The 72,089-nt window shown below is 39.3% G+C and overlaps 5 protein-coding genes and 1 long non-coding RNA gene across 7 annotated transcripts; 2 read left to right on the top strand and 4 right to left on the bottom strand.

Moving 5' to 3' along the window:
• Positions 1-12,455: 12,455 nt before the first annotated feature.
• LOC124261666 (MAM and LDL-receptor class A domain-containing protein 1-like) lies at positions 12,456-20,096 on the bottom strand. Its single transcript, XM_046696013.1, has 8 exons — positions 19,796-20,096; positions 18,438-18,651; positions 17,874-18,029; positions 17,032-17,195; positions 16,570-16,680; positions 14,507-14,630; positions 13,298-13,495; positions 12,456-12,795 (listed from the first exon to the last, which is right to left on the bottom strand). The coding sequence occupies exons 1-8, from the start codon at positions 20,045-20,047 to the stop codon at positions 12,515-12,517; spliced, it is 1,500 nt and encodes a 499-aa protein (XP_046551969.1). The 5' UTR covers positions 20,048-20,096; the 3' UTR covers positions 12,456-12,514.
• A 2,083-nt stretch (positions 20,097-22,179) lies between these two features.
• LOC124261664 (toll-like receptor 4) lies at positions 22,180-32,250 on the bottom strand. Its single transcript, XM_046696010.1, has 2 exons — positions 32,163-32,250; positions 22,180-25,314 (listed from the first exon to the last, which is right to left on the bottom strand). The coding sequence occupies exon 2, from the start codon at positions 25,301-25,303 to the stop codon at positions 22,772-22,774; it is 2,532 nt and encodes an 843-aa protein (XP_046551966.1). The 5' UTR covers positions 25,304-25,314; positions 32,163-32,250; the 3' UTR covers positions 22,180-22,771.
• A 2,598-nt stretch (positions 32,251-34,848) lies between these two features.
• LOC124261651 (toll-like receptor 4) lies at positions 34,849-35,379 on the bottom strand. Its single transcript, XM_046695992.1, has one exon. It carries the CDS (start codon positions 35,377-35,379, stop codon positions 34,849-34,851), a length of 531 nt encoding a protein of 176 aa, XP_046551948.1.
• A 9,390-nt stretch (positions 35,380-44,769) lies between these two features.
• Positions 44,770-61,746, top strand: LOC124261646. Its single transcript, XM_046695988.1, has 13 exons — positions 44,770-44,988; positions 45,729-45,837; positions 46,451-46,549; positions 47,856-48,002; positions 49,202-49,329; positions 50,878-50,986; positions 51,582-51,856; positions 52,905-53,043; positions 56,543-56,696; positions 57,558-57,687; positions 58,455-58,547; positions 59,395-59,539; positions 60,577-61,746. The coding sequence occupies exons 1-13, from the start codon at positions 44,924-44,926 to the stop codon at positions 60,772-60,774; spliced, it is 1,791 nt and encodes a 596-aa protein (XP_046551944.1). The 5' UTR covers positions 44,770-44,923; the 3' UTR covers positions 60,775-61,746.
• On the top strand, positions 53,050-56,506 carry LOC124261649. The gene is made up of 3 exons (XR_006894383.1): positions 53,050-53,198; positions 54,913-55,290; positions 55,335-56,506. It is a non-coding gene; the product is annotated as an uncharacterized LOC124261649 (long non-coding RNA).
• Positions 61,747-63,223: 1,477 nt separating the features above from the next.
• On the bottom strand, positions 63,224-69,642 carry LOC124261647 (subtilisin-chymotrypsin inhibitor-2B-like). 2 transcript variants are annotated; one of them, XR_006894382.1, is made up of 5 exons: positions 69,028-69,635; positions 68,211-68,261; positions 66,121-67,308; positions 64,995-65,045; positions 63,224-64,086 (listed from the first exon to the last, which is right to left on the bottom strand). XR_006894382.1 is itself a non-coding variant. In XM_046695989.1 (4 exons), the coding sequence occupies exons 2-4, from the start codon at positions 66,184-66,186 to the stop codon at positions 63,976-63,978; spliced, it is 228 nt and encodes a 75-aa protein (XP_046551945.1). In that variant the 5' UTR covers positions 66,187-67,308; positions 69,028-69,642; the 3' UTR covers positions 63,224-63,975. The 2 variants fall into 2 exon arrangements, 1 of the variants encoding a protein (XP_046551945.1); XM_046695989.1 differs by lacking the exon at positions 68,211-68,261 and having other exon boundaries at positions 69,028-69,642.
• Positions 69,643-72,089: the final 2,447 nt, after the last annotated feature.

Below are 72,089 nucleotides of genomic sequence, written 5' to 3'. Positions count from 1 at the left end.
AAACAGCGAGAACTGATAATTATTTTTGAATTGTCTACATACGGCTCATTTATAGTGTCACATACTTCAAAACTCTCTGAATGTGATGTATATGTAATAAACTGAGCTGCAAAAGAAACGCAAGCTCCAATTTGTTTGAAATGTAAGTGTAACTCACCATTCCATTAAGTTGGAATTGAACTGATGGCGTACAATATGGCGTCACAAAACCATCAACAATGAACCTAAAACATGAATATTGCTCTTAGGCGACATATATTTCAATTCACACACTCACTCAGTGATTTTATTTTAGGATGATGGTTTGGATGTGGTTGATTGTCTTAGTGCTGGCCACTCATGGTGGAAATCGCCATGAAAATATACTCGTCACAATGCCTTATTTGTCATAGGTCCCTCCCGTTCATCTGGCACTTCCGACACATTTGTCACACAACATCATAATTCAAAGAAAACCATAGAAAAGAACCAGTCAGACTAGAAAATTCGGGAACTTTTGGAAGCAGTACACATCAAGAAGATACGTTCCGCTCTCAACAGAGATGAAGGATAGTACATTCCCAATGCCTACTATCACTTGATAAAGTAATCAATAATATTTCTTGTGTACATTATCTGTTTCAATTCAACTATGTACATCAAACCCATCTTTTGTATATACATCCACCTGGCCTCATATAAATTCTAATTCAGTCCTTGTATATCACCCTTCTGGCTTCCAATCAACTTACTCAATCTCTTCTACAAGCGTTGTACATCAACCTTATTTAATGTATAAACAACTCATTCCCTATCTACTGTAATAACAACTCAAGTATATATTCTCTCAATTTGTTACTCGTGTATCACTTGCTTGACAACGACATTAGAATCTATATCGAAACATCGCCTCCACAGAATAAAAGAAGTTGTATATCCAATATAATTGTCATTATTCTTCATAAACTCAACATCTAAAATGCCCATCAAAGAAACAATTCAATTGGTTGGTGTGATTAAGTTGGTTAAGACAATTCGAATCCAGTCATGTCAAAAAATATGTAATTCCTTAAGTCACATCACAAAATGAACGTTTCCGTTATTTCACGATATGACTATTGCATACGTGCAAATTGCATGTCAAAGGAAAGTCTACATCTCTATTAGATATTTTCTAAACGTCAAGTCATACACCGCCATTCGTGGGCAAGAACATTACTGAAAACCATTTAACACTATCCAGAAACTACGATGGCGACTGAGCTCCCGTTTGTAGTCGATCATGCGCAGACAGCACTGAATTGTGGGTAATATCGCTTTCTCGCTTTCTCGCTTTCTCGCTCTATCGCTTTCTCGCTTTCTCGCTCTATCGCTTTCTCGCGCAATGATATCGCTTTCTTGTCTCGTGCTATCGCTTTCTCGTCTCGTATTATCGCTTTCTCGTCTCGCGTTATCGCTTTCTCGTCTCGTGTTATCGCTTTCTCGTCTCGTGATATCGCTTTCTCGTCTCGTGATATCGCTTTCTCGTCTCGTGATATCGCTTTCTCGCTTTCGAATTTTAAGGCGAGAAAGCGATGGCCCCAATCAGCCACCATACTAAACACAACAGCCTATTGCATGTGGAAGACAGACTTCCCATGCAGCTTGTGGCAACTGGGCACTGACATACAGACAGACAGAATAGTGTATTTACATCTCACTCGCACAAATATAATACATATAAGTGACACAAGATATAAAAGCAATTTATGAGAGATGTAATAACACATAAGAAGATAATCCTTTGTACAATGTAAACACACGTAAGTATATATATATAAAAAATATGAAACACACCACAAAGTTATTTGTACAGTAAAAAGCGTCTATGCTCTAAAATATCACAGCAGGTTTTGGCTAAACTAAAAATAAACTCTTCAAACGTAAGGGCAAGTTACTGAGGCGCTGTAAAATCAGTAAAAAAAGGGAAATTTAACACAGCAAAGCTATAGAAGACAGCCTCTTGTAAGATTCCGCTGATTTATACGGGTCGATGTGCATGTACGCACCTGTGGACAGAACCTTTAAGGAATTATGCTTCTTTTGTTTTCTTCCCTTAAGAGGGATCAGAGCTACACAGACTATGCTTCCATGTCTCTTGGTGTCCAATGTCCACAAGAAATGATCCAGGAGGACAACTTGCGTAACTTTTTAACCAAAAGAGTGTCCTAAACATCCCCAAGGCCCCGGAGAATCTATTTCCTCCCAATCCCAAAGGCAGTGTGTTCTAAAAAGCAGCATAAACCATTCACAGTGTCTGTGTACCGACGCGCAAAGTGCCAACATAACCAGGATACTTTCAGCCGTTCACAAGTCATGGGAAGATAGCTACCCACTTTCAACCACAGAAAAAACGTCTCCTGTAGCAAGCTCTTTGAAATCAGACTGTACTGCTCCCTACCACTCAGTATATCTGAGGCTCTCACAGTTAAGATCCTGTCCGAACGACCTTTCATCCAATAAATCAAAGATTCGCTTTGGAAAGTGTGTTGGGGAAAATTTGAAAGATGTTTCTGATCATGCCTTCCAGAACATTTTAGTGCGACGCCTTCTGAGAACTAAGATTCTATTTGAAATACATTGTGTTCAGAAAATAGAGGGACACTTTTAGCCCTTTAGGATGTTGATAGTCTATGTGTTCATGTACGAAAATCACAGTTGGGGATAGAATCTTGGCAATAAAGTTAAAAGTCAACAAAATACACCACTGAAAATTATGTGAAATGATGTCACTGTTCCTCATTCATGTATTCGTAGCCATTGTATTAATACGTATCATAGTCTAAACGGAGAGATCAAATCGATCAATCCTTCGTTCCTCTGCTTCCAAACAACATCTTTTGTCAAAGGCACTTTGGTTCCCATGCTTCCACTGACTCAGTATTGTATATACTCAATTTTGTTGGGTTGTAATCATATTGCCAAGATTCTACCCAAAAAAATTTAATTTTGTTTTTATATTTCTGTCTAAAGCCAGTATGCAATCTCCTACACTCCTAAACTTACAGGGGTACCTTCGGTGTACTTTAAGTACCTGTCTGACAGCAGCCTCCTAACCAAGACTTGAATCCTGTCTAAAATGTTGGAAATATACATGTATATCGTGCCTAACCGTCAGCAGTGCCAATTGTATGATCATTCCAAGGTCCTGAGATTTGTTTCGGCCTCCCCTTGCCCTTGTACCACATGGCGGTGCTGGTGCTGGCCTGGGTGAAGCTACAGTTGGTACCCTCGAAGTCACAGAAGGTCAAGTTATAGCTCACAACTGAAAATGGTTTGATTGAGTGAGTGAGTGTGGGAGGAAAGCATACCGTGTCTGAGAACCTACCAACATGGGTGTGGTACTGACATTCCTAACCAACCCTCTTTAATTTTACAACGATGAAATGTGGTTTAGCTTTTAGGAACAATATATTGTGGGAAACATTATTTCTTGGTTTCTTTTCAATTTGCGTAACGTTCAAATGAGATTGAACTTTAACTCAATTTCTCAACGGGTCTTTTAATCGTATTCATATTTTCTAATAATTATTAACACCTGATTATGCAAAATAGCTTCATGATGTTTTTGATTTGATCTTCTTTTTTTGACAAATCCTTCTGGAGCTGTTCTACGCTTGAGTTTCCGTGTGGAGAATTTGACCGACCTTCACTCTGGAAAAAAAATACTTCATTAATATTACGTATGTGCTTGGAGTCTCTGTGTGTCATCTTCTGTGTATGTGTGTATATGTGTGGGTTTGTTGTTTAAACGTCACATGTATGAGATGTCTCTGTAAATACGTTTATTACCCACGTGGTCAATGTATGGGTAGTTGCATACTAATCTCGTACGTCACACGAGTGTCGTATCGCGTTGACCTGTGTCGTAACGACTTGACCTGAGATTCCAACGATTTGATTGGATAACCGATGACCTCTCAATTAGGTCACATTCCTACGTAACTATTTTTTCATTCATAACAAACACGTGAATCCATTCATTCTACAACTTAAATGCATTGTGGGAATGTAAACATCGCGACCGTTGCCGTGTCGCTGTTTAATTGTGAGTCGAACTGTGACATTATACCCGTCGAAAAACGTAAACGCAATGTTTCCACCAGTGATGTAGCCGAACGAAGCAACTGCAAACCAAGAAACGGGGTGCTACGGAGTAGTTTACTGTAGGAGGCTGTAGGAGGCGATGACAACTGACATGCATCGTGACGTCGGTTACCAAGGCAGTGACGTCATTACAGTGACGTCATGCAAATATTGTACTACAGTACAAAACTCTTCCGCAACCTCTTTATGAAACCGGTTTCGGTTTGAAACCAAATTATTAACAAAAATACGCTATTTTGTAAATTTAATGCATGTAAGACGTGGGTAATAAATAAAATACCACACTCGGTCTCATTACATACGAATTATACGAAACTCGTGACCTTCCTTTCGCTCGGTCAGATACCATAGGAAGGACACTCGTTTCGTATAATTCGTATGTAATGAGACCTCGTGTAGTATTCTCTATACATACCATGACATGATTATAACATAACCTAACGTGTACCCGTGAAGATCCGGGTCGCTGAATTAGTTAACACATGTCATCATATCCCAATTGCATAGATTGATGCTCATGATGTCAATCACTGGATTGTCTGGCCCTGACTTGATTATTTACAGACTGCCGTCATACAGGTGGAATATTGCTGAGGGCAGCGCTGAACAATCAACAAAGAAACTAACGTATTCAAGAAGCTACGCCAATCGTCTTGTCGTTAAGCATAAACTACTTCTTGAATTGTCACATAATAGAACTTTCCTTACGATGAAGTCTTACAATCGTACGTCAGGAACTGTCACATTATACATCACCTACCGTATTCTGCAGCTGGGCAATCTGTTTTGCCATTAACTTCACGGTAGCTTTAATAAGCGCGACGTCATCTTCTACAGCGCGACAACAGGAAGCGGAGGCTGTGGCGGCGGCAGTGGTCTGAGTGTCGCACTGACCCTCGTGTCCGAGTTTGACACTGTACTGACACTGACCATTCATGAAGCTGCATCCGGGGTCAAATGTGCCCCCATATTGGAGTAGAGGCAACAGCAGTAACAACACAAACATGGCAGGGTTGCAGCACTACACAACCGGGTGACCTGTATGACAAACCATTATACGAGTGTGACCGGTCTCGCTGATAAGGTGAGTGAAAGGTTAAACATGCCACACCTACATACATGAAGTGTTAACTGATGTATTCCTTTCCATGGTTCCTTGAACGACATCTTGGTAAGGAATTACTAAAACGTTTGAATGACGTTGATTGCGGCTGTCATGATTCCGCGAAAATGCAAGTGTCCCATTCGTCTTTGGTTCATCTCAAAGTCGGGATGATTCATACAATAAGTTAATGAATCGCTCAAATAATCGTGTTGACTGTTCTCATTGGCTCTTTAGTTTCTTAGTTTCAGCATAACTGTCTGCATCAGCACTGAGTCCACATCCTTAGGTTTACTATAACTTTCTTCATAAGTAGGGCGGTGGGGTAGCTTAATGGTAGCGTTCGCCCGTCACACTGAAGACCCGGGTTCGATTCCCCACATGGGCACAATGTGTGAAGCCCATTTCTGCTTCTTCCGCCGTGATATTGGTGGAACATTGCTAAATGCGTCGTAAAACCATATTCACTCCCTCTTCATAAGGATGAATTATCAATTATAAAACTCATAGCCTTTGAGTAAGGCAATACATGCTTACCATTTTCGCAAAAGCATGGTGACATCACTGATTTTCAGTGGTTCACTCATTTAAGTTCCACAATCCTTTCATGTAATAGGGGCGATGGTTAGCCTAGTGGTTAAAGCGTTCGCTCGTCACGCCGAAGACCCGGGTTCAATTCCCCACATGGGTACAATGTGTGAAGCCCATTTATGGTGTCCCGCCGTGATATTGCTGGAATATTGCTAAAAGCGGCGTACTAAACTAACTCACTCACTCACTTTCATGTAATGTTCAGTGATCCACTTTTTATACTTTTGTACGGGTGATCCTTTGATGTACATGTATGTGTTCCCGTATTCGTATCCCACTGTAACACGTTGGACGTAAATATGTACTTGTTTCATCGTGAAATCAAAGAAATCGTGATATGTCAAGCCACAGATCTTGTTTATGGATACAAATGCTGTTAATTTGTAGAGCATCGATATACGCAGTTGGGATACGAGACATATGTCGAACACTTTAACTATTAGGCTATCCCAACGCCCCATTTTATCAAATGGTTTATCCAGTTGAATAGTGACATTCCAGCAGTAAAATCATGTAATAATATGGGTGACTGAGGAAAACATTGGTTATGAGACTTGGTTGGTTGGTTTGCTGTTTAACGCCGCAATTACCAATAAGACACCTATATGGCGGCGGTCTGTAAATAATCGAGTCTGGACCAGAAAATCCTGGATCAGCAGCATGAGCATCGATCTCCACAATTGGGATAAATTAGAAGGCACTACTGATACTACATAACTCTACTGTTAAAGCGTCCCAGGTGTTTTTTCAATATTTTCTTATCAAGAGGATATCTTAAGAACGTTAAGAAAGGGGACCACATGGAGCTTTATTATACTAGTGCTGAAAAGAAAGTATACAATGTGCCTAACCAAGCTTGAAAAGAACACAAGAGCATATAATGAACATCTGCTTAATTACAAAGAATATTCAATTCTACAGCAAATGTACACAATTTCATTTCGCACAAAGTCGAAAGTACCGTTTGACTGACACTGAAAGACACGTGGTGTCATAGTCTGAACTTTTACACAAATCAACAAGGCGGTTTTTCTGCAAAATGTCATCAAATGTTGAACCAATAGTGAGTGTGACTACCATTGGCGTCAATACTCGCCCAAACAGCATATACCTACCAACTTAGATGCAAAACCCAAAGTGTTTAATGACAATCCCCCAGTTGGTCTTCAGGGGCGGATGCAGCTTTTTAAGAAAGGGGTGGGGGTGCACACTCTTTAGAAAGGGAGGGGTGGGGGTGCACACTTCATTTTCACGACAGTTTCAATTGTCATTTAATAAACTTTCAGGACAAAAGGGGGGTGCACACCCCTGCACCCCCTCTCTGGATCCGCCAATGGTCTTACACCAGTAGACATGAAGTGCCTGAAACGTATTGCAAAAAAGGTACTTATGCGCGAGGTTGAAGACCATCTTGACCCACTCCAGCTTGCTCACCGACAGAGAAGAGGTACAGACGATGCTAACTCTTCTGAATCTCATCTTTAAACATTTGGAAAAAAGTGGATCATACATGGGAATTCTTTTTGGGTGACTTTTCCTCCGCATTCAATACCATTCAGCCACATATACTTCTGTCAAAACTATCAAACATATGTGTTAACAGTAATCTGATCAGATGGATAGGCTATTTTATGATTGATAGACCTCAGAGTGTTACTGTTAATGGGATCAATTCCTCTGTTACCATGATGACCACTGGAGCTCCACAGGGATGTGTTTTGTCACCCATACTGTTTATTATTTATACCAATGATTGTATCAGTAAAGCAGCTAACTGTTTCATTATTAAATTTGCCGATGCCGCAGCAATTGTTCCACTTTTAAAATCTGCTGACCTTGAGGAGTACAGAAATGAGGTTTTTGAATTTTACAAATTATTGTAAAGATTTTAAATACTAAAAACATCAGAAATGATTATTATAGATTTCAGAAAATCAGCTTACTAGTTAGGACCTACTTCAGTCAACAATGAAGACATTGAAATTGTGAATAATTACATGTATTTAGGCACTATCATTGACAGTAAGCTAACTTCGAATGACAATTTTGATTACTTATACAAAAAAGATCAGCAGAAATTGTATTTTTTTACGTCGTCTAAACAATTTTAGGATTGATAGTTCTCTTGTACTGTTTACGAAACATTTATACAAAGCATTTTACAGACTTTGTTGGACCTGTCTGTTCAATCAAAACTAAACTCAACAAAAATGTTAACGCAGCACGCAAAATCATTTGCACAGATTCAGTAATATCTCTCGGCGTACTTTATGAGTAGCAAATTGTCAAAAAAAGTGCGGAAACTGTAAATGACAGCTCTCATATTCTATTTTACGATTTTGAATTTCTCCCATCAGGACGTCGTCTCCGCATGCCGATAGCCACAACAAACAGGTTCCGTCATTCTTTTGTTCCAGCCGTTATTCATTATGTTAACAACAGTTGATCTTCTTAGCCATTCATTTATCATCTTACCTTCATGTAAACCATTTTACACCACTGCTATTTTTCTCATCATTACATTAAGTCATTTCTTACTCTTTCACTCTTTTAGTGCTCTGACCTATTTATTTGTTTATTATGTTAGTGCTTGTTGAAATGTCTAATTTCATGTTTTGTTGTGTTTTACATGTTTTACAATGTAACGAAAATTAAGTATTATCTTATTCTATATTATCTTAACACGTCGACGCACTGATAAAGTAACACGACGAATGACTTTAGGCTGATCCGTTGCCATGCCTGTAGGAAACATTGTTCCAGTTGTTGAGCGGCGACAGGTGGCGCTGATAGTCTTCTGATTTGTCAATGAAGGTTGTCCCGTAATTATATAAGTGTTCTATCGTTTTTGTTTTGTTTTTGTTTTGTTTTTTATTTTTGTTTTACTGTTTTACTGATTTATTTTAAACTTTTTTTTGACCCATTTAAGAGAAGGAGAAAATCATATTTGTTAAAGACACATTCTAATGTAATTATACCAGCTTTTCACCTTATAGTTCCAATTATATTATTTTTCTAATTAGGGTTTAATAATCACAAACGGGAATTGTTTATTGAATATACAAATACAATTGCCTTTTTTCAGCCCCATTAAATCCCCAAGCAGATACTCAAAAATGCCTTTAAAATATTTCTCAAACTGAACTTTCAAGTAACTTTGCTGTCACACCCCTGGTGGAATTTTAATTGAATTCGCTGAAAAAAATATGAATGATCCAAACAAATGTCAGAATAAAATATCCCCAGAGATGTGATATATAAGCCAAATGTTCAAGATTAAAGCTGGTTAGTTACATACAGATATAATATTATTGTTTTTAAACTCTTAGCGATTTATCATTACATTTCCTACAAATGTTTGAAGCGCACGTACAATCTCCATAACAAGCCCGCAAGATCGTCAGAAATGCACTCCCATGAGAGCCGTTATGTCAACTACATACGTGCGTGTATTCGAATCTCTCACCGTCCATGGCACTTTCCTAACTAAAATCTATACGAGGCAACACAGTTCTGTTAACTACGTTTTTTTGTGCTTTCAATGTGACGATATATATTTTTCATGATTTTTTAATTAATGACATAATGTCATAACCGATTTAAGTACTAGAGATTAATTTAATCAAAGCACCTCAACCATTACGCGCGTTCTGATTGGTTTGTCGTAGTTTCGCACATAACAAGCATCGATAGGTGGCATTCGTAACTACTCGCCTCTTTCCGTGACCTACAAGTAGACGGAATGACACGAGTAGTTACGAATGCGATAGGGGGACGAGTCTTCTTGAAGGTTACGGAAAGGGGCGAGTGGTGACGAACGGCCACGAGGTTGTTGCTGGGTAAATGGCAATGCAACTTGTCGCAAAACTACATCCCTGTATCTTCGAGCATTCAGGTTGCCATGAATAATCACAAGTCTTGTCTCGAGATCGTCGCAGATCACACCCCACCATAGGCGGATCCAGACGGGGGGTGCAGGGGTGCGCACCCCCTTTGTGCTTTAAAGGTTGTTAAATGACCATTGAAACTCGGGTAAAAATGAAGTGTGCACCCCTCCTTTTCTCAATAGTGTGCATCCCCCCTTTCTCAAAAAGCTGTATCCGCCCCTGCCCACTCCATCACGCTACCGGCTCCAAACGGCCGGACTTGCTGAACGCAATTTGGCGCTAAAGGTTCACCTACTCGTCGCCACTCACACATCTGCCAAGGTCGAACTCGCCTGGCCCATGTCAATCGACGACGTCGGTTTTGAAGAGTCAGATGCACTCCACGGTAGGATCGACGTGCTCGAATATCATGTTCTCTTAGAATTGTCTGATGTGGCGATCATCACCGGGCGGTGTCACACGTGGTCGACCACTCCTAAACCAGTCTGACGTATGTCCTGTTTCTCTCAGTCGTTGCGTCAGTCTGATGACAGTTGTTCGTGTGAAGCCGAAGGTTCTGGCAATCACGGTATGGTTAGCTCTTTCTTGGGTCATTCCGACATCTCTATCTCTCTTTCGATTTGCCTCAAACGTGACATATTTTTGTGTTCTTTCTACTATCGTTTTGCTCACGTGTCGCGAAGGCTGTTTTATACCGTTAGTATGCACGTGCATTTCGTGTTATATCAGAAGGCGTTTTGGATTTGTTGCGACGTTTAGGCGTTAACTTGTTTGTCCCCGAAAGGGTGGGTCTGTACGTGTGTGACATGGCTCAGTATGGTTTTATTACTTCATTTTTATTTTTGTGATTTTATTACGTAATGTTTTGCGGTGTATAGATTTTTAGCATTAGTTCACATGTATGGAGGCTTCGCAGATTGAACCTTTCACCTGAGACCATATAATAGATATATGGTCTCTGCTTTCACGCACGTTATCGCTGGGACACTTGTTATAGAGTGTATTAAGCAGGACGCCCAACTGTTATGTACCACAACGCTGCCATGTTTGTGCTCTTACTGCTGTTGTCCCTGCTTCAATATGGGCACACGTAAAACTAAACTCATTCACTCTTCCCTAGCGTAAAATGAACACGTACCCACCAGTTTAGCCTTATTGTTACCAGATCACATCAGGGTTGTGGCTTGTTTTATAGGACCTAACAAGGTACGAATACTCAATGCCATTTAGAAAGTGGTCAAACGTAACATATGTTATATTTGGGATTACGCTTTCTCAGTAAAGTACAGATTCTACTACTTTTGTTGGGTTGACTCCAATCCGAGAACCGTGCCAATTTACAGTTATCAGAGGGGTACACAAAGTATCTTGAGGGGTACACAAAGTCTCAAAGTCTTGACTACCAATTGTCGGACTTCCCATTTGTGGAAGCAGCGATGGCTGAGTGGGTTAGACGGTTGACTTTGAGTGGTGGCGATTAGGTGCCTGAATCTGAGGGTGTGGGTTCGAATCCTGAATGGAATCAACCCAACAAAAATGCTAGAATATGTATTTTACTGGGAAAGTGTAATCTCAGTTGTAACATGTGTTACTAACAAAGTAGAAAGTAGTATGCTTTAATGAAAGTAGCATGAAGCCATACACTTGCAGTAAATGTTTGAAAGAACGAAAGTTGTAGGGAGATTACGACTACACTAAACCACTACCATTGTACTGTTCTATTGAGAACCCTCTTTACCCTACAAATCTGTTCTATACACATGGATATGTGTATCGCAACATAATATCTAACTGCCATAATGCATTATGAGCTTAGATCCATGTAACTGAGATACGATTACATGCATTTACAAAGTCAGCGAGTTTTATCATCCGTACATAAATTTTAGGGAGGGGGTGGTAATTCACATTGTACATGCTTCTCCATAAAAATCATCATCAGCCCCTGGCCATAAATTATGAACTGTTCCTTAGTAGAGTCATTGCTATCATTGCTATACCTCTTACCTATCTTATCATGGATGCTTCACTATCGTCATCACCAGTCTCTGTTTCTTTGGGTCTATATAGAGATCCCAGGCCGTATTCCTATTGGATCAAACCCGTGAAGATCCGGGTTAGAATTGATCTTCAGTAACCCATGCTTGTCGTAAATGGCGACAAACGAGATCGGGTGGTCAGGCTCGCTGACTTGGTTGACACATGTCATCGGTTCCCAATTGCGCAGATGGATGCTCATGCTGTTGATCACTGGATTGTCTTGTCCAGACTGGATTATTTACAGACCGCCGCCAAATAGTTGGAATATTGCTGAGTGTGGCGTAAAACTAAACTCATTCACTCACTCCTATTGGATCAGTTGTCCCCCTGCACGTATGCGATAGTGGTCTCGTCTAGCTGACCCCTGACTTTAAATGTAAGACTATTTTTTGTTTCAGTAGCGATTGACCAGTCAGTTGCTTGGGCACTTGTGATGCTGATAAGGCCTCCGTCATAAATTTCAGCTGGCTTTGCACTTTGAATAATATCAAAGTTTGCCATCGCACCATTATATGAGTGGCAGGTGCTGTTGGTAGGTCAAAACATGCGTACCCTTTTCGCTGTGATTTTCAGTGATCTCCCCATGCAATTTTCAGTGATCCTTCATGTAATTTTCTCATTTTTTAGCCTTTTACGTCTAATGTATTTTTTGGGGGGTCCTGGGGTTTTGTATTTATGAATTATACATACATTCAAGCACTGATTCATTGTTGGTAAATGCATCTTTTATTTATAAGGACCATCACTTAATGATAATGCCCGGGATGTCTCATGTTGAGGTGGTGGTTGCTGTTGATGGCAAGGGCAAGTCCACTTCACAGATGTAAGGGAATGAGCTGGAACACTCGTTATCACCCCACTCGTAGTCCGTGTTGGGATATTCCATGAGTAAGCAATGCTGATTGGATCCTACGTTGTTTGGTTGCCCTGGATACCAGTTGGTATAGCCAATGGCTTGAGGAACTGCCATACCTGTCCATCTGAAATTGTTCTCGGTCTCCTCGTCGTTGCCTGAGGTGAAGAAGCCGGAACTACCAGCTGCCGTCAGTGCTAGTACAGAAATAGGGTGAGTGAGTGAGTGGACGGATGGTCGGTGAGTGCGTCAGTGGATTTATATATTGCGTGAATACATATAATCAACCAAAGATACGTATTTCGTAAATACAAAGGTATATTCTATATATTTTAGCCCATCAGTAAATAAAGGCAACATCGTTTGATGCCTCGTGTTGGAGAATTGGTGTTCGCCATAGTTTCTGCTTTCTTCAACAGGTACTCACTGGCAATCATTGAATATAGTGACACCAACCATGGCAGATTGAGTGAGAAATTTTCTAAGGTTTAACGCCGCTTCGAACAATAATTCAGTTACATCACGACATGTCAGCTTAATGTGTGAGGTCGGATCTGGTCTTAGAAAACTGTAAAACTGGTCTTAGACACTTAAATCTTAGAACCACCTCTGACCTAAGAGTTGAATTGATTGTACTTACAACATATTCTGATCTGTTCTAACTATGAACCCTTAAACCCGTTTTTATTTTTGTCTCACCTGGGTCATTCTTGATGATGCTGGCCAGAAACTTCTGTTCTTCCTCAGAGTCAATGGCAACCAAATGTGAAGCCGAGTTCTCTTCTTTACATGCCTCGTGACAATTAGACCATCTAGTGGGCTTGGTGTGGAAGGTGTAGCAGGAACGACTGTCGTTCCCTGTTCGGCGATATGCACCCGGGGGACAGTCAGGGAGATCTGCAAATCAAATAATATGTACACATCGAACAGTGTTTTGTTTAGAGATTGTGTCATGTCTCATGAGCCCACACACTATATATTGCATGGGTTTCTTTGGGTTCGGGTTTTGCTGCACGTAGTTGCTGTGGAACAGCCCATGTTCCAGACATATCGTACGCAACTAGAACATTATCAACCTGACATTTGCAATAGACCTGGTGATTTCAGGTACGAACCGTTCAGACTGAATGACTTCGTTGGCTGTGCGTTATCAGGCCAGACAGATTTTACTTTACTCATAATTTCAACCACTGTTTGTGTTTTTTTTACCTGAAACCGATTGCTTAGCTGAAATATTGCTGAGTTGGTGACTGAACTCACTTTCGTCACTTTACTTGAAGTATATAGATTACCCACACATAGACCGTTTGTGTGGGTTACATCAAATGTTCCTCTTTGTGTTTGTATACCTGGGGCTCCTTTCACGAAGCAACCTTTATTAAGGTTAGCCTTAACTCCCATTCTTTAACATTGCACTATAAGGTTACCTTAGTGGGTTACCTTAGTGACTTACGATCACCTTAGTGCTTTGTGAAAGGAGGCCACAAGAGCTCCTGACCCTCCTTGCCCTGATATTGTGTTCGTAAGTTTCACCAAAATGGCACACGTCACTTATGTAACACGTTTTGGTTCATATACACACTAAGTGAGTGAGTGAGTATGGTTTAACGCCGCTTTTAGCAATATTTCAGCAATATCACGGAGGGGGACACCAGAAATGGGTTACACACTTTGTACCCATGTGAGGAATCGAACCCTCGTCTTCGGCGTGACGAGCCAACGCTTTTACTACTACGCTACCCAAACAGTCCCAATACATACAAAGAGAAATTAACGTCATATTGTTGATATTGCGCCCATAAGAGCAATGAATATCATCTGGCTATATTATAGTAATTAATATTGTTTAACTAAGACCAATTAATGTATTGTATGTAATGTATTGTGTATATTGTAAGTCTTACTTACTTTGACACGTTGTGTTGTAGACGTAAATGTCGTCGATGGCGATGTTTCCATAGGTGTCGTGGTAAATGGAATCAGACGCAAAGACGTGTTCGTAATAACTACGCGATGTTCCTTCAAATACTAACTGAAATAGGATTTAAGGGACAATAGTTTTGTAACATATCGATATGACATGCATGACATGAAGCAGCATGACATGGAGTAGCATGACATGGAGTAGCATGACATGGAGTAGCATGACATGAAGTAGCATTACATGGAGTAGCATTACATTGAGTAGCATGACATGAAGTAGCATGACATGGAGTAGCATGACATGAAGCAGCATGACATGAAGTAGCATGACATGGAGTAGCATGAAATGAAGTAGCATGACAAGAAGTAGCATGACATGGAGTAGCGTGATATAAAATAGCATGACATTAAGTAGCATGACATGAAGCAGCATGACATTAAGTAGCATGACATAAAATAGCATGACATTAAGTAGCATGACATTAAGTAGCATGACATGAAGTAGCATGACATGAAGTAGCATGACATGGGCGAGTGAGTGAGTGAGTTTAGTTCTACGCCGCATTCAGCAATATTCCAGTTATATGGCGGCGGTCTGTACATAATCGAGTCTGGACCAGACAATCCAGTGATCAACAGCATGAGCATCAATCTGAGTAATTGGGAACCCATGACGTGCCAACAAAGTCAGTGAGCCTGACCAACCGATCCCGTTAGTCGCCTGACTTTACGACAAGCATAGTTGCCTTTTAGTGGCAAGCATGGATTGCTGAAGACCTATTCTACCCCGGATCTTCACGGGTCAGCATGACATGGAGTAGCATGACATGGATTAGTATGAGATGAAGTAGCTTGACATGGAGTTTCATTAATCAAACAAATACTTTCGTAGCGGCTGCGTGGTGTTTCTTCAAAAACACTGAAAATGAAATATTTGACCGTTGAACGGCAGAGGTTAAATCAGTTTAAAGTGATTAAATAAACAAACGTTTGCTGTAGTGCACGACTGTTACAGAGTCAAGCCTATCTACAACCAATTACAGGTAATTGAGGAATGTGACTTTCTCCAATACCCCTTCTTGACAGGCTACAGACCAGAGGAGTACATGGGTTGTTCGGGCTCAGGGAACATAACCGAATATAGAGGGTACATCGACCCATGTGCACCGAGGGACCAGTGAACAACATAATTATCTTACTGAACACCTCAATTTTAATTTTAAAATGTTTGAAGCACGGGTATCGGATCATAATAAGGAGTACCAGAGCAATTATCCGATACCGACAAAGACAGACAAGAAAAACAAATTTAGAGTTACATCCTTTCCATCGATTTGCATTTGCAAAACATTGGTAATTCCCGTACATCATACGTGACTCAATTATTCGAGATAAAAAATTACTAACATGAAGTGCCATATGAATTCCCACACTTCGGCAATCCCAGCGGGTGACATAGAAAATGGAAATGATATATAGAATAACCCTCAGCCAATCAGAAAACGACCTTTAAGTGTGAGGTAAGATAAAATTTATTGTGTAAACCGAGAGGACCAAGAAATATAGAAATATGTTTTAAAAAATATCGTTCCAGTTGCTTCAGTGATGTCAGTATTTTGCAGTGATCATTTGTCTCAGTAACTAACTGACGTCACATGTACCAAGAGTGCTCAAATATTACCTCACACAGTTAACTTTTCAACAATGCAGGTCTATACATCTGGAAATTAAACCACTTACTATTCCAATCGTGATGGTAACGTTAACACATGTCATCGCATCCCAATTACGTAGATCGATGCTCATGCTGTTGATCACTGATTATATGGACTCGAGACTCGATTATGTACATATAACTGGAATATTGCTGAATGCGACGTAAAACTAAACTCACTCATTCACTTATGCATATATTCCTCTTAGGCAGGTGGTATGCTTCGAGTAATAATAAGTATATTCCTTTATAGCGATCATGCTCTTTTTCTTTGTGGCGTTAAACAACAAACAAACAAACAAACAAGTAAACCATTCGCCAGGACAATACTTACATGGAATGGTTTTGAAGTGTACTCAGAGCCGATGTCAATCTCTCCGAGTTGCCATTTGGCAGACACCTGACCAGATCTAGTCCACACAGGGTAGCCCAGGCCGCTGCCAACCTATGACATACAATACGTACAGATGACAAGAAGATGTACAAATGGGTACTGTGGAGCTTGGAGCAAATGATAAATGACCACTGGATCCTTGTGTATATGTTTTCACCCAGGCTCTATGAAAGTTTCTGTGGTTATCTGCTCTCGGGCAGCGACCAGTGATGTTGGCAAAATGAAATGTGCTTTAGATTTTAGTTACAATATATTGTGTGAAACTGTGAAAACATTATTTCTGGGTTTCTTTTTAATTTGTGTTAACGTTCAAATATTATTCTTAACGGGTCTTTTTTCATACTCGTATTCTTAGTGGATTAGTATTTAAGTTCCTTGGTGTTGAAGTTCTTGCACTCTCACTTTGGCATACACGTTGAGATCCTGTATATCCCGTCCGGCCATGTTGTACCAGAACTGGACGCAATAGTCAGGTGATGGATTGAACAGAGGCGACTCTAGCAGGGCGGATGTTTCCCTCTTGTACCATAGTGCCGATCGATGAGGGTCGATGTACATGTAGTTTCCTGTGGCGATTTCAGTCCTTCATAAACATGTCCTGAAGCAATCTTATTAAAATCAGACCACAATGTTCACCACATCTACTCATAGTTCTGAGAGCATTAAGTTACAGCTCATGTCAGAACGACCCTTCATCCAACCGATCAGAACGTTGCTAATGAGATTGCTCGTAAAAGTGAAGGTCGGTAAGGGGTTTTCATATGCTGCAACCTCAAAAAGGTTCACACGACACATTTCCACCTTTATAAACTTCGCAGCTGAAGCCCCACTACTCTGGAATAGCCTCCCAATCACTATCAGAGAAATCAACTGTAAAGCCTCTTTAAAAAATGCCCTAAAAACCCATCCGTTCAGAATATCCCGCTCATAGTCTTTCAGACTTTCTTCTTCAGCGCCGTTGAGCAAACACTTTTTGGAAATAGGAACTATATAAATTCATGATCATTATCATCAAACTGCTTCTACTCACTACTGCGTTGTTCCAACTCAGTGATCTGTATTTTTATGGTGTATGACCTTATTACCAACATTCTACCACACATTCTTAAGCCTTCTCACATCAGCCATTATATTGTTCTTGTTAAGCCCAACATATAGATATAAAGGTGTACTTTCAGCCAAGTCAGCACCCCGCTGAAGACACTGGAATGGAATATAAACATTAAATATGTATCCCGCCTAACCGTCAGGAGTGCCAATTGTATGATCGTTCCAAGGTCCGGTGACTGTGCTGGGTCTCCCACTGCCCCTGTACCACTTGGCGGTGTTGTTGCTGGCCTGGGTGTAGCCGCAGGTGCTGGAGCTGTCGAAGTCACAAAAGGTCAGGTTGTAGTTCACCGCTGAAAGGAGTGAGACTAGGGTGAGTTTGGTTTAACGCTGTTTTGAAAGGTGTTCCAGATATGCGAGTACCTTTCAGCTCAATTATGGGAAAGCCCACAGATCTTACATTGGTATTCCTCTGGTGAATCCAATGGGCATGGGGTTTGGTGCTGACAACCTTAGAATCATAATCGGGGCAAACCAGTGAGTGAGTTTCGTTTTTCGCCGCTTTTAGCAATATTCCAGCAATTTTGTGGTGGGGGACACCAGAAATGAGCTTCACACATTGTACCCATGTGGGGAATCGAACCCGGGTCTTCGGCGTGACGAGCGGACGCTTTAATCATTAGGCTACCCCTTGAATTGTGCACGAGTTTGAAAGATCAAATATTCTCTCCCTGTGTTTAAATATTGCTTTACAAACAAACCAGGTTTGACAGTCGTGGTAGATGTAGTCGTCATTGGGGTACTTCGGGTACAGTCCGGACGTTTTCTGCAGGTGTCTAACTCACTCTGTAGGAGCCTAATTTCATCTGATGCTTGCTTCGTGATGTTTCTCAGTTCATCTTCCTTTTCCAACAACAATCTTTGAAGTTGTTCTACGCTTAGATCGCCATATGGAGACGTTGACCGGACTCCTTTCTGCAATATTAATGGTTTCATATTAAATATATTATCTGTGGGGATATAATGTGTCAGTTGTTTTGTGTATGTATGCCTGTGTGCGTGCGTGCGTGCGTGCGTGCGTGCGTGCGTGCGTGCGTGCGTGTGTGTGTGTGTGTGTGTGTGTGTGTGTGCTATTTCAGACTACGCTGCTATTATTACCAACGATATGGAGTATGTTTAAGCGAAGGCAAGTCACCGAATCCGAATTCTTGGTATCAAACTGTTGCTTGTATACTATACAGGCATGAGAATATATTCTCTAGACGTGAGTGTAATTGAAAACGAGTTTTCTTGGTATCAAACTGTTGCTTGTATACTATACAGGCATGAGAATATATTCTCTAGACGTGAGTGTAATTGAAAACGAGTTTTCTTGGTATCAAACTGTTGCTTGTATACTATACAGGCATGAGAATATATTCTCTAGACGTGAGTGTAATTGAAAAGGTGTAGATTAGTTATGAAGAGATTATCTTCCTCTATGTACTTGGTAATTGGGCCAACGCATCGAATTGAATACCAACAGTACGTGTCTGTACATTGTCGATGCCTGAAATATGTCCCATCACAACATTGTTCATGTAATATGCATACATTTTGTGTGTTGTATATAAATATCTGTATACTTAATTCAACAATTTCTGTAGGCAGAGAGACAAATAAGTGAGCTGCCTTTCCTCCACAGTTTTATACTTTTGACTGACTGAATTTGGTTTTACGCCGCTTTTAGCAATATTCCAGCAACATCACGGCGGGGGACACCAGAAATGGGCTTCACACATTGTACCCATGTGGGAATTCGAACCCGGATCTTCGGCGTGACGAGCCAACGCTTTAACCACTAGGCTACCCCACCGCCCCCTTATACTTTGGAGACAATAGGAGAATAAGATATGTTTCAACCATGTAATGGTCAGTAGTTAAATACCATGGCTTGATATAATATAACCTACGTATTCTAAGTATCCTTAAATAACATAATGTACCGTACTCAGAGCGTATGCAATCCGTACATTACGCAGTTACCGTGTTCTGAACCTGTGCACCGTACGTCACAGACGTAGCCGTGTACGGAAGTCTTGCAACCGTACGTCATGGATTGTCATATAATATCACCTACCGTATTCTGAAGCTCTTCAATCTTCTTCGTCATCAATGCCATGGACGCCTTCATCAACGTGACGTCATTTTGTACAGCGGCGCAGCAGGAAGCGCCGGCGGGGGTGGCGACAGTGGTGTGAGTGTCGCACTGACCTTCGTGACCGAGTTTGACACTGTACTGACACTGGCCATTCATGAAGCTACATCCAGGGTCAAATGTGTCCCCGGGCCCATATTGGAGCAGGGACAACAGAAGTAACAGCACAAACATGGCAGCTGTGTAAAGGGCGTCCTGTATAATAACTCTGTAATCAGTGTGCCAGTGATAAGGTGAGTGTCAGTTTTCCACCTGCCAAGTCTCAATACGTGTACAACTAAGTTCCATGTGAACCACGTTCACAACTATGGTTCTTAGGATACCTTCTTGATCAGGAAATATTGAAAAAATACGCGGGACGTTTTTACGGTAATATCAGTAGTGCCTCATAATTTATCCCATTTGCGGAGATCGATGCTCATGCTGTTGATCACTGGATTGTCTGGTCGAGACTCGATTATTTACAGACCGCCGCCATATAAGCTATATTATTGTTGATTGCGGCAAACCAACCAACCAAGACTCATAACCAATGTTTTCCTAAGTCACACGACTTACCTGGCAGAATGTCACTATTTTCAACAGGAACAACTGGATAACCAATTTGATTCAAATTGGCGTTGGGTTAGTCTTATGGTTAAAGTGTTCGCTCGTCACGCCGAAGACCCGGGTTCGATTCCCCACATGGGTGCAATGTATGAAGCCCATATCTGGTGTCTCCGGGTGTGATATTGTTGGAATATTGCTAAAAGCTGCGTAAACACCTACTCACTCGCTCCATTGATTAAAGTCATGAGGGTCAGTGTGACTCTCAAATGACCCATGACCGATTATGTACTTGTTGACAGTCACGTAATCATATGTCTGAAACATTGCTGAAAGTGTGAAAGTCAAAACTCACTGACCAATAGCGGTAGTGGGTTAGTTTATTCTTGAAACGTTTGCTTGTCTAACTATGAATGTCGAATTCCACACAGGAAATTGTTTATTGCATTCCCGTCCAGATGTGGCTGAAATACCGTTTAGACATAATATATATAATATACATATATTTCATTTCAATACCGAATGTTCTCGTCACGATATGGCTGAAATATTGCCGATGTGACGTTAAATATTAACTCACTCACTCACTCACTCATCATCTGTTGGCAGAGAAATGGCATGCGTCCTGACTTGTTCAAACAAGCACAAACACACAAACAGACACACGCACGCACGCACGCACGCAATCACGCACACTTACCCACTTGCGGCACCTCTGGCTTTCCTTCCATAGCATGACAGCAATGATATCCTTGATCAAAGGCTAGATACCGAGAATGACAACAATCCAAAACCGTCTGTAAATACGTCTATTCTGTCTTATATAGAACAGTGCAATATCGTAGCTCGAAATCAAATAAAGTCGACATCGAATTAGCATCTACTTTTAGTAAAGATGATTATCGAAATACGAAATAAATTTTGTCACATGACACTGTAACTTATGCAGTGAAATATGAAACTATTAGTCAAATGCACAGCAACAATAACTGACAAAAAGTAGTTACATTCCTACCACGAAACATGCGACAATAACGGGTTAAACATTCTCAATGGTTTTTATTTACATACATATCAATATTGGAGAATGCAACAAACGTGCTTTCCACACAACATTCAAGGCCTCAGTAAAGCTTTTAGAGGTTTAATGGTAGACATGTCGAGGAAATTTCCAAATTTGATGCATCAGTGACAAAAATAGTGTCCGATGCAATTCCCTATTTTGACTTATACCATACGTTCCCGAATTATTTCAGGTGAACTAGACTTTGCATATGTTTGTGACAGTTGCTACCGGTGGGGCAGGATCCGCTCACCTTTTCGCGAACACCTGGTATCATCACTATTTGATAGTGATTCATAATCACATGCTCTGTCATCGTATCGCATGGTGACAATCACTGGATTGTCTTGTTCAGACCCGATTTGTTTACAAACAACATCCATACAGCTGTAATACTGCTGAAACAAATATCTGCCCATGATATAGTCACAACTGTACAATCGACCCTGCTTTTCGCAGAGATTTCTTATGAAAGTGGAAAGGGTTTTGCCGCGTCTATTTACACATCAACAGCGTTTGTATTCTGTTGTTTGCCATATCACGATTGGTATGACTTCACGGTGAAACAAATATCTAATTACGTCTAGATCTATTGTGGGATACGATTACGGAAACACCTAAAAGTGTTCCTTGATCCTTTTTACATGATTCTTCTCATGTGTTGTATTGGTCTGTGAGTACAACTCTGAGGGTGTTGTATTGGTCTGTGAGTACAACTCTGAGGATACTTAAAGGAAAACCACGATAAAGACTCACACACACAAGTCAACTCCCAGGTGACATTAGTGTTTGTTTTTAAGTCCGAATCTAATTTCGATGAATGAATCTGAAAATGCGTAATGACCATACATGTAGACTTAGAAAAGGCACCTAATGTAAAACTCTACCGACTGTTGGTATTATTAGTCATTGACTTTAAATGTCACATTACTCTAAAACTATTAAATATTATATACCTATGACAGTTGATGTTCGAATTCCACGTATGTACTGCAAAAATGAGTGAGTGACCGAGTTTAGTTTTATGCCGCACTCAGCAATATTCCAGCTATATGGCGGCGGTCTGGAAATAATCGAGTCTGGACCAATCCAATGATCAACAGCATCAGCATCGATCTAGGCACTTGGGATACGATGACATATGGCTACCAAATCAGCGAGTCTGACGACCCGATCCCGTTACTCGCCTCTTACAACAAGCATGGGTTACTGAAGATCACTTCTAACACGGATCTTCACGGATTGTACTGCAAAACAGTGTGCATGTGTAAGGTCACCTATATGACAGTCTAACTATCAAGAGCCGTGGACACATTTGCCCAGAACAGTTCCTGGTCGCTGGGGTCTTTTGGGTAGTCTACAAAACGGCTGTTCTGTACATCGTAAAGTATCACGGGTGGAATGTCCCGGTACGGAATGTCCTCCAACATGATGATGACCATGACAGATCGGCCAGTGGACACAGTCTCCATGTTGGCCATGTGTAACTCGTACCTACACCACTTCTTCTTCAGGAACGCCTGGGACAACAACAGCACAGTTTTCTTGCTGCTTCTGATCCCGTCGATGATGTTCTCAGCAATAGGAGCTCCTGGAAGAGAGTCTCGATCCCGGATGTAAAGTCTCTTCCCCTTCTGGTGTTCCAGCTTCTGAATCATGTCCTCGCGGACAAAATGAAGGTCATGGTCGGCGTAAGAGACGTAAACGTCAAAATCGTAAATGCGTTCATATTCAGTTTTGTTTTTTCTTAGTTTCAGTTTGAACACATAAAAAATGTAGATAATTTTCCAACGATATCGATAGCAGATAGTTGCTGCTATCAGGGAACAGATGAGGACGAATGTTGCAAGTAGTCCCATAGATAGAGCTATGAAATCAGAGCAAGAATCTCTCAGATTCTTTAGTACATCATGATCTTTAAAATGTATTACTTCCCCATTAATGTCAACGCAATGATACAGGTCTCTGTTTGCTGCATGAATGTTGGAGTTTAGCAACCATTCAAGAAATTCTATATTTTGACATGTACAGCGGAGGTCGTTTTTAGACAGGTCTATGGTAAAGTTGTGCAACGCGGCTATCCTGTCCATCTGGGATCTCAACCGTGGCGATATATATTTGATGTCGTTGTGTGAACAATTTATACTTGTAAGATTTAAGTTATGGTCCAAATCTACAAATAAACTGTCCATGTAGTTAAAAGAAAGATTCAATGTTGTCAGTGATTTCAATCCAGTAAGGAAATCCCGATGCAAGAACAATATTTTGTTGCTAGACAAATCTAAAACTTCTACTTTACTTTGATTCCGAAAATATTCCCCATTTTTAGACATTGTGAGTGCATTGTGGGATACATTTAGGTGCGTTAATGATGGAAAGGTTGCAAAAAAATATGGGTTAACTTTCGTGGCAAGATTTCCTGAGAGGTCAAGATGTGTGACATTTTCCAAGCCATATATAGGACCGAACCAATTAGCAAATATATTATAAGACAGATCAACACGTCTAAGGCTATTATCAGCAAAATGCAACTTTGACAAATCATATGCTAACTTACAATCTGTGTATTTTAGTGTTTTTAGATTTGGAGGAATGCCATAGGGTGTGATCGTATGCGCATTTTCCGGTATTTTTTCGTGTGGAGAATCCTCCAAATATTTCTCTGCTCTTGGTGTTGTGAAACATTTTTCAGTTTGATCGTGACTCGGTAAGGTATATCTGGTTTGGTTTTCCGGTTCCGCAAATGGTAACGTGTGGAGTCCCCTCGTTGTGCTTAAATCCAGAGTCTCCAGTCCTGTCAGGTTCTGTAGGTACCAGATGTATGAACCGTAGGTGAGACGGTTGTTCCTGACGCTGACTGTCTTCAGTGTATTCGGCAACAACCTGAACACATCTTCGTGAATCAATTCGATCCGGTTGTCGTTGGCCTCTAGCATTTCCAGGGACGTATTTTGAAGATTTAAACCAATCGACTTTGGTACCCAAACACATATAGTATGTTCTCCCACCATCTTGTTGATAAACAGTTGTCTTAGTCTCGAATTATTTAATCCCCTTGTAGCATTCGCGACTCCGTTTAATTTTAAGAAGGTGTTACCTGATATATCAAGAGTGTCAAGGTTCCGCAAGAAGGCAAGAGCTCCAGGCTCTACTTTAAAGATATTGCAATAAGAAACATTCAGATAGTGTAGCATCGGGACGTTTTGTAGGAAGTCCTTGGACAAATAATCAATTTTACAACGCCCATTTAATCCAGATAGTGAGAGGTATGTAAGATTGTACATCACTTCACACCCACTACCAACAGGACTTCGAAAAACACCATCCATAGTGAGACTCTCGAGAGACATCAGTGGACAGAGCAACGACGTGGGTATCTCGGCATATATATTGTTGCTCAAGCTCAAATATTTGAGTTTTTCCAAGGACGAAAATATTTGTGTAGACATGAGAATATACTTTAGTCTGTTAGTGGACAGATCAAGGAGGGCCAGTTCCCCAACACCACTAAAAGAGTCATTGTGAATTTCAGATAGATCATTAGAGGAGAGATCCAGGGAGGTCAGCAAGGAGTAGTTGCTTAAGTCAGAGTTCCCAAGGATAGTTATGAAGTTTCCATGAAGATTCAGATGACAAATATCGTGGTATGGTGACAGCGGAATTGTCGTCAAATTACGGTTTGAACAGTCTGCATGGTAACAGTCTCTTTGCATGGGTTTTGTACATATACATCGCGAACACAGGTCTGTTTCCTTGGGATCACTTCGTCCTTGGGATATCATTATGAGAAGTAGCAAACAAACACAGTCTTTGGGAGCCATTTGGGGAGACCCTGCAATACAAATACAAAATAGTCATAATTGAGAAAACAGTGACGTCTTCTATCTATGCGTCATCCTATAATCAGGACGGGGATAATATCTGATCACGAAAGAGTCAATGTATTCATAGAGTCAATGTTCCCTTTTTCCTTTCAGCTCGAAGTGTTGGTTTAACCAATGGCATATATATCTATGTAAGTACCCATACATCACCCACACTTTGTAATTAGGGGCGGTGAGGTAGCCTAGTGGTTAAAGCGTTCGATTCCCCACATGGGTACAATGTGTGAAGCCCATTTCTGGTGTCCCCCGCCGTGATATTGTTTGAATATTGCTGAAAGCGGCGTAAAACTAAACTCGTTCACTCACTATAACCAGGGCAATAAACATTAGAATCGGTAACCGTTATCATTTCCATAGTGTGTGACAATCAATTTTAATATTTTACATTTTACACAACTAGACATCTATATATCTATACATCTATGAATAACAGTTTTCACACAGGCAGGCACGGTATGACAAAATACCCAAAGAAGATGAAACTGCAATTTTTATTTTTTGTTATTTAATTATTATTATTATTATTTATTTATTTATTATTTATTTATTTAATTTTTTTTCATTTATTTATTTATTTTATTTTATTTTATTAATTTTTTGGGGAGGGGAGGCGACCACAGCGAAGAGGTGGGTCGATTTGTGCTGGACCCTGGCACCTTTTGCCCACATCACCATGGAAGGAGCGTGTATTGTGTTTAGTAAAACGTTACATGTAGAGATCTTAGTTCAACATTGATTACTTAGATCCGATGACTGGCATTACAGAGGGACGTCCATGTCCGTTACTTCTGCGCAATGTGCACACATGTCACTTTTCAGACATTTGACTGGCTAATTCTGAACCCTGACCCGCACTACTTTCGATATTCATTTTTACGTATTTGGAGCGTCTACATATATGTTAACCTTTGAATTGTCGCCCGTGAAGATCCGGGTTAGAATTGATCTTCAGTAATCCATGCTTGTCGTAAGAGGCGACTAACGGGATCGGGTGGTCAGGCTCGCTGACTTGGTTGACACATGTCATCGTATCCCAATTGCGTAGATCGATGCTGATGCTGTTGATCACTGGATTATCTGGTCCAGATGCTATTATTTCCAGACCGCCACCATATAGCTGGAATATAGCTGAGTGAGACGTAAAACTAAACTTACGCACTCTTACTATGAAACAGGTGAGGTGGCCTCACTGGTCCTCTTTATCTCAAGGTCGTAAATCACTAGAGGGCATTTATATTTATGATTCATATGCAGTATGCAGATACATATATCTGCGTAAGAAGGCGACTGTCGGGATCGGGTGGTCATGTTCGCTGACACATGTCACCGTAACCCAGTAGCGTAGATCGATGCTCATGCTGTTTATCACTGGGCTGTCTGGTTCAGACTCGATTACTGACAGACCGCCACCATACAACTGGGCTGTTGCAGAGTGCGGCGTTCAAAAACAAACCAATCAACAAATCTATTCTCATAATTACCGTGGCGTAGTAATACACGACGCAACTGTCATTTGTGACGTCATCCGGCCAACTGCTTACTATTTATACCTAATGTGACTCTTCCAACAACCCATGCGTCCCAAAGAGGGACATTCCATGCATCCCTAGGCGGGATAAGTCCAATACAACCCTCACACTGACCATAAGACATTACCTGGTCATATCACATGCATACCAAGGAGGAACAACCCATGCGTCCCAAAGAGAACACTCCAAGCATCCCTAGGCGGGATAGGTCCAAGGAGACCTTAAAAACCCACCAAAAACCAAAAAGAAACATGCGTCCCAAGGAGGGTCACCTCCCACTATGAATCCCAAGGTGGGACACGTCCATCAAGAGACATCACCTACCCACGACCCCACACTATGCCAACCGGCTAAGGCGACCTCAATAGCATCTACCTGGGGGCTGGCAGACGAAGATGATAGTGAAAACTCGACAACACCTAAACTACACAGTCTTTGACTCTCTGAAGTTTCGACACAGAGGTAAGTGAGATTGACGGATGTGCTGGAAACATTAAAGCACAAATGGGATACAAAATGCCATAGTAATTATAAATAGTGGCGTTACCACTGATTTGTGTGTGAGTGATATTGATGTGAGTGATGTTCGCGTGCTTCCTCGTATGAAACACAATGTTTTTCTCAGTATTCCTTTTCAGTAAAGCTTAGTTGTCGCAAACCTCAAGCGGAAAAAGAAAACTACGAGTACTTTCTACAAGTCATTTTTGAAAATCATTGTTTTCCGAAAATCCATATTCATCATATGTGTAAATTCACTAAAAAGTAAATTAAGGCAACCTTCATTAGAAATATAAGGAACATATTTGTGATGGTAAACGTGCTGGGTACCAAGGGCCATATATTACTGATAAGAAAGTCAGTGATACTGACTATGTTGTGCTAACATCGTCGTAAAAAGACACAGTTTTGTCATGTCAGTATGATTAAACACGGATGTAATATGTTACTACCTTATTTGCGTATACTTTTTAACTGATTTTTTAACTCTGGAGAGTTTCCTTCTGTTTGGTCACAAGAGCATTTATTTATCTTCCCTCTTCACAAAAAGGGAAATAAGAACTATGCTAATAACAATAGAGGTATTTCCTTGATGGACATATGCGGAAATATATTCACTTATACACAGATACGGAAGATTAATATTTTATCCCAATTTTGCACAAAATGGGGCTTAAAGGTTAATTTTACAAAAACAGAGATAATTGTTTTTCGCAATGTAGGTATATTTAAGAAGACCGAAAAATGGATGTTTAACCATGTGAAGTTGAAAACTAGAAGCTATTACAGCTATTTGGGTATTTTGTTTTCCAGCAGACTATCGTGGTCAAAAGCAGTCCAGACTCTTGTACATAAAGCTAATAAAGCCCTTCTTCCAATTAAACAGCTTCATCATAAATAAAAATCTTTCTCGCACTGTCTTATTTCAAATGTTTAATACACAAATTAAGCCTATCTTATTCTATTGCTCAGAAATATTTTCATGAGTGGATAATGCTAGAAAGATTTCATATAAAATACTGTAAATATGTTCTTGGTGTTGGTATTACCACAACAAATGCAGCTGTTTTATCTGAATGCGGTCGTCATCATATATGTTGTGATTCTATAATAAGATGTGTTAAGTATTGGTGTAAGTGATTAATCATGGAAGAGACTAGATATCCAAAACAAAGTTTAACCTATATTATGTTAAAAAGAATGGACGATAATAACCGGAAGTCATGGATTACTGAACTGTGGGTTTTAGCCATGCATGGGATTTTCAAAATATTGTTAACACTCATTTATTTGTTAAGCAGTTTTCTCAACGAGTTAAAGATTGTAATATCCAGTGCAAATTTCTATGTTAAATGAACATTCTAATTTAGAGTTCTATTCATGTGTCAAAAGTGCATTTAATGCGGAATCATATTTGTCGACTTTATATAACAAAGATTTAAGAAGATTTGTATCACTATTAAGATTAAATAATTAAATATCATGAAGCATGCAGGAAGAAGAAATAATGTCCCAAGGGAATTAAGATTTTGTCCATTTCATAAGAACCTTTAGAAGATGAGGTTCATTTTATGTTTATTTGCCCACAATATGATGATTTAGGAACAAGATATATGTTAACATTGACTGTAAAGATAGAAATCTCTCATTCGCCTTCTTCAAAATGAAAATACTAATTATTTATATATGTATGCAAAATATATTAAGGAAGCGTTTATTTGCCCACAATATGATGATTTAGGAACAAGATATATGTTAAACATTGACTGTAAAGATATGAAATCTCTCATTCGCCTTCTTCAAAATGAAAATACTAATTATTTATATATGTATGCAAAATATATTACGGAAGCGTGTATGCGACGTAGCGCATTACTATTGTAAACATATACAGTGGAAACCGCCTAAGGAAAGACCGCTTAACTAAACAGACCTGATAAGTAAACACTATTCCTTGGTCCCGGCACATCTCTTCATTAATTATCATTATTAGAGTCCGGTTAACTAAACTCTGATAAGTAAACAATACCGATTAACTAAAGGTTTTTTCACGATCCCTGGAAGTAAATTACTTAACAAAACAGACCGGATAACTAAATTAGCGATCACCACATAATCCGACATGAGGGGCTCGTGTCAGTCTCCAGCTAAACAAACATCCTACTTACAGCTCGCTGGCGTCATGCAGTTAACAATACACTGACAACTGGAAGCCAGCCCTGATAAGTTGTTCATTGATTTATGTAGCTTGCGAGTATCAGTGATTACACCAATCAGCAATGACAGTGAGTTTATCCCCTCGTCTACCACCTACTCTTGTGATGATGCCACAACAGCAGCCCTAGAAATCGTCAGGCGTTATGTGTAAATATGTTCTAGTTATTGTGCATATAATTTCTTTTGTATTATATTGTATTATACATTGTGCATGGGCCTGTGGCCTTTCTACTGAATAAAGTTGTATATAATATAAGAAACATATTAGTGTTTTTGCCTGGTCAACAATTACGTGCTGGGTATCATGGGCCATATATTACTGATAAGAAAGTCAGTGATACTATATATGTTGTGCTAACATCGTCGTAAAAAGACACAATTTTGTCATGTCAGTATGATTAAATCCACCATGAAAGAAATGTCAATGTACCTACTCAGTATGTTGCCACTATTGCTCCTGCAGATAATATAACAGACTGTGATGCTGACGAGAGGACCCGTGAAGGTCCGGGTTAGAATATTGGCCTTCAGTAACCCATGCTTGTCGTAAGAGGTGACTAACGGGATCAGGTGGTCAGGCTCGCTGACTTAGTTGACACGTCATCACGTCGTTTACAGACCGCCGCCATATAGCTGGAATATTGCTGAGTGCGGCGTTAAAAAAGAAACCAACCAACCAACCAACCAATCTACCAACCAACCAACCAATCTACCAACCAACCAACCAACCAACCATCTACCAACCAACCAACCAACCAATCTACCAACCAACCAACTAATCTACCAAGTTTGAGTATAGCATTCCAGCGTGTATGATAGTTGAAGGATGTGATGAGAATAGATTCACACGTCACATCCACAACTTCGAGTTGACAATATAGGCGATGTTGTGAAATAATATGAGTATTTGATCCAACGTTCTCGAGGACAAAAATTACATAAACTTCCCGAATCCCGAAACACACATCGCACGCTAACCTAACGGAACATACAGAATGACTCACTTCCTAAAACTTGCCTTATGTCCTATATATTGCAACAGTATGTTTATATACTGGACACGAAATTATGACAGTAAATATTGTATTACCCGCGCCCTCTCGATGCTACCAACTGGACGAGGACATAAAGGTTCTGCGGACTTGAAAGGTTCTAAAGTCGAAAGTTTAAGTACACGAATTTGAAGGCAAACTCTCATGAAGCAACTCGTAGAGCAACTTTTGTGGGATTACGATTCATGCACAGTACGACATGATTTTTGTTCTATCCCAAAACTTCCACATCCCAAAACATCCACATCCCAATAATACCACACATTGTTAAAACAACAACTCCTCATCTCCCCTTATTAGGTAATAGGATAGCTCAGGAAGTGCACTGAACTGATACAACAGATAATGATCCTGATTTTATTCAGAGAGTCCATGTACCCTTTTTCCTTTCAGCTCTAAGTGTTGATTTAACCTGACTGTTTTTCTTGTAATGTACTTTATAGGTGTAATTGAACAGTCCAGGAACTTTGGAGGAAGTGCACTTTCTTTCGATGCCCTAAACAGGGAACAGAGGAGTAGTAGAGACTTAGCAGAGTAGAGATTTCGTTGAGAATAGAGCAGTTAGGTAATAAATTTTAAACATATATATAGATTATTTCGCCTGCGAGAACAACTGAGACAAGGACAAAAGACACCACTCCAATTTCTCGATGCTGTTGGACATTATTTAGGGTTTGACTCTCAAATGTGCTCGTGAAATCTTGGATATTATAGGACAGAAGTTCTATATAAATATGTAGTTCTCTCTCTCTCTCTCTCTCTCTCTCTCTCTCTCTCTCTCTCTCTCTCTCTCTCTCTCTCTCTCTCTCTCTCTCTCTCTCTCTCTATCTCTATATATATATATATATAAAAATGTTCTACATAGACTGTTATTTTAATGTATTCCTTAATAAAATATACAATCTATTACTAAGTGATTGTTTGTATTCATTACTGGTTAATGGGCTAAACCATTACAGACAGAGGTAATCAGTAGGCCAAAGCGTGTTCAGTCAACCAGAAATGTTGTTGTTATAAGCTGTGGAAGTTTGGGGATGTTGAAGTTTTGGGAGGATACCCATGATTGTAAGTACGGTTCCGGCAAATCCGGAATATATTTGGAAACAATGTGAACACTAAAAGGCAATATCAAAGTGAGCAACGGGGACAGTTCTATGGATATACAACAGTTACTTCTTTTTCATTAATGTTAGCGACTTTTGGTGTAGATGCTAATACTGTTATAGAGGAAGTGATCATAACGGTGTTACAATCTACACCGAAACGTCGCTTACATTAATAATAAAAGAAGTTGTATATTCATAGAACGTTCCCTGTTGTTCATCACACAAACTTCTAAATGCCACTCAAAGAAGTTAATATCAAAGCGTTTACAATTGAGAAGCACAGCTCACCTGGCTTCCTTGCAACACCATGTTGTGACAGACCTACACAGGGTTTAGTCCAGTTGACTTAAAAGGTTACAAATAAAAAGTAAGCAAATACAACACAACCACTCACCTTTCTTCCTTCTCTTGCTGTCTGTTTACCCGGGTGGCCATGTGATGGATCGGGGGTAACGAGGAAGTTTGTTTGTGCTGGATGAGCCACAGCGCGAAAGACAAGGAAACACATGATTCGTCTATGATCACATGACATGACTTTAGGCACGATACTGTGCATTTCAAACTGCCGTGAATAGCCTTGCGGAAGTACTATAACCGATATCTACTTCCTGATACAACACAGTTGAGTTTGTATATGTGTATTTAATCTCTCAAGTATGCATATCGTGTTCGCTATTGAGCTGTTGTAACTTTGAAGGAAACACTAACTAGCATAGTGATATGAATGTAACTAATATGTTATAAACATGTTGTAGTGATCAAAGGGACATGACCTTCACTCCCCAAACTCTTCCACAAACACATTCTATTCATACACATAAAATTATTGCATCCTCAACTTGCTTGCTTGCTTGCTTTCTCGCTCGCTCGCTCACTCACTCACTCACTCACTCACTCACTCACTCACTCACTCACTCACTCACTCACTCCTCACTCACTCACTCACTCACTCACTCACTCACTCACTCACCTCACTCACTCACTCACTCACTCACTCACTCACTCACTCACTCACTCACTCACTCACTTATTTGCTTACTTAATGTGTTAGCTCGGAAATATTTTTCAGATCAAATTTAACGTTGTTATAACCAAGTTGTTATCGGATAAATTCAGCTCACGAATTTATTTTAATCCAGGCAGACATTGTCATCCAAGTTTGCTATATTATTAGCAGATATATTCAGTTCCACTAATGTGTGCAGATTCCCAAAATATTCATGTGAAAATCTGTCTCGAAAAGAATATCGAAAGAATTATAGGATGTGTTAAGGTATTTCAGTGACTTGAAAGGTCGAGGTGTGTCAGATTGTCTCACCGAGTACTGGGCCATTCCAAACGTTGAAAATATGTAAATACTTTAAAATGATTAAGATTTTTTTCTTTCAAAATGTAGTTCTGACAAATTGAAAGCTGATAAGGAAAATGTTGCATGGTATATTGGGAATAAACATTGCAATTAGCACGCCTAAACGAGAGCCTGAAAGGATCCTTAACGTTGCAAGTGATATTCGCCCCGGTGTCCAATTCTGCAGTTGCTCAGGGTTAAATCTTGCGTGATAAACTCGATATATATGTAATGGTTCCTTGGATCTCAAGTTAAAGAGAGACGGTGGGGTAGCCTAGTGGTTAAAGCGTTCGTTCGTCACGCCGAACACCCGGGTTCGATTGCCCACATGGGCACAATGTGTGAAGCCTTTTTCTGGTGTCCATCACATGATATGGCTTGAAAATTGCTGAGTGAATTTCCTAAAGAATAAAATGTCTGCGATCTATGAGTTTAATGAATTGCAATATCTGAAACAGGACCTGCATTGTAAACTATTTGCACCCAATCTCAGTGTATATACATACAGGGCACGGTAAGACTGCACGGTATTACCGGTATATCGCAATACACTTTTCAAGTGATATGAATTGCAATATCTTTTTCTGAGAACTGGTATATTGGTGAGAGTAAAATGTCAGTATCTGGAGTCACCACCATGAGCATCGATAACAGCTTGGCAGCGGTGACCCACAGAAGAAAGGAGATGCCGAATGCTTGAGGAATGTTTTGATACTCTTGCTAAAGTGCTGCGTGCAGTTCTTGTAGTGTCTGAGGTGGCGTCGATCAAGAATATCCCATAGATGTTCAAGGGGGGACAAATCGGGTGATCGAGAAGGCCAAGGTAACATCTGAACATTGTTTTGCTGGAGGAAGTCCTGTCAAACACGTGCAATGTGAGGTCGAGCATTGTCATGCTTGAAGGAGGGAACGACGCAACGTTGAACTGGTCTTCTGGCAAAAAGTCTGACTTCCCATAGCCAATTGCGCACTGTCTGGTCGGAGATTCGGCGCAGTCCAGGGATTTGGATTGTTGTGGATGATGCAGCCGTAGTGTTTGAGCGAAGATGTCTCAACCGGATGTAGCGATCCTGGGCGGCGGTGGTAACTCTAGGTCGACCTGACCGTCTGTCATTAACACTCCCAGTATTGTTGTATCGGGTTCATAGGTTTGAGATGGTCTATCTGGACACGCGGAAGTGCCTTGCCACCTCTCGATGCGATGCCCGTCCTTGTAAACGGCCGATGGCGTTGTGCCGTTGAGCTTTTGTCAGTCTTATCATTTTCTTGTCGTCTAGTGGCTTAAAGCAATGCATGTGGAGTACCATTGATGTGGCTTTTTAAAGCCTACAGTCATAGGCTTCAGCTCAGGGTGATACACAATTTCAGGATGCACGTGCATGTCATGTAGGTGCCAGTGGGAACAGGGAGTCAGGGTCGGTAAGTTGATTATTAGTTGATCATCATTAGGCGTTCATCATACTGACCACTGGTTTGTCAGCCAGTGAATGAGTGCAGCAAAAAACAACAACCAAGCAAACAGCCCAAAAATAAGCACCTGCAAGTTCGTATTTTAATTCTTTTTCTTTATGCATCATTTTAGTATAAAACAAACAAAATATATGAGTATATTCAAGAAACTGAAATGACTGCAAGTGAGAATTTGCTTAAACTGAGACTGGGATTAAATATTATTTTTACGCTAACGATGTTTACATATACAAAAATCAGAAACTGCCATCCAGTTGCAAGTCTATCCTTCAATAGCAGCAGTTACATTCGCCCAAAACAGTTCCAAGTCGCTACTTGCTTTAGGGTATTCAAGAAACCGACTTCTTTGAAAATCATACAGAATCTCAAGCGGAATGTCGTTCTTAGGAATGTCCTCAAGCATGATGATGACCATGACAGATCGGCCAGTGGACACAGCCTCCATGTTGGCCATATGTAGCTCGTACCTACACCACTTCTGCTTCAGGAATGCCTGAGACAACAAAAGCATCGTTTTTCTGCTCCTTCTGATCCCGTCGATGATGTTCTCTGATATGGGAGCACCTGGAAGAGAGTCTCGATCCCGAATATACAAGCGAGCTCCACGGAGGTGCTCAAGAATCTGTATCATGTCATTGCGGACAAAGCCAAGGTCAAGGTCGGCGTAGGATACGTACACGTCGAAGTCAAACAGACGGACGTATTCTTTTCTGTTATTTCTTAGTTTCAACTTGATGACGTAATACCAGTATATGCTTTTCCATCGATGTCGGTAACATACCACAGACGACATAAGGAAAAGTAGGAATACAAGTGACGTCAGAACTCCCAAGGTCATTCCTAAGAAACTGTTACATGATGCTTTAAGGTTCGTTAGTACAGCATCACCATGATCTTTAAAAGGCAATATGTTCCTGTCTTTGTCAACGCAATAAAACCCTGTACATTACTAGCAATCTTGGAACTTAATAACCAATCAAGGAAGTCAATATTCTCACAAGTGCACAGTAAACCATTGTGAGATAAATCTAATTTCAGATCTGGTAGCAATTTCATTTGAGATCTGCCATGTGGCTTTATCGATTTTATATTGTTGTAAGCACAATTAAGATCTTGTAGGTGAATATTATGTTCAAAATTAAAAGAAAGGTTGAAAATCGAATTATAAGACAAATCTAGAATTTTAAGAGATTTTAAACCAGTAAGGAAATCTCGATGTAAGAGAAAAATACTATTATGAGACAAATTTAAATATTCTAATTTGCGTTGATTGTAAAAGTAACGCTTATCTTTACAACGATTGTTCGGAAATCCAAATGAGTTCCGCGACAGGTCCAGATGTATGAGAGATTTGAAACTGCTGAAAAAGTATGGCGATATGTGTTGAGCAGAGTTGCCTGAGAGATTTAATTTGCTGACATTTTCTAAGCCCAATATTGGACCAGTCCAAAGCGTAAATGCATTATTTGATAAATCAATGTGTCTCAGTCTGTTATCCTTAAAACACATTTTTGACAATGCAAACGATAATCTGTGATTGGTGAGTGTAAACGTTGTAAGATTAGGAGGAATTCCTAGACATAAAATATCTTTTTTATCTTTAATGCTCTCCTCGAAAAGCAAAATATCTTCTGGACCATTTTGTTGAACCTCATCATTTTGTTCATGTATACAGTGTTCACCATCACAAATATTACTCCACTCAAAGAATATGGATTGGGCATAGTCTATAACGCGTAGTTGATGCCCTATCGACTTTTCACTCAGATCCAGATATCTTAAGCCTGAAAGGTTCTGAAGATTATGGACGTACTGCCCATAAGTAAAGCGGCTACTCTGGATAGTAACACTCTGCAGAGTCTCTGGTAACAGACTGAAAACATCCTCGTGGAATATTTCAATGCGGTTTGCATTGGCTTCTAACATGTATAAAGGAGTGTTCTGGAGATTCAAAGCAAGGGTCTTTGGAAAAGTTATGCAGATGCTGTGCTCTTGGACGATTTGGTTCATTATCAAATTTCTGAGTTTCGAATTGTGAAGTCCCGTTGTTATGTTTTGAATACCATTGAACCCTAAATCCCGGTTTCCGGACACATCCAGAGTCCGGAGGTTGTTAAGTGAAGACAGGGCGCCAGGTTCTACGGTCTTCAGCTTACAAAATGACATATTTAAAAATTCTAACTGCAGGAAGTTATCGAGTATCTCCTTTGACAGGTTATCAATATGCGAACCTGATAAAGACAGATATTTCACGGGTAGCCCTTCACTGAAGGTTTGATTCACAACCATATGTCCAGAAGTATGTCTCGAAGCGCCAGTATTTCCATCTATGGCAATTTCCATCACACTTATATTCAGCTGTTGTAAAGATGTTAACGGAATCAATGTATCTGGAATGATAAACGATGATAAAATATTTCCAGCTAAATCCAAAGAGATAAGTTTTTCCAGACCAACAAAGGCAGCATTTTCAATGTAGGATATTAGGTTAAAGGAAAGATCAAGGAAGGTCAAATTCGTGTACCACAGGAAATCGTCTTCCTTTAGTGCGTGAATCTTGTTGCTGCTCAGATTCAGATCACAGATGCGAGTATTGTTGGATGGTTTCTTTGGTATTTCAACAAGCCCCCGACTGTGGCAATCCGCCGATATACAACCTTCTGTCTCTGTACAGTGACACGCTGTAAGGCTGGCGACACAACATGAACAGAACATGATCTGTGCCAGACACAACAGAAGACACTGACGATCCATCGTTGAAGAACCTGTAATGAAAGGATATTGGTAAAGAAAGTTATAAAGTGTACGAGACGCGTTGTAAGCTTTAGAAATTACCCCCTTGAGCTCATCATGGGTAATTGGTGAATTTAAATATGAAGAAACATCAGCCGAGCCAATGGTATAAACTCGGCTTCGTGGGATTCCTTAACTTGAAGTGTTTGAAGGAGGTTTTCAGAACTGTCTAAATTGTCTACCAACATGCTGCCATGTTATCTGATATGCCCACAGCCCAATGGTTCTGAAACACACCAGCACCACGTTTGATTCAAACGCCCAAACACAACAGCCTATTGCATGTGGAAGACAGACTTCCCATGCAGCTTGTGGCAACTAGGCACTGACATACAGACAGACAGAATAGTTTATTTACATCTCACTCGCACAAATATAATACATATAAGTGATACAAGATATAAAAGCAATTTATGAGAGATGTTATAACACATAAGAAGATAATCCTTTGTACAATGTAAACACACGTAAGTATATATATATATATATATAAAATGAAACACACCACAAAGTTATTTGTACAGTAAAAAGCGTCTATGCTCTAAAATATCACAGCAGGTTTTGGCTAAACTAAAAATAAACTCTTCAAACGTAAGGGCAGGTTACTGAGGCGCTGTAAAATCAGTAAAAAAAGGGAAATTTAACACAGCAAAGCTATAGAAGATCGCTTGTAAATATGTTTTCTACAGGGATGTTGTCATATCGGCCAGTCTCTATTCTCAAAGGGGCGACACCATATCTAAACTTGGATAGCGCACTTCGATGTTTCCTTGGCATGTTGACATTAACATATTTTTCACATCCATTTTCGTGTTTAAAAGTCTTATACGTCCTCAGTATGCTATTAGTATCTCCATTTATAGTATCCTTCCAGGTCGCCTTGAAACTTGTAAGCATAGCTTGTTCCACTGTGCTAACTAAGAGTTTCTTCTCTGTCCTCAAATCTATGTTGAATAAGTGCTGTAAGTTGATTTTCTTAAAATGTTCAGGGAGTCTAAAATTCCGATTTCGTTTCCTTTTCAAAACTGCCATTTGATCTGCCCATACTAATATATACTTTTATTCAGCCGTCTTTCTGTCGTGTTAATCATTCGGTCCCACTGGCAGTTGTAAATCGGTTCCGAAGGGCTTAGAGCACAACATCGGTCATCTGCCCTTGATGGTTTTTCTGGATCTTCCAGAGCGAGGTATGTCCTGTTTTCTACCAGTGGCCCCGAACACGTCCCTCAGTCTGTGAATGACCGAGGGAAACACCTGAAGACTGCGAGCAACACTTCTGTCGTGGGCGCGTACCGTTCTGCGCTGTGGCATGGTGAAGAAGTTGTAAGGCACTAGTCTGTTGTGTTTGGACGTTTGAATCAAACATGGTGCTGGTGTGTTTCAGAACCCTTGTTTTACGCTGTTTGACAATGTTTCATTTCACTCAAATTCAACGAATATTGAATCAGTTGCTTCTCTGCATGTTCCAACATGTCGTTTAAATTGACCATTAAGCACACAAAAAGTTGCTTTTACCTTAGGGTATAAATGACCTCACCACGTTTCAGTTTATATATAACTATCAAATTTTAGGGTGTTCCCATACTTTTTGTTTGTAGTATATTACTAGAAAGTTACATCTATTACAATTGTGGTCATTTCAACCTATTTCAAGGGAGCGACATTTATTATCATGGTCTTGATGAATTCGTAAATTCATCTAAATGTTTCCGCAATGATTCATGACATTTGGTATTTGTATAGAAGAAGTAACGCGACTTAAACACGTGGTATGTCACGAGGCTAACACTGGAAGAGGAGATAGATTACAGATTAATCTCACATATCATCATGACCAACTCATTAATGCTCTTGACCTTCGATGACCACGGGTATTTCAAACTGAGACGCCTGATTCTGTTCTCATCAGTAGTGATTCGTGAAGCATGCAACTTTATGGATGAAAACTTCTTGTTTATTGCATGTAGATTCTTACACGTTATCAAGCTAAAGGTGTATCGGTGTAAGAATCTACATCGAAACGTCGCTCTATGCAATAAACAAGAAGTTGTCATCCATAAATTTGTATGCTTTATTTTTTGACCCACCAACTTCTAGAATGCCGATCAAACAATTAGTAACTCCTCAGTAACGTTCGATTATTTATTATAAGTCGTTTCCAATGTATTTCTCAACGGGGCGGTACCGGTGTACCGCTAGTCTTCCCTCCAAAGTCAGACCTACAAGCCGTGTGGTGACAACAGTTCAAACCCAAATCTCTTACTATACATTCTGAAGACTTAAACAGGTGGGACAGGCGAACTGTAAACAAAGTTCAAATACTTACCTTTTGAGATGAGACCTGACTAACTGTTACGTATTCTGTCTGGCTACCCAAATTGTCCTAAAACACAAGCTCGATTCTTGAAAACTGATGGTGCAGGAAAAAGAAACTTTTCCCCAATTAAATATGACATCGTAAATAGTCCACGTGAGCTGGAGGGGTTTCGGTGTGAGACACACCTCGTACTAGATCTACACTTCCGTACGCACGGGACACTCCAGATACCTTACTAACTGGGTCTATCCGTAGATTCATTTGCCCATGTGATCACACTCCAACTCAGAGTTCCATGGGGCCACGTCAAGCCGAAGACCCGGGTTCGATTCCTCACATGGGCACAGTGTTTGAAACCCATTTCAGGTGTCCACCGCCGTCATGTTGCTTGAATATTGCTATACGCGGCGTAAAACCATACTCATTCGGTGCATGGGGCCAGCATGGGCAGCCGCCATCCGTCACATCTTACGCAGTCTATTCTAGATATTGTTGATGTTTTTTATCTGTTACAGTTTTGACCGGTCTACATAAATACATAATCATATTATATGGTATAGACTAGTTAACTGCCATGGAGAAAATATCCTAAACGGTGATGAACTATATCCACTTGCGTAGTAATCTTTGTTTACAATCGTTGTACAGCTCCACGTGCTGTAATCCAGAGTGATAGAGTTGCCGAAAGGAAGTTCAAATACTTTTGACCTTTTGAGATGAGCCTGACTAATTGTTACGTAGTCTGTCTCGCTACCCAAATTGTCCTAACACACAACAAGCTCGATTCTTGAAAACTGATGGTGCAGGAAAAAGAAACTTTTCCCCAATTAAATATGACATCGTAAATAGTCCACGTGAGCTGGAGGGGTTTCGGTGTGAGACACACCTCGTACTAGATCTACACTTCCGTACGCACGCGACACTCCAGATACCTTACTAACTGGGTCTATCCGTAGATTCATTTGCCCATATGATCACACTCCAACACAGAGTTCCATGGGGCCACGTCACGCCGAAGATGGGCACAGTGTTTGAAACCCATTTCAGGTGTCCTCCGCCGTCATATTGCTTGAATATTGCTACACGCGGCGTAAAACCATACTCATTCGGTGCATGGGGCCAGCATGAGCAGCCGCCATTCGTCACATCTTACGCAGTCTATTCTAGATATTGTTGATGTTTTTCATCTGTTACAGTTTTGACCGGTCTACATAAATGCATAATCATATGATATGGGATAGACTAGTTAACTGCCATGGAGAAAATATCCTAAACGTGATGAACTATATCCACCTGCGTAGTAATCTTTGTTTACAATCGTTGTGCAGCTCCACGTGCTGTAATCCAGAGTGATAAAGTTGCCGAAAGGTTTGTATTAGATCAGTTTTGCTCATTTTGTTCTGATTATCGAAGAGACACACACAAGACAATCCCGGTCACGTGACATGCAAAAGACCTCGTGGCAGTGATGTTATGACGGTGTCCTCTCACTTAACCAGGTTCTGTCAAAACAGGTCTCTCACATAGCCAGAGTGGGATTTGGCTGACTAGGGTTAGTGTTTTGATTACACTTAGTCCAGATGAGCCATAATTCGTTTCAACAAAATGCTCATTTAGTGAGATTAGTGAAATTTGTATTAAAGTGAGATACATGTACATTGATATGGTATTATTTGAATTTTTATTTAGGATTTGAGGAAATGCTCAGCTGGTGACATTAGTGACATTTGTATTTAAGTGAGATACATTGATATTGTATAATTTGAATTCTCTTGGGGGATTTCAGGAAATGCTCAATTAGTGATATTTGTAAAATGATTTTAACTAGTCCAAGATTATTTATGCAAAAATAATTAATATTCCGAGCACAAACATTTAAGCCTCTGGTTTTAAAAAGACGCAAATTGGACTGCACAGATAAATTCTGTACTTGTTAAAGTTTCACCAATGATAAATTGTTTAAGGAGTTACAAATACCGGTTATCAAGAAAAACACTATTCGTGATGTATAAATCCTTTATTCTGACATTATTTGTGCGCATGAGGGCGAATCAGCTCTCGAACCATTGCTGAACAAATGTAGCTTAAGTGCAAGTTTCAGGACAATATCCATTAGCCCTTTCTGGTGTGTGTGTGTGTGTGTGTGTGTGCGTGCGTGTGTGTGCAAAAAATGCAAAAATGCGAAAGCAATAATATATATATTCATTCCTGATAAATGATTATCCTGTCCTCTTTAAATACACGAGAATGGGGTACAAGCCCCTGCAACCGCCCATCACTTTCTTTCTCGTCGTTATCATTACAAAATCGGGGTCTAAAGAACTAACTGATTTTTTGCAAAAGATGTCCTCTGCTATATGTGACGGTAGATGTCGGTGTTTGTGTGCAGCTTCGATAAATACACTCAGTAAACTCAATCCTGAGTAATGATACAAGTAACTAAATGATAAGATATACGTATATAAATTCCCATTTATAATTCATTTAGTCCCATAAATTAAGTTAAAGTGAAACATAAAACATTCCCACATTACAAATTATATGTGTTTTCATAAATGGTGCTTACTGTATAAATCAGGATTCAAATCCACAATTATAGGTTTCTGGCGTACCCAATGGACGAAACTCTGTAAGCAGATCGCATCGCTTTCGACGACTGGATCTCCCGTTTACAGACTGGTTCCCAGATGTCTTTGAGCGGCGACATTTTTATGATGCATATTTTTTTCACGATCTGTTCCTATAACTAATTATGATCTCAGACGGAATAATACGTTATAGTCTCGGACTTAACAAAACATGTACAATGACACGTTTAAGGAGAAGTATTTTAAGAAGTTCAACTTTAGAGAATTAATGCACACGGAGTAGTTACATATTCTGAACATCAGGTGAATTGTTTGTATCTCAAACTATGAAACTGTTGTACAGTACTTAAATATGCATACTATGTTAAACGAATATCACCTACTTGTGTCCTACACTGTATATCATCACAGTTTTCATATTTCTTATACAAAATAATATATGTGTCGCATGTTTCACTGATTTGTGATCTGAGCTCAATATGATCTGGATGATGATGGATTTTATACTGTACTGCGTCCAACATCTTCGGGGCACGATATGAGACGCGGTTTTGAAACCTGACCACCCTATTTGATCACACTTCCGCATTCTGCACAGTGCAATCTTGTTCAGACTAAGATATGATAAAACTGTAAGATTATTTATAAATATAAGATGTGCACTGTACGTAAGAATATTAACACCAGTTAACCAACACGGACTAATTTATATTATCATTAGTTCCATGTCAATTTATTGAAATATCATGTTAGTAATTGTGTCAGAGTGAATGTTTTGTCTAAGTTGTTGTATAATTCAATAAGTTGACTGATAACATTTGGTCTATAATTTTCAGGTTGTTTTCCCTTTCGTATGTGAGGTTGGGTGAAATTGGGTTAACGTCGTGCTTGAGAATATTTTGCTCATATGACGACGTGCATGCGTGTGTATGTGTATGTGCGGCTGCTTGTACTAGCCCAGACTTAAACTGGTTTTATAGTGCTAGCCCACTGAGATACCATGCCGCAGTGAAGCATGAATACCCCACTCAGACACATTATACTGACTCCGAGCCGACCAGTCCTTGTTGTACCCATTAATGCCGAGCGCCAGGCAGGGACCAACAAGTACCATATTTTAACGTCTTTTGGTATGACGCGGTCGGGTATTGATTTCAGAACTAACTCCCCAACACTACCACCTTTGTACATTAATGATGAACCATTTGAGACAGTCACTGAATACAAGTACAAAAGACATCAAGCATTCACTTCAATATTTGTGTGTTTATGGAGGCATAACTTTTGAGTGTGGAGTTTCCATTGGATGTGACATCCATCCAATGACCATGAAACTGACATTTGCAAGTGTAAGAGCAACACGAAACTGACGTTCGTAAATATGTGAACAACGTGAAACTGATGTTCGTAAATGTACCAACACAGATGCCTTGTATAGTAAATGTCAACAACGCCTCCATCTAATGCGCAAACTGCGATCTTTTAACGTTTCCCAATCTTATGATGTTGTTTTATACCACTTTTATTCAGAGTATACTCACTTTTTCTTCTCAGTGCTGGTTCGAGTCTCTTTCAGTCAAAAACAAATCAAAACTTAACAAAATTGTAAATACAGCTAGTGAAGGAGCCGGGGTCACTATCGATAATCTTTCACTTCTCTATGAGCGGCAAGTACTTTCAACGTCTGAATAATCATTAATGACACAACAAGCTTCTTAAATCTAGAGTATAAACTTTTACCTTCGGGCCGCCGCTACACAGTGCCAATCACCAAGACAACACGAGCTCGATCGTCTTTTGTACATCAAAGTATTGTAATTTTAAACAAATGTTGAATGTCCAGTTATCATCTTATTCATTTAATTATCTTTAATCACATATTTATCTCTTTTAATGTTTTTAGCAATTTCATATTTATGTTGTTATTCATTTGCATTTTTGTCAAGCTCTGTGATCCAAAACGAATTCCTTTTAAGGTAATAAAGTATTGTCTATTGTCTAATCGAACCCGCGACCTTCCACTCTCCGGGCGGACGCTCTAACCAGTACACCACGGAGGCGGTTCTTTTGTAAGTGATCCAATAATAGTGAAAGCTTTTCATTTGATCACACCAAGGAACATGTCTATATACACTGGAATTCGATCTGTACACAAGTAAACGCATTTCTTCGATGGTCCATATGTATCGTAACCGTGAGTATAGATCTAGCATGTATTACATTATGTGTATGCTAATTTCACCCTCTTCTCCTCTGTTCCTAACTTACATATACAATATACAATACTACTATTTGTTTCAAACTTTATCTTAAAAAGAAATACATAAAGTGTGTCAGAAATAACATAAGTGTGGTGTCACCTAAGATAATTCTATGTCAAACATGTAGTAATTAAAAACAGCAGACTGAAAATGTTAGGGTGTGTAACGCTTGTGGTCAAGGGGGGTAACTCTAACAATGTTTTGATTGGAGCTGTTGCTTCCGGGTTACCCAACGCGGGATGTGAAAACACGTTGTGATCACTGCATGACTGAGCAGACTCTCTTATGTCAATAAACACAAAACAAATTCCACGATGTGCTATTTCAAGTAACGTGACGTGCAAAAACTGAGCTTACAGTTACAGGATCGTTTGCAGGATGGGGCTTATCATATCGTTCTGTCAATTGATCTTTGAAAAATTGTTCAAGAAAAGCGAATCAAGGTGGGTGTTGAATGTGTTCGAGAATATTCTTTTCAGTTTTCTACACGAGTAGAGTAGCATTGAAATACACTGTCCTGTCACTCTAAATAAAATACAAGTCATGTACGCAAATAAACTACAATTTAAGAATCCCAAATTCTTTTCAAAGTGTAAAGGTAACGGTATATTGTAAATACTACTTATTTGAAACAGGTGTTGTGTAACCAGTTGAACGTTATCCAATGAGTGATGTGTAAACAAACTAGATCTAGGTTATTCAACGATATGTCATAATGCCGAATTTTCTAGCCACCTTGATATTTTAAATTAACATTATAAATCCATTCAAGCATTTTTTACCAAAAATGTCACTCAAACTGGTAATTAGTATTATTTTTCAGCTAAATATTTTTAATTGTTTATTTTCATCTATAAAGTAGTCGTGACAGAGTTATCTCCCTTTCGTCTGCTTTTTTGCCATCATGAATCACACTGTTTTCCCGTCCTGTGTGTAATAATAGATAACAAAACTCGTGGATGTTGAATATGGAAAATATTCCAACTCAATAGTTTTAAGTGTTTTGATTTATTTTCCATGTTCAACACGCACTCATTTTGTAATCTCTACCTGTTGATACATGTATTTTGTGTGAAGTATTTCTAATCCATGAATGGTCTTAAAAAAATATCTACAAAAATATAACCATTTGCAAAAATGAATCATTTTTGAATGTTGCTTTTTATTTGTTTCTGAACTGAAGAAACAAATTTGAAATTGAGGATGGCATCACCTTGTTTGGCAACGAACAAAGCCCAGCTGCAAGGAGAGTCCGTATTGCTCTTCATGAAAAGAAGATTCCATATAAACAGGTAAAATGCAGTCATTAAGATGGCATTTATATTCATGCTATCAGTCACTGTGTTATCTGACCCAGGCCCCAGGCTTATTTATAAGGAGGTCATTTTGAATCACTTCGAATATACTGTTGACTTCCCAGTATCAATGACAATATCATTAACTCACTAAAAATTTCACTTTTTTCACTCCGTAGCAGATGGAGATGGGAAATGAATGTTTTTTTGAAAGATTTATATAGTCAGTTTGCAGAGTTACGTCCCTTTTGACAATCCAGGATATGCCGATTTTGGGTTAACAGATTATGGTCCTTGCTTTGTCAGCAGTCACCATACATACTGGTTTCATTTGTATCACACTTTGTTTTGTTCTTTCAACATTTAGTTAACAGGTCATGAGGTCAAAAAAGCACTGTTTAAGCCAAACTCGCTCATTCTTTGGGGGGGTGGGGTAGCCTAGTATTAAAGTGTTCGCTCATCAAGCTGAAAACCCGGGTTCGATTCCCTACATGGGTACAATGTGTGATTTCTGGTGTCCCCCGCCATGATATTGCTGGAATATTTCTAAAAGCGGCGTAAAACCATACTCACTCACTCACTCTATCTTCTGTGTGTTTGTATGCGTCAGGTTGAAGTGGATCTGCTCACAGGTGAGAATCACCACCCAGACTTTGTGAAGATCAGTCCCAACAGAAAAATACCAGCGATTGCCTTTAAGAATGTGCAGGTAATAGAATTAACTGGTTTTACCACAAAATGTGTATTTTGTACTGTGTTCAAGTGTTTGTAAACCAAACCCTCCTTGATTTAAGGTTAGAATAAGACTAGAAATACTTCCATTTTATTCTAATACTGTAATAGTTAGGTGATTTTGTAAAATGGTGTCATCATATTGCATTCTAGAGCAACAATGTGACCTGTGAAAATACGGGTTAGAACTGATGTTCAGCAACCTATGCTTGTCGTAAGAGGCGACTAACGGGATCGGGTGGTCAGGCTCACTGACTTGGTTGACACATGTCATCGTATCCCAATTGTGTAAATCGATGCTCATGCTGTTGATCACTGGATTGTCTTGTCCAGATTCAATTATTTTACAGACTGCAACCATATAGCTGGAACATTGCTGAGTGCGGCGTAAAACAACAATCAAACAAAAAGTAACAGTGTGTCTACCTCACAAGTGTGAGGGTTGATGCAGAGAGAATGTGCTACAGAATCTGGCTGATGACTTTTGTATTCTATAGTGTTGATGAGCAAAAGGTATTTTCAGTGTTTTGAGTGTTATTTAGTAGTTCATTTCAAATATCACAATTTCCGTGAACACCTGCTAACTTGAAACACAAAATGTTTATTCCCATAAAAGCAAGTTGCTCCTCCTGATGCACCTTGGATGTGTGTGGTGCAGTGTTTGCTCATCACGCCAAAGTCCCAGGTGTGATTCATAACCCCCACATGGATACAATCTTTGAATCTCTGACTGTGACATTGATGAAATATTGTTAGACTGGCATAAACCATACTCATGTCTATATATTTGTGTTGTTCCATACTCGCGTATATATTTGTGTTGTTCCATACTCGCGTATATATTTGTGTTGTTCCATACTCGCGTATATATTTGTGTTGTTCCATACTCGCGTTGTTCCATATTTGTGTTGTTCCATTCCATACTCGTATATTTGTGTTGTTCCATACTCGCGTGTATATTTGTGTTGTTCCATACTCGCGTATATATTTGTGTTGTTCCATACTCGCGTATATATTTGTGTTGTTCCATACTCGCGTATATATTTGTGTTGTTCCATACTCGCGTATATATTTGTGTTGTTCCATACTCTCGTATATATTTGTGTTGTTCCATACTCGCGTATATATTTGTGTTGTTCCATACTCGCGTATATATTTGTGTTGTTCCATACTCGCGTGTATATTTGTGTTGTTCCATACTCGCGTATATATTTGTGTTGTTCCATACTCGTGTATATATTTGTGTTGTTCCATACTAATGTCTATATTTGTGTTGTTCCAAGGGCGTCCAAGATTGTGTGATGTTCGAGTCCAGCGTGATCATTGAGTACTTGGACACTGTATTCCCAGGAAGCAAGCTCTACCCCGTCGATCCCTGGGAAAGGGCACAGGTCAAGATGTGGATGGATTGGGAACTTGGTCTTGTTGATGTAAGCAAAAATAATGTCAGCGTTAAACTTTGAGTGATGCTCTCAAGCATGTGTGGCAGCCATGTTTGTGTACAGAATCGGCCACACATTTCAACCCTTTACACACGTATGGGGACCATCTGTCAACAGTTTATAGCAAACAGGTTCAAGATTTGGTTATGCAGCTTGAAAGTAGATCCTGGTAGGTGACCTTAGATCTGGGTTTGGCAGCCATGTTTGTCTACAGAATCGGCCACACATTTCAAAAATATTACACACTTATTAGGACGATTAGTTAACAGGTTATAGCAAACAGGTTCATGGGTTGATGTATGCAACTTGAAAGTAGTATCTCCAAGGTGACTTTAGACATAATGTTCGTCATCCATGTTTGTCTACAGAATCAGTACATTTTGAACACCTATAATTGGAACCACCCAGCTCTGAATGGGTACCTCAAAAGGATGGGAAAGTCACATTAACTCGGTGCGCTTTGTGGCTGCAAGAGTTGTAGCTCCCCAGCTAGTTGAGACTGAGAATATGATGTGCCGCTGAGACTGACATCCAATGATCGAGGGAAAAACAAGGAAGCACTTTGAGCATGCATGTGGGATAGTGGTGGTCCGATTAATTGAAATAATCGAAGATTGCTAGCAATGACAAAACGACCAAGCAATCGATCATGTTTTCATGTTCCTAACATGCTAGTCATCCTTTAAAGATGTGAAATTTGCAAATGCATTTTGTGCAATTTGCAAAGAAAACGAAAGAACTACATGTTTTTTTCTTTATCTTTTGGGCATTAACAAACATAACCAGGAAAATTTGATAAATGACGCTAACCAATTATTTTCGATGATTGATCGGTTGTAATGAACCAATCATCAATTATGATATTTAAACCAATTCCCAACACTAATGTGGGATGGACTCTAGCACTATGTAAATACCAAATACCCATATAATAACCATTAGACAACAGTATAAAGCCAGTAACTTCTGGGGGTTGATGTATTGAGTGTAAAAGTAGTTCCTCCATGGTGACCTTGTTAGCATGTGTATTGCATCGTGATAACAAATTTATCAGATTGGTATATTGGAAAAGCAGCACCTTGGCGTTTACCATGTATGACCATAACTGCAAATGAAATCAATTTGTATTGTGATGTATACAAGCCTTGAAATGTGAGGTGTCACTACTATGATGTGTGTTGGTTCAGGACCATGTACCACTGGTGTATCAGAATGTCCTCCCATTCATCCTGAGACTCACACAGCCGTCAAAGGAAGCCTACCTCAAGGCCATCAACCCAAACATGCCCAAGGCGAAAACTGACATGTTTTGTAGGTAAGTGAATATGGGGCTGAAGACCTCATAATATTATGGGGTGGGTATTGCAGAGAATTTTCATATTGCGATATATTGCGATGCAAAAGCATGTATTGCGATATGTATTGCAATATATTGCGTGAAGTAAAAACTACTTACCAGTATAATCAAGGTAATGCTTGATTTATAGAGCATATACACAGCAAAATCACTATGCTTGATTAAGCTTTAATAACAACTTTTATTCATGATTAAAATTAAAAATGTGAATAATATTTGGCACAAATGAAAAAAAGGAAATATCCGAAGATTTCCGAGTGTTATGAAGTTTTCCGAATGCAAGTCAAAATACCGGTTTTCGATCAGCGTATCGCAATATGTATCATCTTCATGTCTTAACCGGTAAATACCGGTAAACCGGTTATATTGCGCAGCCCTACATAATATGTGTGGAAATATCAAATCTTAAAGCCAACAATATAATGATAGCCCCGCCTCTTCATTTTCTTTTTGGAGCCATCCATTAATGTTGCCTTATTGTTTAAATACAGGAATACAATATGGAGCTCTGAATTCTTCACTTGTATGTACTGTGAATTTAGATGTGAGGTGAGATGAAATTGGGTTTAACGTCATACTTAAGAATATTTCGCTCATGTATGTGTGGCTGCTTGTACTAGCCCAGACTTAAGCTGGTTTTATAGTGCTAGCTCACTGCGTACCATGCCGCAGTTAAGCAAGAATACCCCACTCAGACACTCCAAGCCGACCAGTCCTTGTACCCATTAATGCTAAGCGCCAGGCAGGGACCAACAAGTACCATATTTCAACGACTTTTGCTATGACGTGAACGGGGATCTAACATGCGACCATCTGCTCTCCGGGTGGATGCTCTAACCACTACACCACTGAGGCGGTTTTGTCAGTTTTGAAGAGCGTTTGTCAGATCTGGAAACAGAAACACCATTTTGGAGTCATAGATCAGATACAACAGGGTTGTGAGTTCGGACATATTCAAAATTTGTTGATTTCTGTATCTGAAGACAAAGAATGTGTTTTCGTTTCTTCCCTGAAGTTTTGGTCATTGCATGGGCTACCCTCGGTCCAACTACGTTAAAGTCAAAAGGATTCTTGGCAGTACTTTGGAGGGAACCAAGGCATGGATATCTCAGGCTGGTCACCTGTGACAGGCTTCACTTGATTCCCAAGATTTTACATATGTCAGGCTTCACAGAAGCCCTGAGTCAAAAGGAAGAAAATTGTGATGTCAGATTGAAGAGAGTCACCATTCATTATGCAGAATATATGGGGTAGCCTCGTGGTTAAAGTGTTCGCTCACCACGCCGAAGACCTGTGTTCGATTCCCCACATGGGTACAATGTGTAAAAGCTGTGTAAAACTAAACTTCCTCGCTCTGAGAAAATTTCTGAAAAAAATATAATGTCTGTGATGTATGAGTTTAATGAAATCCAATAACGGAAACAGGTCCTGTGTTGTAAAGTTTTTGCATCCAGTGTATGTACATACAGGACACGTTATTTTGCATCTGCTGATACCCTGTTGTAGGGTATATGATGGGACCCACAGGAGCCAGGAGGAACTAGAGAAACATGCCCTTGCTTGCTACCAGAATCTGGTCGTCCTGGAGATGGCGCTCCAAGACAAAGAGTACCTGGTTAGAATCTGTGTCTTCAGTTTAATATATACTATTCAAAACAAGTTAAGAAAATCCAGTATTGGATGTCTGTGAATTGTTGATGTGTTGTAGAATTATCAGGTATATAACATATGTTATATTTGGGATTACACTTTCTGAGTAAAGTATAAATTCTAGTACTTTTATTGGGTTGAGTCCTATCTGGGATTTGAACCCACACCCGCAGAGTCAGGCACCTAATCGCAAGCACACAAAGTTAGTCGCCTAACCCGCTCAGCCACCGCGGCTTCCACAAAAGCACCTATCAGAGGGGTACACAAAGTCCGCAGTCTAGACTAATAGTTGTCCAACTTCCATTTTTGTGGAAGCTGCGGTGGCTGAGCGGTCTAGGCATCTGACTTTGTGTGCTGGCGATTAGGTGCCTGACTCTGAGGGTGTGGATTCGAATCCCAGATGGGACTCAACCCAACAAAAGTACTAGAACCTGTACTTTACTAAGAAATCCCAAATATAACATATGTTACATTTGACCACTTTCTAAAAGGCATTGTGTAATAATATCAGGTATACCGGGTATATTCCAGCATGATCAACATTTTGTTGATGTGTTTAGGTTGGAGACAGATTCACGGTTGCCGATTTGACAGTTTTACCCCGAGTTCAGATGTTCTTGACCAGTGGGCTGCCATTCACAGACAAGCACTTCCCAAATATTGTCCGATATCTTAAGAACTTGGATGGTAGACCCTCATTCAAGGCAAGTGAGAGAACTTTGGTACGTGTCTCCAACACTGTGATGACCAAAGCTCCATGGCTGCTCGTGGGCCTGAGTAACTTCAAGAGTGGCACGAAACACAAGCGTTTTGATGGAAGTCAATTCATCGACAGGTAGGGATGGTGAATGCTCTGGATTATTGTTCAAACAATATCTCACTATTATCTCCCCTTTCTGAGAGACAAAACATATTGTGTTGTGGCATGTTTGTCAGACGCCGCAACAAGAACCACTCGACCAATGAAGATGAAATTTCACATCCTTCTTCTCACAAATGCTTACATCCTTTTTGTTCCAGAAGTTCTCATTCAAAGCTCAATCTAACCTACAAGAAATTGATTTATTGATAATCTGTTTTATTGGCATTTTTAAGAGGTTGATGAACTGAGTTTTTCAGGACCTTCAAGAGAGTGATATTCTGCTCCAAATATGCAATAAATATCAGTACAAATTCATAAATTTGTATAAAATATGTGTCCATAGTTGTAACTAATGTTCTGGCTTTGCAGGAGGAGCATGTTTTTCATTTAGTCCTGACATCCCAACCTCCGCACTTTGTTTGAAATCCTACATGAACCCCAATAAAACAGTTTCTATCTGTCTCAGTACTATTACATTTGTCAGGGTTAGAACTTAACTTTTTAAAGCGCAAGCAAAAGACTGCTTGTGACTTTTTACGCTGCAAGCTAAATGATATTTCAATAAGCAAAAACAAAAATAATTCCTTATCCCTATCCCTCACCACTTTCCCCTTCACACTTCAGTTTTAAGTAGTTTGTTATCATATCCTTTGTAATAATGGTCAATCATAAATTCCAAATTTGACAAATGCACGCGGTTTCTAGGGTCTGCTATCTTTGAATCGAATATCTAGATGTTATACTAAGCATGTGATCAGCTATAACTTCCGTGGATTTTATATTCAGAATACTTCGCTAATTGTCATCAATAAATATTGGGAATTAACTCCAAACTGAGTATGATGATGTTTTATACAACGATTTTCACACTTTTTCTGATTTAAATCAACAAAAACAAAGTGAGCCTTTATAAAAATAGTGAACGCTATTATGAATTTTAAACACATTTAGCATAGTAGCGTCCATTAATTTCGACCCTTGGTTGTCAGTATGATGGTCTTCCACTGTTCTGTAATGCCAGGGCTCTAGGAGAGACGAAGGCAAGCACCGAGTCCCTGATCCAGACCAAGCTCCCCTATGTACACGAGGACGACATCACCATCTACTACTATCCCACCTCCACCGAGGTTTGGCAGGTGAAGATCCTCCTCAGAGAAAAGGTAAAGTGTTGCGTCAGCACTGTTGACGTATGTTAAAGTTCATGAATTATCAAAACATGATAAATTTATTATTCAATGAAAGCATTTATCCATGACATGTGCTTGTGACATAAAAGCATCTATCATTTAACTGAAGCATTTATCTGTGACATAAGGTTATGACATAGAAGCATGTATCATTTAAAGGTCACATGCAACGTAAAACACAACTTTGCAGATTCTGATACCTTTCGGTATGGACTTACCGAACAAATCATCAAAAATGCAAATTCAACTTATAAAGTTGAAAAATAATGCGATGAAAAAAAACGCGCGAAATCGGAGTTCAAACGATTCACTAATTTTCACTAATTGGAAGCGGGTTGTCCGGTGAATACTCGGTGAAGGCTTTGGTGTGAGCTATTTTTCTAATGTTTTGTTGATATTTCACAGGCGCGAGCTTTTTATATGTTATGATGGTGACCGGACAAAATCCAACTGGACAAAATCCACCCCAAAATTGCCACCCCGGACAAAATCCACCTCTTCTTAACAAAAAAAATGGACAAAATCCACCCTTCTCAAATTGCTATTGTTAAAAGTTTTAGTGTGTCCTGATCTTTGATCAAGTTGTTTTTCTCAAGATAATTGATAATCGGGTGGATTTTGTCCGGGTGGATTTTGTCCTAGGTTGCAATTTTGGGGTGGATTTTGTCCGGGTGGATTTTGTCCTGGATTCGTTATGACAGTAGATTACTGAATTAACTGTTTATATAACTTCATTTGTCTATTTCACCACACGTTCTTCTTACCGAGTCACTTTCTCAGTTCGATACTTAAAAGCAATGTCATTATTTAGCATTGACAGAATTTCTAACTGTGATATAGATATGTCGTTGTCACAGACAAAACTCAATGTCTATTTTATTGACACCTATGTTTCTGCCTGCCTGTCTGCTAATGACAATATTCAATACACAACTTCAATCACTGACCACATGCAATTTGAACTTAACACCTGCCAGGCTATACACCATAAACAAAACGCATTGATTTATGGCCCGAGTTCGGTCTCTGTCACATTATGTAATTACACAGACAGGCAGGTGTGATACTTGTACACATGACATGTTATGATGTCTGTTGATCGCAAAATGTTATACACAAAAAATGAGCATGTATTTACAAAACCCAACATCTCTATATATACACACACAATGAGCCGTGAGGGCATCTGCAAATGAACCAGCCATTACACTTGAGTGCACACCCACCCGCTCTGACTGGGTTCGGTATCCCGGCTGCTTCGTTTCTTGGGAAGTAAACCCAAGTACAAAATATTGCACTTTTGATTTGCGATTGTACGCTTATAATATTGTTTATATGTTTTTTCATAATCAACAAGGTATATTATATGTCATGAATAAGTGATCATTGTGTTTTAATTATGTTTGATTTTTTGGTTGCATGTGACCTTTAACTGAAGCATTTATCTGTGACATAAGGTTATGACATAGAAGCATGTATCATTTAACTGAAGCATTTATCTGTGACATAAGGTTATGACATAGAAGCATGTATCATTTAACTGAAGCATTTATCTGTGACATAAGGTTATGACATAGAAGCATGTATCATTTAACTGAAGCATTTATCTGTGACATAAGGGTATGACATAGAAGCATGTATCATTTAACTGAAGCATTTATCTGTGACATAAGGTTATGACATAGAAGCATGTATCATTTAACTGAAGCATTTATCTGTGACATAAGGTTATGACATAGAAGCATGTATCACTTAACTGAAGCATTTATCTGTGACATAAGGTTATGACATAGAAGCATGTATCATTTAACAGAAGCATTTATCTGTGATCTGTGACATAAGGTTATGACATAGAAGCATGTATCATTTAACTGAAGCATTTATCTGTGACATAAGGTTATGACATAGAAGCATGTATCATTTAACTGAAGCATTTATCTGTGACATAAGGTTATGACATAGAAGCATGTATCATTTAACTGAAGCATTTATCTGTGACATAAAGTTATGACATAGAAGCATGTATCATTTAACTGAAGCATTTATCTGTGACATAAGGTTATGACATAGAAGCATGTATCATTTAACTGAAGCATTTATCTGTGACATAAGGTTATGACATAGAAGCATGTATCATTTAACTGAAGCATTTATCTGCGACATAAGGTTATGACATAGAAGCATGTATCATTTGACTGAAGCATTTATCTGTGACATAAGGTTATGATGTATCATTTAACAGAAGCATTTATCTGCGACATAAGGTTATGACATAGAAGCATGTATCATTTAACTGAAGCATTTATCTGTGACATAAGGTTATGACATAGAAGCATGTATATCATACTCCAGAGATGTACGTATGCAAATCAAATATGCAAATTAGATAACCGGATTGACAGACACTATTTTCTCAGGAAATGAATATTCCAAAAATGATTTGTAGATTTTGGTTCACATGGCAATGGGAATCATGTGTCACTACTCATATGTAAGATATTGACATATTTCTGATGTTAATTTTGATGCATTTATTTCATAAAAAGAAAACAGTAATATGAAAATGATAAACAGAATTCATCACTTTGTTTTTTAATGTAAAAAAATATTAACCTTGTCCCGTTAATTGGCATTAAAAAGTACTTAGGATTAATCCTCTGATTAACATGTTCAGCTCCTTATAGAATTTAGACATTGGTTTAGAAATATATTTTGTTTTCACGAGTCAGCAGTATGGATCTGTAAAAGTGTTGGTTGATGGTAAAGTGGTCGTCCTCAAAGGAATGGCTCAAGTATTTCATGAATTTAACTAGTCTCAGACATACGCTTGCATTATTTTTGAACCCTAGCAATGCACACACACACACAAAAAAAAATATTGAATATCTTTGTGTTTTATCTCGGTGATAACCAAATCCCTTTTAGAAACATTTATTTAGGATTATTTATCTGAAGTACATTTAATCAAATAAGTCTAGTATTTTGAATAACATAAAATATTCAGAAAACAATCCTTAAACTTAAACAGTGATTTAGTGCAAGTACTACATTGATTACTCAAAATATCAGACAGTCTGAGTAAACTGGTCTCATGGCTTGTTACCTGTCAAAACATTGGGTCAGGTGTGAAAGGGCCATTAAGTCCATTGAGTTATTAAACAGATTAATTGAGATTTGGGGCCATTTACACAAGTCTCCTGTCATTTTAATTCATTGTTAGCCATGATTTCGAAATGTATAGGATGGGCGCAGAAAAATACATATATTGTGTACATATACTGTCTACAATAATATTCACTGTTCAAACTTCTTGACAAAAAACCCATAAAGTTCATGTACTAGTAATTAAAGTAATCATTCAACCTTCCAGTACAGTCTGCCACATCATTTCGTGACTTTACAGGACCCTCATATGTCACATAGTGACCCTTGAAATTACGAAAACCCTGAATTCTTGTTGTTCCCAATGAAGGGTGTGTCCTACAAGAGTATAGACTGCCCCTTCATTGATCTGATTGGCCGAGCAGCAGGGTCAGGGGCAGTGACCAGGATACAACATGGCCGCCGCATGGTGACCGGCCCCAGGACCGTCCTGGAGTATCTGGACAAGGCTTTCGGCAGCAAAAGTAGGTCTTTCAGGTTGTGGAGGCACACTAGAAGTAAATAAGCTTTTCCTCAACTGCTAGGATTATGTTTATCTTGAGAAATTCAATACACAATTGTCTATCTTATACTCCATCAGAAATGATCCCCTTAAATTTTTGTCCAAGCACTAAGTTATGGAAGTCTAGAATTAAAAAATGTTATTTGTTAATCTTGATATGGGTTTCTTTTGGCACTCATTTGATATGGTTTGATATATTTACTGGCCAGAGAAATGATGAAAGGTGTTCATATTTTCCTCAGTTTTGTTCTGTTGATAACAGTTTTGCAATGGCTAAAGACTATATATGTTCAATGCATGTGGTCAATTACCATGAAAAAGAGAAATAGTTATGCTCTGCTAGATATTTGTAGTTGGATCTTTCGTTTTCCTGCACTCTTAGTTATAGAGCAGATGTGAAAAAAAATTATGATGACAAAATTTGAATTTCCAGACATGCCATAGTTTCAGTAAGGAACATGAATAAGTTACGAAATGTGGATTAAAACATGAAGATGGAACGGCTATCACTTCATTTCACACACTCCAGCTTTTAGATAAACCAACATGGCGCTACTCATCTTTGAACACTAACTAACCAAACACTTCTCCACAGGGCAGGGAAAAATCTGATTGTGACACTGACAGCTTGAATCCATGAACAGATTAATTCAAAGAGTCAGATTCTTAATTAAGTTTGTTTGATATCAATATTCATTTACTGTCATGTAAACTTGATGACATTTATCTTCAATGAAAGATCATTGAATGCTTGCTGTAGTCGTCGCATTCATGCAACTGTCTCATTCCACGCCACACTGCTATGTTCCATTGATCGTTACAGAACTGTTGCCGGACAATCCAGAAGAAAGATCACAAGTTCAGTGTTGGCAGGCCTGGGAACAAGCCATGTACTTCAATGAGTTAGCTCCCCTTGTTGAAATGTGTATTGTGTCAAAGATTATGGTCCTGAGGTAATATTGTGTATTTTTCTAAGAAACATATTGCAGATAATGTCTTAAATAAATCTTTTGGACAAAATGGCAGATAATGTCTTAAATAAATCTTTTGGACAAAATGGCAAATGTCTTAAATAAATCTTTTGGACAAAATTTGTGAACAATTTGACTCAAAACCATCTGTGATGAGAGTCAAAGTGCAGATTAGTTTGTTGGTTTTATGTTGTTCAGAACAGTATTCCAGTTGCATCGAGGGATGTCGACTTGAAGTTGTGGGATAGCCCCAAGTTTAGGGAGACTGTTTACTTTTGGTAGAAGCCTCAGGCAAATATGTTACTGACAATCAAGAATCGTAATCAGGGTGAATTTCAGACTGTTAACCAGAATTCAGAATTTCAGATCACAGGATCCTTAATACCTAAGGGATGCAACTCTGCACATCAAATTGAAATACCTTAGATAATTATGCCATAGGTGCACCATGGGAGTCAAGGGATTATTTGGCCATGGCTAACACAGGGAATTTTAGGAATGGGAACAGTGCCTTTCAAAGACAAATAACTTGATTTAGATGTTATAGGTGTAAAGTTTCAATGATAGCTGGATGCAGGTTGTCAGTTACAGTACATGTATATCTTTTTGTTATGAGAATTAGACCTACTCACCATTTTCACAAACTGAGAATTCATGATGAAATGAACAGTGTTTAACATTTAAGATGCAAGATTGTCATTATGATTATAATGACTCAAAGTATATGCAAGCTATGGTCTGATACACAGGTATGAGAAACACCTGGATGAGCTGCTGTCACTGAGGGGTAACCCTGCATACCATGCCAAGTTCAACAACATCCTCAAGTGCTTCATGATGGGGTAGGTCCTGCCGTACTATGATGTTTGTTTGTTTTTTGCTTAACACAGAACTCCAGCTGTAGGACACCGCTCTGTAAATAAGCAAGTCTGGACCAGGCAATCCAGTGACTGACATCATTAGCATTGAGCTATCATGCAGTCACACATGCATGTCACAATATTTGTGAAGGGATCTGGAATGTGATGTAACTCCAATTCCAGTGAACCATCAAATCTGTTGTATGTCATTGACCATTGCCCAGTACAATATATAATATGCCTCCTTAGCTTCATGTAGAGGCCAGGGCGGTGGGGTAGTCTAGTGGTTAAAGCGTTGGCTCGTCACACAGAAGACCCGCGTTCGATTCCCCACATGGGCACAATGTGTTAAGCCCATTTCTGGTGTCCCCTGCCGTGATATTGCTGGAATATTGCTAAAAGCGGCGTAAAACCAAACTCAGTCAGTCAGTCAGTCATGAAGAGGCCAGGGCGGTGGGGTACAAAGCAATCGCTGAAGACCCGCGTTCGATCCCCCACATGGGTACAATGTGTGAAGCCCATTTCTGGTGTCCCCACCGTGATATTTCTGGAATATTGCCAAAAGTGGTGTAAAACCTCACTCACTAACCCAACATCACCAATAGCCTTTTTTAATGTAAAGGCCTGTTTCAGTGTGATTATGCCCAAATCCCGGATGGGACTCAACCCAACAAAAGTACTAGAATCTGTACTTTACTGAGAAAGTGTAATCCCAAATATAACATGTTTTAAAATACATCAATCAAACAAACAGTATGCTATTTTTTTGTGTTTTCACTAAAAGTCATTTAAAAATGTTTGTGAGAGATTAAAAAATAAATATTTTTAGATTAAGAGAGGCCAGTCCCTGTTGGCCACAGCTGCTGGGAGACTATGGACATTTGATGGACACTGAGATGCACAGGAGAAAGAAGAAGGAAGAGACATATGAGTTGCTCCACATCCGTCTGCAGCATCTCGAGGCATCCCTCCAGGTGGGTGCCTAGAGATGTCATATCTGTGTATTGTGTTGCTCATATCACAATTGACCCATGAAGAGCTGGGTTAGAATTGGCCTTCAGCGACCCATACTTGTCGTCAGAGGCGACTAAGGTGATCGGGTGGTCAGGCTCGCTGACTTGGTTGACACATGTCATTGTATCCCAATTACGTCGATTGATGCTCATGCTGTTGATCACAGGATTGTCTGGTCCAGGTCCACATTATTTACAGACCGCCGCCATGTAGCTGGAATATTTCTGAAAGTGGCGTTGAACAACAAACAAAAATATACAACAACCACCATAAAAGGTAGCATCATCCAAGTATGGCCACCTGTTATTGAACTGAATTAGTGACTTTGATGGGCACCTATGCTTGGTGACTCATATATTGTTTTACATATAGTTTCATAATTTTTTAAGGTGGCAATGTCATATTTTTGTTCTCCTGACATTACACACAAGTATTTGTATAAAAATGGACATACAGTGAAACCTGTCTAAACCGGCACCCCACAGGACCGAAATAGAATACTGGTTTAGACAGGGTGCCGGATTAGACAGTGACAATCATTTTCCAACATTGCTGCCATTTACACTCGTCAGTCCCACCGACAATTGATTCTGATGGTGAAACTCAGTACTTGCCTATTAATTAATCTATAGCAGTCATCTAATGAAGTTTTCTGTTTGTAAAGCATAAAAAAACTAGATATACTAATGTCAATAATGGTTGTCACCCCCTTCAAATTTTTTTTTATTGGAGAGGGGTGTGGGGTGGGGAGGGGGGTGACAACCATCATTGGCATGAGTATATTTTACTTTGAGCATGTGGAAGCTTTCAACCACACTTCCTCGCCAATATTGATTTGTTTACAGGACATGTCCATGTTTGATCATATTTAGTGTCATATGGACTGATAAGATCTATAATTTTGAAAAAAAAAATTTCAAGAAGAGGGATGGATGTTGAATCCCTCGTACTCTCCTGCCTGGAGGTATCTCTGGTGACATATGTATGTATATTCCAGGACAAGGTGTACCTAGTAGGTGAAGACCTGTCTCTGGCTGACATCTGCGTGTTCTCCCGCCTGGCTCTGTTTGCGCATGTCGGGATGAAGATCTCAGCTGACAAGTACCCCAGTGTTGCCACCTGGATGGTCAAGCTTCAAACCAGGCAGTCATTTTCCGATTGTATTGAATTCCTCAACAAAATCTTCCATATATAGGGAAATGGCGATCTATTGATTGACCTTGACCTTGACATAGCTTTAACATATAATAGTTTATCAGCTTTGCATATTTTTTCACTTAGGGACCATTCATAATTTATGGCTAGGGGGGATGATGATGATTTTAACATAAAAATATTTTTAAAATATGCTTAAAAAATATGGGAGGGGGGTCATTGATTTTGTACATGACATTCAGGGGGGTCACTTAATTTGTGCATCAATTATAGGGGGGGTCACTCACATTGTACATGCTTCTCCATAAAATCATCATCACACAGCCCCACCCAACCCCAGGCCATAAATTATGAAGGGTCCCTTAGGACACCATCATCATTATTAGGATTATGATTCTCATTTATGTAAATATTTACATAGTCTAGTCTCCACATTCCATTCTACCATGACAATTTTGGTATCCAGTGTTGTGATATTTCAGCCAGCAGTATCAAATCTACATTAAACTATGCATCTTTAGATAATTTCTTTGAAAGCGCTTTTTAAAAATAACTGTAGGTAATTTCATGGCACAATAAACGTTGCAAAATTAGGTGGTTTGGGTCCTAGAATATTTAATGTAAGTGGGACAATATATTTTAGACAGAAAACCCAATGAACAATGATTAGGTTAGTGTATTGCAATATATTAGATTCAATACCACATGATGCCACATCACATATCAGACCCACTAATTATGAAAGAGTATGTGCCCATCTCATTTTTTACAGGTTTCAAACTCTTATTTGAAACCTATAAATGTTTCAAATGAAAAACTGTACACTCACACATTAGGTTTCAAATGAAATGTACAAATATCAAATCGACTTTCAAGACATCTAAATTGAAAACACAGTAGGTTTATCTTCTAATTGTACTGTACTCTTTATGGCCAGCTGAGCATTGTGTTAATTAGTACATTGTATTTGAGCACTGTATTTTGTTTTAGATCCCTAAACTCTTGGCTCAGTGTCCCAGCATTCCCATGATGTTATCATATGCACAGTGTCATTTTGTGCCTGGTATATATATATACATCACTAGGCTTCTAAAGAAAGTATGCATATGACAAAAGAAATACATGAAATACAGGTGACCTAACTCTTCTTTAATTATGATGATTATATAAGATTTTTGTTTAAAATGTCAGTCAATGTGTTATCTCTTATTCATAAAAGGACATAAAGTATTATGGGAAAGGTAGGTCACCGTGACCTGTGCAATGTAAAAGGCATATGCAGTAGGTCTAAGACAGGGACTACTTTTTCAAAACATGTGAACCAAAGATGCTGCTGGCTGTGATCCTCTGAAGATCTGAACATCAATATTTTAGTTTCTACATACTTGGTCTCCCATGTAGATATTAGTTTGGAATAGATCTGTAGTAACCTATGCTGGCCTTATAAAGCCATAAATTGTTCCAGTGGGCAAGCTTGATGACTTGGTTGAATGATTGTCATTGTGAGTGAGTGAGTGAGTTTGGTTTTACGCTGCTTTTAGCAATATCCCAGCAATATCACTGCGGGGGACACCAGAAATGGGCTTAACACATTGTACCCATGTGGGGAATCGAACCCGGGTCTTCGGCGTGACGATCGAACGTCTTAACCACTAGGCTACCCCACCGCCCCAATTGTCATTGTGTGAGGATGAGTTGGATGGTTGCTCACAATAGTGACAAATGATCACAAGTTTATTCTATGATAAGGCCTCATGGTCAAAGCACATGAAAATACATTTCAATATCATACACTTGACAGCTCAAGTTGGCAGATAATGTTTCGTTGCTCACAATATGAATCTCTGGATGTTCATCTATGTCCTGACTCAGGTGCACATGAGTGAGTGAATGAGATTAGTTTTACACTGATTTAGCAATATTCCAGCAATATCATGGTGGGTAACACCAGAAATGGGTTTCACACATTGTACCCATGTGGGGAATCGAACCCAGTCTTCACTGTGAGGAGCAAACGCTTTAACAACTAGGCTACCCCACCGCTCCAGGTGCACATGAGACAGAAACATTTCTAGAATTGTTTGCACATTGTGTGAATGAGTGAGATATTACTTCATGTGAAAACATCACAACAATAAACATGAAGGCTGGACCTGGAAGTCCTCAGTGTGGGGAGATGTTAGTCCTGAAGCTACCCCATCTATTGTCTTATCAAGTCCTTGTAAAACTTACATTTAGATTTTCCTACCTATAAAGCTTACATTTAAATTACCACTTAAAAACTTGAATTTCACCATGCTCACGTCACATTTGTGTAATCAAAGTTGTAGACATGTCAAAGATGAATGAACATAGAGACGCCTTTCGAATATAAATATTCTACATGTATGGAGAAATAAGATCATCAGTGTTAAAACCCGTCTGTGTTATACATGACTGAACAATGTTTGAATTATGATTGAATTGTATATCATGATGGCTGAACTTTATGGTCAACGGATTTTATTCCAGATTTATACACAATTACTGAATTAAAACTTGCCTACCATTCGACGTCTTTGTCTTCTTGGACGAAATATTGAAATATACACCGAGCCAGTATTGCCATGGTGAATTGTAATGATATCGATGAATACACGACTCCAGGCAATTGGTAGTTCTAATAAAGGTACTAAACTCATATTCTATCTCTTTAGTATTGGTAAAGATTAGAGCTTGCTTTGCGCTTAACCCGTACAAGAGTTAGACAGGACATGGCATCCGGCCACGTAAGGCAGCATCTCAAGTACATTTATTCTCCTTTAACAACATGCTTTAACCCATTGTGGGTTACGCATACACCGCCATACCGGTTTGAAGGAAGTCATCGAGCAACATCTAAAGGCTGGAGTTCCTTAAGTAACACCTGACCTAAGTACGTCACGATTCCCTATTTTGTTTATGACCAACTTGCCCAAGGACTTGAGGGTGGAAAAATGTGTTATTGTGTGAACCTCGTTTTGGTATAATCAAGGTTTGAAATTGGCAACTACGTTTAATTAACATACACTTGGAACAGTTTCTGTGAGACATGGTCTAGCCATGCAAACGTGTGGTAACAGAAGGACGTGAAGAATTCAATGGAGGGTTGGTGGAAGGGCTTGTATAATCCCCGAAGCCACATAATCTCCTCAAACCCCACCCGACTCCGGATCCAGGGTAGAAACACACATTTGGATCACAGTTTTCAGTGAGATATGGTTCATCCTCGAACAGGCGTCTTGGTGACCATTCCATCTTCATCAACCCGTATCCTCACCCTTTCCTTGTTGACCTCCGAGGTGACGATGTAATCCACTGGCACCAAGTATACCTGTCAACGAAAATCGTATGTTTGTTAATTATTTAGCTTTTAATTAACGTCGTACTCAGCAACATTCCAGCTATATGACGGAGGTGATGTATGACATCTGGTCTGAACCAGACAATCCAGTGATTGACATTATGACCATCGATCTGCACAATTGGGATGCCATCATGAGACCACCCTATCGCGAAAAAGGTTCTGCGTCTTATCAATGATATGTATGCCTTGTGGCATGGGCGGTGGAGTAGCCCAGACGTTAAAGCGTTCACTCGATTCCCCACACGGGTACAACGTGTGAAGCCCATTTCTGGTGTCCCCCGCCATGATATTGCTGGAATACTGTTCATTCATTCAGTCATCGTTTATCGACCGCTGTTATACTTCAAGCAAGCCATTTGCTAGCTGACTCTTAAAATAGTGTTGTGTTCACTATATGACGAGTAATTGGAACATGCGATATGGCTCTCCTGTTCTACAGAGGTACTATTATATTCACTGACAATATTTGTTGCACAATCTACCTGTACAAGTAATTTTAAAAAAGGTCAATACCTTTGTGTATTCACAATGGCATAGTCTGTCAACCTAACTTTTGAAAACATAATGATAGTTATATAGGTAACTTTTTTTAATAGGCGATCACCGTGACACTAAAATAGGTTCCTGTTAAGTCATGAAGAAACATGAAGGTACATGAAAACACTTTCACATTGAAACGAATAACAAAACAGATATTTGTGAAAAATGCAGTCCCAAAAGTTAGGTTGACAGACTATAGGTCTCTCAATAGAATACGCACTGTAAAGTGGAGGCCTAAACTTCAAGGTGTACCTTCCCGATATGACTTCATAAAGACAGTCATGAAACGTGACTCCATTGCAGATTAGAATGACATTTGGAAGAGTATAAAATACCTCCAGATTTGGATTTTCTTCCAATATGACATCCTTGGCATGTTCTCCATCCTGAAAAATATTCATTTATATAGATGTTTCAAAGATTTTAAAAATGGCTGAAACAACACAGAATATATTAGGTTTATCGCCAATACACAGGGTTTTACTGTTCGTGTTGTCATATCAAAATACATAACAGTCATTCAGTTAGCTACTTTGAAACTATCGGACAGAAGAAAATACACATCCATATAATATGTTGGGTTCAGTTGAAACAAACAAGTAATTGTTCTACGAGAGTGATGCATTTGATACGGACACCACTGCTGTGGTATGGACCTATTTACCGACTGTTTTAATCGGTGCATCGTTTTCATTACGTTTGTAATTTTGTGTCTATGCATTTTTGTAAAGTGTTTACTTTATTTCTTCCCAGCAGTTTCATTGATAGTGTTTGTTATTCAAGGTGATCTTAGACATCAGACTATTCATGCCAAAACAGGGGCGGTGGGGTAGCCCTGTGGTTAAAACGTTCGCTCGTCACGGTTCGATTCTCCACATGGGTACAATGTGTGCAGTCTCAGTAAACTTAGGCTCAGTAATGTGTGAAGCCCATTTCTGAGTTCCTCATCGTGATATTGCTGGAATATTGCTAAAAGCGGCATAAACACCAACTCACTCACTCACTCATACCAAAACTGATCCCATCTGGAGTGCAGGAACTAAAGGAATGTCACTTAGAGCGAGTGTCTGTCGATTAACGTCGCCTTCAGCAATATTCAAGCGATATCGGTGTGGACGGTGTGTGTTCTATGAATAGTCGATGCTAGGTCCAGGCATAATATTGGCTGACATCATGCACAACTACAACGCCATCGTGCGATGACGGGCAATCAACTACATCACAAATCTTGAAAAACATATCAAATAATTTCAGTGCTCTTTAAAAATAACAGTCTCTTTAAAAACAAACACACAAAATTTCATTTAGATCGTATATACGGTCACTGAACCACATCCCACAAAGCCATCCAGCCGTTGTGACGTAGCGAGGGACCCCGAGGTCCTGTTCTTTCCTCAATCCCCGGGCTTGTACACTTAAAACGTCCTATAAACGTCACGATACAGCTTCAACTCATCTCACCTGTAAAAGCAGTTCCGGCCATGCCTGTTTCGTCCACGTCTCCGGCGTCATCTTGTTCTGCTCCATGACAGTCGACCACGACGCCTCCCAAACCACCTAGCCGTACACCATGTTATAGTAACGCTCACTATCAAACCAAACATGTATCATCGTACACAATGTTTTAGAATCCCTAACAACAACGTTTTAAACCACACCTGCATTTACCTTTTGAATACTTTAACAAAAGACCCAAAGGTATGTCCCACATACAGTTAAGGACATGTCTCCTTTTGGCAAACAGTTATTCGTCAGTCAGAGTGCCGCCTTACAGAGACACCGTGCTTTGCAGTGTGTTGTATAAGGATTCACTGATGCATTTGTAATTTGCGTACAGATAAACTCGAGTAGGGTTATTGCAGCTCATTTTCTGAAGGAACACTTGTCACTATTTGCTGGCAGTATCTGACAATGTTTTGTTGGAGTTTAAACGTAGGTGTCTGTTATAAATGCATAAATATGTTGCACTTGTATGCTTTCGTTGGTGGATCGGCGCGTCATTCAACCCGAACGCAAAGCGTAAGTGTCAAAGACGCGTTATGGTGACATGGGATTGATCCATATCTTCTTTGAGTGGCATGTTGAGAAGTTGGTGAATCAGACAACGACAAAGTTTATGGATATACTTGCTTGACAACGATACAAGAATCTGTATCGAAACGTCGCATCATCCGAATAAAGAAGTTGTTCATCCATAAAGTTTGTCGTTATGGGATTGATCCATTTGATGTAACACTGAGTCTTCGGCAAAACACGACAAGGATTCTTTTGACATCACTAGATATATTAACATGATTGAGAATTATAGCCCCTTGTCTTCATTGAATCTGCATGCTTCGGACACGGCTGGTGCCAAAGACATTGACACGGCATGTTTTTGGAACATATTTTTATTCAATACCGCAACAATAACATAGTATGAGCCAGTCAAAACTATAAACTCGTATTAAAAAATCTTTATTTTTCGCTGTTTCGTTTACAGGTTTAAACGGTTTTCAAGCTTAGACAGCTCCAGGGACAAGACTGGGTAGGTTTGGGCTAGCCACGTTTTGGTGTCCCCACTACGTTTCCGTCGTCGTTGATGTAGATTCTTACTCTGTCGAGGTTGTAGTCCGCGGTGACCATACTGCCGGCCGGGACAATGACCACCTGTCAATGTATGAAATATGTTATATGTATTATATAATTTAGCCTCATTAAGAGGTGGCTCAATGGTCCATGCCGCCGTAATTTGCTGTGGAGAGTTGCGCCCCTTTAAATATTCCAGAATCCTGTGATCGCTGGATCGAATCTGTGATTTGGTGATTCTCAGATTTAGTCATGTCATGATTCCTTGTTTGAATCGTACAAAAATGCTAGACGTGCAGCAGACCTTCGACAACAACCAACAGAGACCCAACAATGTATGGAGTGAGTAATTTGGTATTAACGCCGCTTTCAGCAATATTTCAGCAATATCACGACTGGGGACACCAGAAATGGGCTTCACACATTGTACCCATGTGGGGTATCGATCCTGGGTCTTTAGCGTGACGAGCGACCGCTTTAACCATCAGGCTACCCCACCGCCCCACAACGTAACGCCTTCTCGGATATTCACTGTATCCCAGACACTTGGTATTCGTACTAAGAACATGGTGCGTTACGTGACTGATTCAGATCAGGCCGACCATGGAATATGGGTGGTCAGGCTCGCTGACATGGTTGGTTGACACATGTCATCGCATCCCAGTTGCGTAGATCGATGCTCATGATGTTGTGCACTGGATTGCCTGGTCCAGACTCGATTATTTACAGACCGCCACCGTATAGCTGTAATATTGCTAGGTGAGGCGTTAAACAACAAACCCACCAACTATGTTTAACGCCTTTTGGTATACCAGCTGGGGATGTAACCACTCTGTGTGATTCTCTCAGGGAAGAATCTCTACTCACTACACATTGGACTGAAGGCCATTTAGATCAGTATGTCAAGCAAATGCAGATCTGTCTATGGAACCCCGACATGGACATTAAGAAGAGACAAATGTATACTGCAATAGAATACCTACATCCAGATTCGGCACTTCGCTAAGAATGATGCCTTTGGCCAAATCTCCATTCTGGAAGATAGAATTTCATCATGACTGCTGACGCTATAACACGGACCTATGTTTTGTTGATTTTTTTCCAAAGCCTTTAATTGAAACGGTACATTTCCCTAAATTTTGGAATATTACCGAGTATAAAACTGTCAACTGTGTATGTCAAACAGAATCTTCAAAGCAAGCGATCAATGATCTTATTTAGCTTTGTATCTTTGTTTGTTGCTTAAGGCCGCGGTCAGCAACATTTCAGTTGTATGACGACGGTCTGTAGCCAATCCGGTGATCAACAGCATGAGCATCGATCTACGCAATTTGGATACGATGACATGTGTCAACCAGGTCATGTTAACCACTGTAGTGTGTGGTCCAGGGCCCCGTTTCAAAATGCGACCGTAGCGCTAAGGTGTCCGTAACTCCCATTCTTTAACATAGACTTACGACAGTCGTAGCGCTACGATCGCTGCGTGAAACGGCTGACTGACTGACTGAGGTTGTTTTAACGCCGCTTTTAGCAATATTCCAGCAACATCACGGCGGGGGGACACCAGAAATGGGCTTAACACATTGTACCCATGTGGGGATTCGAAACCCGGGTCTTCGGCGTGACGAGCCAACGCTTTAACCATTAGGCTACCCCACCGCCCCTGCTCGATTGTTTTACAGACCCTCCATCATACTGTAATATTGTAGCGTTGAACAACGAGCAAACAGACTAATCATAACATTTTCACTGATGGTACAATTCGAACATGTAGAACGAGCAGTCGATTCTTAGCCTCACCTTCCCTTCCATTTCGGACCATTCGTCTTTCGTCGTCCACTGTTGTCTTTCCCGTTCCATTGCGACCTTGCAACAGCCTCTACGAAATGTATCAACTCGGTTGAAATCCAAACCGCTCTATTCGAATACCCTGATCGTGTGCTGGCCTTGAGCGTCTGTAACAGCTTTCAGATCGCTCGTTTGAAGTGCCTCTACATCGACATGCACTATTTGTATGGGGAATTACATTCTAAACGAAGCTGTTCTACAAGTTTTTTTCCACTACGTTTATTCTCATGAGTAGGTACATTCATGCTATACATAAATCATACAGGTTTGTACAATTTGGTAGGTCAGAATACACCAGTTGATGCTATAAGTAGTAGTAACTGTTTACTCATAGGTTTATTTGCTTGGCTTTTCATTATAGCAACATATCTTTCAATGTAGCAATGAAGTAGGAATGTTCATGCATTACTACACAAAGATCATACATTATACAGGCTTGTAGTGATGGTAACTCACGACACATCAGTCCGTGCTGTCAATATATACACGCGCATACACACACATATACATATATATACATACATACATACTCACATACATATACATACATACATGTACATGCACGTACGTACATATATATATATATATATATATATATATATATATATATATATATATATATATATATATACACACAACTAGATCATACATTATACAGGCTTGTAGTGATGGTAACTCACGACACATCAGTCCGTGCTGTCAATATATACACGCGCATACACACACATATACATATATATACATACATACATACTCACATACATAAACATACATACATGTACATGCATCGTACGTACATACATATATATATATATATATATATATATATATATATATATATATATATATATATATATATATATATATATATATACACACACACAAGATCATACATTATACAGGCTTGTAGTGTTGGCAGTTCACGACACATCAGTCCGTGCTGTCAATATATACACGCGCTTTATACATACACACACGTACATATATATATATACATATATATATATATATATATATACATATATATATATATATATATATATATATATATATATATATATATATATATATATATATATATATACACAAAAGATCATACATAATACAGGCTTGTAGTGTTGGCAGTTCACGACACATCAGTCCGTGCTGTCAATATATACACGCGCATACACACACATATACATATATATACATACATACATACTCACATACATATACATACATACATGTACATGCACGTACGTACATATATATATATATATATATATATACACAAAGATCATACATTATACAGGCTTGTAGTGTTGGCAGTTCACGACACATCAGTCCGTGCTGTCAATATATACACGCGCATACACACACATATACATATATATACATACATACATACTCACATACATATACATACATACATGTACATGCACGTACGTACATATATATATATATATATATATATATACACAAAGATCATACATTATACAGGCTTGTAGTGTTGGCAGTTCACGACACATCAGTCCGTGCTGTCAATATATACACGCGCATACACACACATATACACATATATATACATACATACATACTCACATACATATACATACATACATGTACATGCACGTACGTACATATATATATATATATATATATATATACACACAAAGATCATACATTATACAGGCTTGTAGTGTTGGCAGTTCACGACACATCAGTCCGTGCTGTCAATATATACACGCGCATACACACACATATACATATATATACATACATACATACTCACATACATATACATACATACATGTACATGCACGTACGTACATATATATATATATATATATATATATACACAAGATCATACATTATACAGGCTTGTAGTGTTGGCAGTTCACGACACATCAGTCCGTGCTGTCAATATATACACGCGCATACACACACATATACATATATATACATACATACATACTCACATACATATACATACATACATGTACATGCACGTACGTACGTATATATATATATATATATATATATATATATATATATATATATATATATATATATATATATATACACACAAAGATCATACATTATACAGGCTTGTAGTGATGGTAACTCACGACACATCAGTCCGTGGTGTCAATATATACACGCGCATACACACACATATACATATATATACATACATACTCACAAACATATACATACCCACATGTACATACACGTACGTACACACACACGCGCGCGCGCGCACGCACACACACACACACACACATACATATATATTTTTCAGCCGTGAGTAGGTACATTCAAATATTACTACACAAAGATCATACATTGTACATGTTGAAGAGTCATGACACATCAGTCCATGTTGTAAGTAATTATTGACATTTGCTATACCTTCATCTGGTTGGTTTTTCATTCTGGCAACATATCTTTCAAAGTAGCGATGAAGGATTTTAAGGGCCAAGTTTAATTTCTAATACAGCTTATATATAAATATGTATGTCTTTTCCCAGCCATGAATAGGTACAGTTGTAAATTACTACCTCAAAGTCCTACTTGTAGATGTTGAAGAGGCATGACACTTCAGTCCATGTTGTAAGTAATGGTGGCCATTTGCTCATACATTCATTTAATTGGTTTTTCATTCTGGCGACATATCTTTCAACTTAAAAAATATCCTTCAAGGTAGCAATAAAGGATTTAAAAGACCGAGATTCATTTCTAATACAGCTTATATAATATGTCTTTTACCAGCCAAAAGAATGTGGTTCACCAGTTTGAAGTTTGCGGTCCCCTGGATACCAAATAGGATGGATTTAAGATTTAACTGAATCTCATAACACAAATGTGGTCTCAAAAAGTGTTCAAGTTCATACCACAAAATGCCAACCAGTGGACATTCAAAATGTACATGCACAATCGATTCATTTTCGATATTACATCTTTGACAGAGACTATTGTCGATTAACTTCATTTTAAACATTTCCTTCTTAGTGTATATAATGCGATCAGGG

The sequence above is a fragment of the Haliotis rubra genome, unplaced genomic scaffold (assembly GCF_003918875.1).
Source record: "Haliotis rubra isolate DU_JTF1 unplaced genomic scaffold, ASM391887v1 Scf802, whole genome shotgun sequence".
Lineage (NCBI taxonomy): Eukaryota > Metazoa > Mollusca > Gastropoda > Lepetellida > Haliotidae > Haliotis > Haliotis rubra.
Note: the sequence above shows the minus strand (reverse complement) of the source record. Positions and strands in the feature narration are given on the sequence as shown.

Bases quoted from the DNA above. Each gene is read 5' to 3' on its own strand.
- LOC124261666 (XM_046696013.1), bottom strand. From the start codon at position 20,047: ATGTTTGTGCTGTTACTTCTGTTGTCCCTGCTCCAATATGGGCCCGGG. The intron at 17,196-17,873 runs GTTAGGCGGGAT...AAATCGCCACAG, and splicing joins TACAATTGGCACTCCTGACG to GAAACTACATGTACATCGAC. The intron at 13,496-14,506 runs GTAAGTAAGACT...TTTGATTTGCAG, and splicing joins CTACAACACAACGTGTCAAA to ATCTCCCTGACTGTCCCCCG.
- LOC124261664 (XM_046696010.1), bottom strand. From the start codon at position 25,303: ATGGCTCCCAAAGACTGTGTTTGTTTGCTACTTCTCATAATGATATCC.
- LOC124261651 (XM_046695992.1), bottom strand. From the start codon at position 35,379: ATGTCGTCTGTGGTATGTTACCGACATCGATGGAAAAGCATATACTGG.
- LOC124261646 (XM_046695988.1), top strand. From the start codon at position 44,924: ATGGGGCTTATCATATCGTTCTGTCAATTGATCTTTGAAAAATTGTTC. The intron at 46,550-47,855 runs GTAATAGAATTA...TGTTGTTCCAAG, and splicing joins TTGCCTTTAAGAATGTGCAG to GGCGTCCAAGATTGTGTGAT. The intron at 58,548-59,394 runs GTAGGTCCTGCC...AAATATTTTTAG, and splicing joins CTCAAGTGCTTCATGATGGG to ATTAAGAGAGGCCAGTCCCT.
- LOC124261647 (XM_046695989.1), bottom strand. From the start codon at position 66,186: ATGGAGCAGAACAAGATGACGCCGGAGACGTGGACGAAACAGGCATGG. The intron at 65,046-66,120 runs GTGAGATGAGTT...AATATTTTTCAG, and splicing joins GGCCGGAACTGCTTTTACAG to GATGGAGAACATGCCAAGGA. The intron at 64,087-64,994 runs GTATTTTATACT...TTTCGTTGACAG, and splicing joins AAGAAAATCCAAATCTGGAG to GTATACTTGGTGCCAGTGGA.